Source organism: Nelumbo nucifera, chromosome 6, assembly GCF_055504915.1.
Source record: "Nelumbo nucifera cultivar China Antique chromosome 6, China Antique-T2T, whole genome shotgun sequence".
NCBI lineage: Eukaryota > Viridiplantae > Streptophyta > Magnoliopsida > Proteales > Nelumbonaceae > Nelumbo > Nelumbo nucifera.
The window spans coordinates 32495436-32565843 of record NC_142654.1 but is presented as its reverse complement, the minus strand read 5'-3'; the positions used below and the strand labels follow the sequence as shown (position 1 = coordinate 32565843).

At 38.3% G+C, this 70408-nt stretch overlaps 3 protein-coding genes and 1 long non-coding RNA gene across 7 annotated transcripts; all 4 read right to left on the bottom strand.

Moving 5' to 3' along the window:
• Positions 1–9396: 9396 nt before the first annotated feature.
• LOC148790737 (uncharacterized) lies at positions 9397–10245 on the bottom strand. The gene has a single exon (XM_088890346.1). It carries the CDS (start codon positions 10243–10245, stop codon positions 9397–9399), a length of 849 nt encoding a protein of 282 aa, XP_088746472.1.
• A 177-nt stretch (positions 10246–10422) lies between these two features.
• LOC148790736 (uncharacterized) lies at positions 10423–11435 on the bottom strand. Its single transcript, XM_088890345.1, has 2 exons — positions 11236–11435; positions 10423–11017 (listed from the first exon to the last, which is right to left on the bottom strand). The coding sequence occupies exons 1-2, from the start codon at positions 11433–11435 to the stop codon at positions 10423–10425; spliced, it is 795 nt and encodes a 264-aa protein (XP_088746471.1).
• A 19424-nt stretch (positions 11436–30859) lies between these two features.
• LOC148790735 (uncharacterized) lies at positions 30860–33913 on the bottom strand. 2 transcript variants are annotated; one of them, XR_016077149.1, is made up of 3 exons: positions 33487–33913; positions 32988–33044; positions 30860–31430 (listed from the first exon to the last, which is right to left on the bottom strand). It is a non-coding gene; the product is annotated as an uncharacterized LOC148790735 (long non-coding RNA). The 2 variants fall into 2 exon arrangements; XR_016077148.1 differs by having other exon boundaries at positions 32988–33028; positions 33487–33899.
• Positions 33914–37359: 3446 nt separating this feature from the next.
• Positions 37360–53893, bottom strand: LOC104606389 (casein kinase II subunit beta-1-like). Of its 3 annotated transcripts, XM_088889530.1 has the most exons (6): positions 53709–53848; positions 53043–53291; positions 43708–43926; positions 39318–39427; positions 39062–39227; positions 37360–38050 (listed from the first exon to the last, which is right to left on the bottom strand). In XM_088889530.1, exons 2-6 carry the CDS (start codon positions 53275–53277, stop codon positions 37920–37922), a joined length of 861 nt encoding a protein of 286 aa, XP_088745656.1. In that variant the 5' UTR covers positions 53278–53291; positions 53709–53848; the 3' UTR covers positions 37360–37919. The 3 variants fall into 3 exon arrangements, with proteins under 3 accessions (XP_088745656.1, XP_010269851.1, XP_010269852.1); XM_010271549.3 differs by having other exon boundaries at positions 53043–53893; XM_010271550.3 differs by having other exon boundaries at positions 43708–43911; positions 53043–53879.
• Between the last annotated feature and the right edge of the window lie 16515 nt (positions 53894–70408).

The following is a 70408-nucleotide window of genomic DNA, read 5'->3' as shown; positions in this document are numbered from 1 at the left end:
ACAAATAGTAATACCTCCCTTCGATCAATTATGAAGACGGAAAACGTTAAAAAGATAATCAATTTTTTCAAAATACTTATTTTACCCTTTATTTTTACTAAAATAACCCTGTCTCAACACCTCCGTGGGCAACCAGTGCCGTTCAGCAATTGGAAATTTCGTCCAACGGGAACGCACAACGGTACTCTGTTTTCTCGTTCAGCAATTGGAAATTTCGTCCAACGATGGGCAACCATGCTCCCTCCAAGGTGGGCAACCCTGTAATGGGAATTTCGTTCATTACAGGGCTAGCACCAAAGTTGATAGCTCTTGCTGGCTCAGATCCAAATAACCGATCACCACACTGGTTAGCCCTTCTATATATATGCGATCCGCTTCATCGAGACAGACGTTCTGCTCCCCCATCCTCCCTTATCTCTGCTCTATCGATCATCACCATGTCTCAGCTTGCTGTTTTGTGTAACGAACTGCCCTTAAAGATTGCTTGTCTCACCATTCAGAAACAGTAGACCAAACTCAATGCCAAAGTGACAACCATGCCTTCGGAGGCTTCCTCCACTATTAATTCATGTCCCATCAAAACTGTCGTGGTTTTAGTCCAAGAAAACCGCTCCTTCATCAACCCAGAAATTGATGGTGTCACCGGGAAAGAATACAACTTGATCTCTGCAAAGGATCCCAACTCGGAATGGGTTTACTTTGGGAACCAATCGGAGTACGTCGACCCCGACCCTGCTCACTCGTTTCAGGCAATTTACAAGCAAGTTTTTGGTGTTCCATGGGGACAGTAGTCATCATCGGTTAATAAAGGCGGCGTTGCGACGACATGAACGGATTTGCGCAGCAGGCAGAGAGTGTAGAGAAGGGGTTGCCGGAGATAATGATGAATGGGTTTAGCCTGGAAGTAATATCTGTATACAAGGAGTTGGTGTCGCAGTTTGCAGTGTGTGATAGGTGGTTCGCGTCGCTTCTCAGTTTAACGCAGCCAAACCGGTTATTCGTGCACTCTGCAACGTCGCACGGATATATCGGTCACGATACTATGAAGCTGATTCAAGGGTTCTCATAGAAGACCATATTCGATTCTTTGGATGACGCTGATTTATCTTTTGGGATATATTACGCCAACCTTCCTTCCACGCTTCTCTACAGGTAAGCAAGCTTTCCACTGTGCCAAGGCCCAGTATGGTCTTCTGTGGAGGAAGCATGGTTGCCCACCCATTACAGCATGCTTTCTCCTGTAACGAACGAGAAAACAGAGTACCACCATGGTTGGATGTCTGACATTTTCATCCATCTACCACCATGGTTGTCCACCCATTAAAGAAGAGGGAAGGTTCGAGGGGGGAGTGCACCGCGTGAGGAAGAAGATGAGATATTTATTAAAATTTTCAAAAATAGAGGGGAAATTTTTGTTAAAGTAAAATTATAGGTGAGATTTTTATGATTGTCGGAAACTTGAGGGAAGGTTTTTGTATTTTACCCTTTTTTATAAATTAAACCAATCCAATCTGCATTCAACGTCAAAACCAAACCAAACCAAATCTAACTGTATTCAAATCAGTTTGAGTCGGTTTTAATTGGCTTTTAGCTTTAGCATCCGAAGTTCCGAATCCAGGATAATATTTTTAATTGGCTTTTAGCATCCAAACACAACACATAATTCCACACTTTGTTTTAAGCCTAACAAGGCGAAATTCATTTAACAATTCTCATACAATCAGAGAGAATACAGACAGCAAAAGGGTCAAGTAAAAACAACTATATCCAAAATACAAAAAAGTAAACCGCACAGACCTACACCTAGTTGCTGAAGCAAGAAAATTGAAACTGAGCACACCTCTATAAATAGGAGAGAATCTGAGGCTGTAAAGGAGAAATGTCATCCTCCAGAGATCATAGAGTGGTGCTCCCGTAACCTGAATCAAGAAAACTAAGCACCATATCCAACTCTAACAGGTTTCGTAGAGATGCATGCTTCCACCAAGAAAAAAATTTGAAAACGAAGATGAACGGAAAATGGTAGAAGGTGAGCCATTACCAACTATGAGTCTATGACCAGCCTGTGAAAATCTACTACACCCATCAATCCATCATATTTGCAAAGGCAGCCCAAAGCCAGTTATTGATCCCACCCATAGCAATCAATAAAGAAACTATTGGACATTATGAGAGAGAGGGTTGACCATACATAATGACATTCAAAGCACTTTCCCACACCATAAACGGTTAAAATATTAGCATCCTTCTGAAATCATGGAACCACCCATTCCATCGCAATCTTCATCGAAAATCATAGGTGAAACAGCAACAACTGAAAATTCGGGTAGGTCCCCTTCAACAAGTGGATCGCCACCTCTTGCCGCGCAGTTTGCCTGAGGGTAACAAGGTAAATTTATTCTTCAAGTTTTGAGTGTTATCTGAGGACCCTGAGGCTTCGGAAGAGGCTGACCGAAGCCGAGGACAGCAAATTGAGGCGAAGTACTCCTTTCGAGGACTATGATAGCCGAGGCGAGGTCCCTGGTGGCCCGAGATACTGCAAGACAGGGAGTGTCAGAGGCCTTAGGGTGGATACTTGAGGCAGAGGCTTCGATGCTCAAGTTAGTACGAGGTGTGAGAGTGCTCCTAGAAAAAGTCCTCGGATGCACTGGATCTCCTGAAATTAATGTTAGGTAGACAATATAAGTGTAGGAGGTAAATGTTGGAGTTACTCAGTTCCTACCCTTTTTTAGGGGCAGCTACCTGTTATTTATACTTGAGCGTGCTGGTGGTAGGTAGAGATGAACGCCTCGGATGAGAGCCGTACGAGGTTAGGCTGTAGGCCCTGGCGGTATGCCAGATAGTTATGTAATTGGCTCTGTACGAAGGAAGCAGGGCTCTCGCCTACTGTGGCTGACGTTAGCAGGAGTTAGTGGGTTGGGCCCTCTAGACCTATGTGGGCTAGGCCAAGCTAACCCACATCACTTGCCCCCCACTCTTGAGACTGAGGTGAGGCCTCGACTTCTACCCGTAATAAGGGTGGTCATCGAAGTGAGGCTTCGGCTTCGGTCATTGGGAGTAGCGGTCGTAATGCCTTCGGAATAGTCAGTTGAGGGATGCCCTGTAGTGGCGTCGTCTTTGATGTTTGCGTCGTCACTCTTCAGTTCGGAAGCGCAAGCGATGCGGATGCCTTGGCCTAGCGGGGGTGTCCCGTATCCTGCACGGGCAGGTCACCCTAGTGGGGCTACCGTGCAGGGGACGACCGCCCCAGGAATCCTGTGTTTGCCGGGTTGAACGGTCCGTCCGATGGTCCGCTACGAGTGGGTCTTTCGGGCAGTCTTTGCAGTTCGCCCAACGTCATTTCGCCTTCCAAGGGGATGCACTAGGAGGTAGGGTGAGACAGGTTTGCAGGAGCGGGGGACTCCCGCGTTCGTTGGATCTACGTCGATCTGAACCGTTGCTCTGAGCGTCGTTTCGTTTTCCAAGGGCCTGCTCTAGGGGGCTCCTGCGTCCATTGGATCTACGCTGATCTGAACCGTTGCCTTGGGCGTTGTTTCATCTTCCGTGGGCTTGCGCTAGGTGGTGCATCGCGGTTGGATGGTGTTAGCGGATTAGTTTTAGCCATCATATTTGGAGAAATCTTGGCCGTTCATTTTCCTTTAAATAGGGGCCCTAGCGGTGCCTTTCTTCTCCATTTGGACTTAGACGCCCTTGCTCTCAAGTGAACGCAACTCCCTAACTCCCAAGTTTCCAGAACTTCTTTGCCTCTTTCTTTCTTCGGGACACTCCATCCTTTTTAGGTAATCTCAAAATGTCATTTTTAGACTCTAGTCCCGAGTGCCATAAACTCCCGAACATCTCGGGAGGGAGCTCTCCTACAACCCCCTCTCCCATATCTTCTCTAGGTTCCTTAGTTGTAGTCCCCCATCGACGAGAGGTGGCCGTTTTAAGGGAGAGGCTAACCTCGGGGGGTGCCAAAGGCAGTCGTCGAGGATGTGACTCTCCCCATGAAAGCATCGCCTCGACGTTGCCAAGGGAGCTTGAGGGATCACCTCTCTCCAAGGGTGATGCCGTGGAACTCGTCGCCAAACCAATAGGGGGAGTACTGCCTGAAGGGTGGCTGATGGTAGCGTCTAACGTTCGGAGTTTGACAGCTCCTTGGACGTGTGCCAGGTCAAATCCCTGGCGAAGAGGTTCCATATACCTCGGTCCTACAGCCTGAGGGTCCCCGACGTGGGCGATAGGTCGTGGACCCCCGAGGAGGGGGAAATCTACATTTACCAGCATTTTTTAGAGTTTGGCCTTAGGTTTCTCCTCCCAACCTTGATTTTTGAGCTACTATAGTTGTACAACATCACCATCAGCCAGCTCGTACCTAATGCCCTTCGGACCATCGTGACTGTGATGGTGTGGGCTCAGCTCAGGGGCGTGGAGTTGATGTTGAAACTATTTCGCGCCATGTTCGTGCCGAGGAAGCATGCTTCGTCAACTAACATTTACTACTTCCACCCGAGTAGAGGGAAGCTAGTGCACAACCCCTCCTTCCGTTCACGGGTGGAAGGACAAGTTTTTCTATGTCTCCTGCCCCGAGGGCTAGCGCTTCAGGTCCGACTGGGGGGAAGCCCACGTCATCGTTGAGAGATGTCCCCCACTGCTCCGTGACGAAGAGGCTGCAGCAGTAGCTCATCAACTTGTGATGGGGACATTCTAGGCGAAGCCGTTGGTGGAGGAGGTCCCCCTAGTCTTCGCTGGGATTAGCCCAGCCCCCCTCGGTAGGAGAGGTTTTGTAGTTAGTGTGTCTTCCACATTCTTTTCTTTTCCTTTTTGCTGATATGCTAACTGCTTTCTTTTGTTGTTTCACAAAAGTGCCAATGGATGCCAAAGAGTGCTTGTTGACGAAGGCCCGAGCAAAGCATGCCGGTGGACAGACGCCAAAGATGCCTGACGACAAGGTTGCCCCTGCCCCGGGAAAGGGTGAGGGATTCGCAAGGGGAAGCAGACTGTGGTGGCGCCGAAGAAGCCCACCACTCGAGAAGTGTCACTGAAGAAGCCTGCGGAGGGGCCCGAGGCGGGAAAGAAGAGGCCCGCCGCAGACGTGCCGAGGGAGGAGCCCCTGCAGAAGCTTGTCAACATAGATAGGCAGGTTGAGGAGGTGGTGCAGAGGTCCGCGCCTGGGGAGTGCCCATCTGGGCCTTCATCGGCCCCCCCATCAGTACATGGCGCCTCCGAGAGGACCGAAGGGGCTGGAAAAACACTCCACCCCCAATGGTAGCTCCGAGAAAGCTGGTTAGCAGGTCCATTCTACCGAGGGATCGCTACTGCCTTCTACAAAGCAACCCCAAGTCTATTTACGACGAGGGCCTGTACCACTTGGCTAAGGTATGGATCGCTACTGCCTTCAATGCTTCACCGTGTGCATGTTCATTTTATTTGTTTTTTGTTTTCGCTGATTGGTTTTGTCGCAGGTCTGTTTACACTTCGTTGGCTTGGGGGACCGAACAAGGCTGGCCATGGGCCGCATCGACAAGGCCGAGAAGGAGAAGAAGGTTGCGGAGGAGAAGCTCCAGAAGGTAACCGCTGCCGCCGAGGAGAAGCACTAGAAGTTCCGCAAGGCGCTTCTGGATGAACAATCGCTTCGGGACCGCCTCGAAGTTCAGCTGCAGGAGGCGCGACAAGGGCTCTCCAAAGAGCAAGTGGAGCGGGTAAGGATGGAGAGTATCGTCATGGAGGCGAAGAGAAGAGCTGCCGAGGCCGAGAAGAGGGCTGCCGAAGCCCTAAAGAGAGCTGCCGAGGCGAAGGCGAAAGCTACTGAAGCCCTAGCTTCGACGAAGAAGTCAAAGAAGGCAGCAATCAAGGCAATGGAGACGTACAAGAAGTCTTCCGACTACCTGGACGTGTTGGCAAAGTACGCTTCATCATCTTACCTCGACGGTATAGAGGACACTAAGAAGGCACTCCTACTGGTGTTGCCGGATTTTGATGTCGAGGGACTGCAAGTGATCCCTCACGCTCCTACCGAAGACACCGTTCCCGCTCTGGCCCATGATGAGGCGCAAGCGTAGACTTCCCCCCTTTTCACCGAACTTACTAGGAGGTCCTCGTGGACCAGGCCTTGCACCAGGACCCCTAAATGATGGTTGGTACTCAGGTAGGGCTCCTCCCTTCTTATTTTGTTCTGTTGCTGTAATTGTTTTGTTTTTTTTAGCACAATACAAAATTTTGTAAATGCTATACAAGATCAAAATTGAATAGTGAATGAAGTGAATGAAGCCATTTTTTGTGTACACTGTGTTTTGTGTATGTTTTGTATATGAGAGGTCCTTGCCCCTCCGAAAGGTTGACACCATGATACACAAGGCACATACGATTCAATAGTAGCATTCGTTTATTTGCACGCTCATCTCGGCTTGTCTGGATATTGGAAGCCGAGGTGGAGTCATACGCTCGAGGCCGAAGAGACCTGGCACTTTGGCCGAGGTCCGGGGCTGAAGTATGCCGCCGAGGTACTTGGGTGTTTGAAGAGCTAGGACAGAGTAGCACTGTCGGGGTGCAGCTCCCCTAACTCGTTCTTACTAAGTGTTCTCTCGGGGGAGGCCAAGGCGTCCCACCGGCGAACCCAAGGGCTCTGCCTCGTTGTTTTCTTTACGCTAAGTGCAGATGGCCGAGGGGGTCACCACGTTTGGAGGTGAGGAGGTGATGAGGTGAAGTGAAGAGGAACTTTGCTTCATTCATTCATTACTTTCATTAAAAAATTACATTCATCTGTAATACATTCAGAGGTTCTCCGAGTTCCAAGTCCGAGGGACAGGTCTTCCATCTAAGTTTTCCAATCAAAATGTTCTGGGGCTGAGAGCCTGCTTGATCCGGTAGGGGCCTTTCCAGTTGGGGCTCAACTTCCCTACTCTAGGTTCGGGAACCATGACCTTCCTGAGGACAAGGTCTCCCTCTCTGTAGTGTCTTTCTTTCACTCTGGAGTTGTAGTAGCGGGCCACTTGCTGGTGATAGGCAGTCATCCTTATCTGTGCTTGCTCTTGGGCTTCTTCCAACAGGTCTAAGTTTTCTCTGTGCGCCTCGTAATTCCCGTCCTTGATGTACCTTGGACCCAAAGCATTGGTTGGCCAATCTCTGTTGGGATCCGTGTTGTAGGTCAGGCCGAAGAGGACGCTGGGTAGTTCATTGGCCCATAGGCCTTTAGCTCTACCCAGCCTGGTCTTTAGCCCATCCAGGATGGTCCTGTTTGTGACCTCGGCCAGGTCGTTTGTCTAGGGGTACTCCACCGAGGTGTATTGTTGCCTGATGCTGAGGGAGGTGCACCATTCTCAGAATTTAGCGTCATCGAACTGCTTTTCATTGTCCATGACTAGCATGTGGGGGAGGCCGAAGTGGCAAACGATGTTCTTCCAAAAGAAGATTTGAATTGCCCACGTAGTGATAGTGGTTAGGGGTTCAGCTTCCACCCATTTAGTGAAGTAATCCACAGCAACGACGAGGTACTTCCTGCCTTCCGTAGCCTGAGGGAAGGGGCCGAGGAGATCCATCCCCCACTTGGCGAAGGGACAGGGGCTGCTGAGGGCCGAGATGGTGGTCGCTGGTTGATGGCAGAGGTTGGCATGCCTCTGACATTGATCACATTTCCACACTAGCTCGGTCGCATCCTTGTGAAGTGTTGGCTAAAAGTACCCTTGCCTTAAAGTTTTTTGGGCTAGGGTCTGGCCGCAGATGCCTTCATGAATTTCCCGGAGCACGTTCTCGCCCTCCTCCCTGCAGAGGCATCAGAGGTAAGGCAAGGTGAAGGACATCCTATACACTTTTCTTCTATCAAAGTGTAGTGCTCTGCCTGTTGTCGGAGTTTCAGGGCTTCGTTCCTATCATCGGGTAGCCTTTCTGTCAGTAGGAAGTCGATGATAGGATCCATCCAAGATGGTTTGACTTCCACGGGTAGGATCTGGATCTCCTCTATGGAGGGCCGGGCTAGTCTTTCCATGCGCACAGAGTGGCCGGGGGCCGCATCCGAGGTGCTTACCAATTTGGAGAGGGCATTGTTTCGGGAGTTCTCGGCTCGCGGGACTTGCTACAGAGTGAAGCGTTGGAAGTGGCGGGCTAACTCTTGAACTTTGGCGAGGTACTTAGCCATGATTTGTTCTCTGGCCTCGTACTCACTGTTGACTTGGTTCACCACTAGCTGCGAGTCGCTGAGGACTTTGACGTGCTTGGAGCCAAGGTCTCGGGCGAGCTGCAACCCCGCCAAGAGGGCTTCATACTCAGCTTCGTTGTTGGATGCGGGAAACTCGAATCTAAGTGCATACTCTATGACGACATTGTCGGGGGTGAGGAGAATGCGCACAGTGCGGCCGAGGGCCCTGCTAAATGTGCTTTCTACTACGAAGTCAGCCAGGGCTTGCGCTTTGATCGTGGGCCTCGACTGATATTGTATGTCAAACTCTAACAGTTCTATTGCCCACTTAATCAGGCATCCCAAAGTCTCTGGCTTGGCGAGGACGGCCCTAAGGGTCTGATTTGTCAGAACTACTATGGAGTGGGCTTGGAAATATGGCCTACACTTTTTGGCCGAGGTGATGAGGGCATAAGCTAGCTTTTCCACTTCGGGGTACTGGGTCTCAGTGCCGCTGAGGACCTTGCAACATAGTATACAGGTCTCTGAACTCCATCATCTTTCACCAGGACTGAACTGACGGCCTCGTCTCCGGCTGATAGGTACAAATACAGGGTTTCTCCTGACACCGGCTGAGCGAGGAACGGGAGTGAGGTGAGGTACAGTTTAAGCTCATCGAAGCCACACTGGAACTCCTCCGTCCACTAGAAATCTTTCAGCTTCTTGATGGCACGGAAGAAGGGAAGGCAGCGGTCTGCCAACTTTGACATGAAGCGGTTGAGGGCGGCTATTATACCGGTGAGCCTCTGAGTCTCCTTCACTGACCGAGGCGGTGCCATGTCTAGTATGGCCTGTACCTTGTTTGGGTTGGTTTCTATGCCCCTTTGAGTGACAACAAAGCCTAAGAACTTCCCTGAGGTAACCCCGAAGGCACACTTGCTCGGATTGAGCTTCATGTTGAACTTACGCAGAGTATCAAAGGTCTCGGCCAAGTTTGAGGTGTGTGCTTCGGCCTTCAGGCTCTTCACCACCATGTTGTCCACGTAGACTTTGACGTTCCTCCCCATATGATTCTTGAAAATCTTGTTGACAAGGCGCTGGTAAGTGGCCCCTGCATTCTTGTGGCTGAACGACATCACTTTGTAGCAATCACCTCGATGGTCAGACCCTAGCTCAGAAAAATTTAAGGCAAGGGTACTTTTGGCCAACACTTCACAAGGATGTGGTCGAGCTGGTGTGGAAATGTGATCAGTGTCAGAGACATTTCAACCTCTGCCATCAACCGGCGACCACCCTCTCGGCCCTCAGCAACCCTTGGCCCTTCGCCAAGTGGGAGTTGGATCTCCTCGGCAAAGGAAAACTGTCCTTCGGGCAGACTCGATTAAGGTCTCATGGTTGAAGCTGGCGTCGAGTAGGTTATCAACTTCCTCTCCTATAACCTTCCATCGTTCTAGTGCAAAGTTCCTATTCTTTTGCCAAACTGGCTTAGAGCTTGGATCCACGCTCAGCCTGTGAGTAATGATCGAAGGGTCAATTCTAGGCATGTCAGCGGCAGACCAAGCAAAGACATCGGCATTAGTTCTAAGGAAACTTACCAGTTTAGATAGGCATTTAGGGGGGAGGTTGGACCCGATGCGCACTGTCCTCTCCTGGACTGACTCATCTAGGGGAACTGAGATGGGGTCCTCAGCTGGTTGGCCTTGGCTCACTGGTTCTTCCCAAGGGTCGAGGCCCTCCAGTGATAAGGCCTCCTTATTTTTTCCTTTTAGCGCCGCCACGTAGCATTGGTGAGCGATCTGCTGGTTCTCATGAATGACTCCAACACCGTGCTCGGTGGGAAACTTAAGGGCCAGGTGATAAGAGGACATGGCTGCCCCTAGTGCATGAAGGGTTGGTCTTCCCATTATTGCATCGTAGGGAGAGGGAACCTTCACCACTAGGAACTCATGCATCCAAGTCACCTGGTGTGGTGCTGTCCCCACCGTAATGGGCAGGGTAATCTTTCCTTCTGGCCTGGTGACGTTACCGGAGAAGCCGACGAGAGGAGCGTCAGCTTGCTGGAGCCTCTCTGGCACGAGCTTCATTCTTTCATAGGTGTCATAGAAAATGATGTCGGTTGACGAGCCGTTATCCACTAAAATCTTATTCACCATAAAATTGGAGATGATGGTTGCGACCCTGAGGGCATCGTTGTGGAGGACAGCAACCCCCTCTAGGTCCTCGTCAGTGAAGACGAGGGCATGTGAACATCTTAGCCTCTACGGAGTGTCCGGGTATTTCTGTTTCTTCGGGGCAGGCTCTTGGACGTTGAGCTTCCTGGTGTAGGCTTTTCAAGGCAAAGCCGAGGCTCCACTCGAGGCCATGACCCCGGCGATGACGTCGATGACGCCTTCCAGTTGCTGGTGGTGGTGCTGCTGTTGTTGGGATGATGAGGCGCTGACCTCTCCTCCGACGAACGGCTTGAGGTGTCCTCGGAAAATGAGGGACTCTATTTCATTCTTTAGATCGTGGCAGTCCTCGGTGTCGTGTCCGGTGCCGTGGTGGTACTTGCAATACTTCATAGGGTTCCCCCTCTTCGGGTTCTGCTTCAACTTCATTGGCCACTTCATGAACTTCTCTTCCCCTATCTGCATCAGAATCTGAGTGCAGGTGGAGTTGAGTGGCGTGTAGTCACTGTAAGCCCGGGTGGTGGGCTTCTTGTTGTCTTTGCTGCCATTGTTGCCAGGGTGGTGCTGGTCTCCACTTTTCCTCTTCATCTCCGGAGGCTCGTCGTTGCACTCGACTGCCCTTTCTTGGTTGTCCTCGGCCGAAGCCTCTTCGGCCGCGATGTATTTCTGGGCCTTCTTGAGGAATTTGAGTTTGGTCTTTGGTGGGGTCTTGGCAACCGAGAACTTGAGACACGAGCCGGGCAGTGTCCATTGATGGCTGCATGCATGGAGACCATAGGGTCAAGGACTCGAACTTCGAGCTCTTCTTTCTTGAAGCGGTCGATGTAAGACTGCAAGCTTTCACCTGGCTCCTGTTTGAGCGACATCAGAGACACTACGCTCTTATGGCATCGCCTGCTACTGATGAAGCGGGCAAGGAACAAGGTTGTAAATTGCTCCCACGAGCTAATTGATCGAGGAGGAAGACTGGAGAACCAACGGCGAGCGGCCCCCTTGAAGGTAGCCTGGAAGGTCCGGCATGTCAAGGCATCGGAATAGCCATACAGTATCATGAGCGCTCTGAAACCCTCTAGGTGGTCATCGGGGTCAGTTTTTCCATTGTACGTCTCCAATGTGGGAGCCTTGAAGTGTGGGGGGAGAGGCTCTGAGATGATTTCCTGGGTGAATGCATCCATGCGACCGGCGGAGTTAACGTGACTGGTTGAGGCATCGGCTTGGCTCTCCTTAACTTAGTGGAGCTCGTCCTTGATGGCCCCAATCTCGGCTCGCAACTCGGCGGTCCCTGGGTCAGCACAGGCATGGGCCTTGCTCTTGTCTTCGAGGACCCAATGGGTGTTGGCTCATACTCCCGAATACTCTGAGACAGGGTCGCGTGCTCCTCTGTGGGTGTGATGGTCATTCAAAACATCCTTGAGGTTTGAGACGGGAGGTGGAGTGGTATGGCATCGGCTCTTGCCTCGGGAGCGAACTCCAAGGCAGCCTAACTGCCTGCCATCATCTTGGGGGGGCTCCCTACGACAGCGGTGGTGCTGCTCCGAAGATTGATGACTGTCTTCGAATTGAGCGGGCCCACTCTCCCTTCGGCTCGAAGGATAGACATTCCTTTGAGGTGAATCCGGGAGGCGGTTATTGCCCGATTTTGATGGTTCGGCCAATGGATTATTGTGGCCGAGGGCCGACATCTCGATGTTCTCACGCTGACCCTGACCCTTTGACACCCCAGCGGGGCGGTCGCCTAGAGAGGGACCTCCTGTTCGGGGTAAACTTCTTCCATTCGTTGGGTGAGGAGGTCCAAATGATCAAGAATGACTTGAAACTGTTCGTAGGTAACCAGGTTTGGGGTGTTCCTGGCTCTTCTCACCATGGCTTCCGAGCTTATAGGGATTTTGGATCTTAGAGTGTTATTATTGTTTATCCTGAAGTGGGGGTCATCTTAGCAACCACTTTCCTATAGACGACGCCAATTGTTGCTGTGCGGTTTGGCTGAGGGCAGTAGGGTAAATTTACTCTTCAAGTTTTGAGCGTTATTCGAGGACCTCAAGGCTTTGGAAGAGGTTGACTGAAGTCGAGGACAGCAAACCGAGGCAAAGTACTCATTCCGAGGACTATGGTAGCCGAGGCGAGGTCCCTGGTGGCTCGAGTTACTACAAGACAGGGAGTGTCAAAGGCCTTGGGATGGATACCCGAGGTGGAGGCTCCGACGCTCAAGTTAGTACGAGGTGTGAAGCTGAGGAGAGTGTGAGAGTGTTCCTGGAGAAAGTCCTCGGATGCATTGGATCTCCCGAAATTAATGCTAGGTCGACAATGTAGGTGCAGGAAGTAAATGAGTGAGTAAATGTTGGAATTACTCTGTTCCAATTACTTTTTAGGGGCAGTTACCTCTTATTTATACTTGGGCATACTGGTGGTAGGTAGAGATGAATGCCTCGGATGAGATCCATATGAGGTCAAGTTGCAAGCCCTGGCGGTACACCTGATATTTATGTGATTGTCTCTATATGAAAGCAGCAGGTCTCTCGCCTACTGTGGCTGACGTTAGCAGGCGTTAGTAGACTGGGCCCTGTAGCCCTATGTGGGCTGGGCCAAGCTAACCCACATCACCACCCTTTGGGACACCCCAAAGAGAAATGAAAGTCCTAATAGAATGAATCCCTACTGATCACACAATCTATCTATCTATCTATACACACATACTAAAACATAGCAGTGAAAAAATTTTCTCATTTTTTTTTAAATTTTCTATTTTTTTAATCCACATTATTTTGTTTTCAACGAATCACCTTCCTCAATTTAAATTATTTTGGCCACATCCCATGGCTTTCTTAGAGTCATGCTTGATCAAGATTAGAAGAGCTTTATCATGTCAAAACTCCTAAATCATGCGCAACTAGAAACTCCCACTATTCTTTCTTGGTTTTGGAGTAAAACAGAGGACGTAAAATTGCCATATTTTTAGTTTCTCACCATCTTCGCAACTCAAATATTCTTGGCAGCGTTTTGGACCAAAAGGAGAGGCAGCAGATTTCACATATCTTTCGTGAAAAATAGAGGCATTTTGGACCAAGAGGAGGTGTAACTACACTATTCTAGACAAAAAAAAAAAAGGGCAGAACTCTATATTTCATCGCCGAAACAGGTTAAGTCGTCTTCCCCGTCTCCTTTGTTTTTTCTCTATTACTAATTAATATTAAATACATTTCCTTTTTTTTTTTTCCCAAAACCAGGAACAGAAACACATTATTTTGGTGGAGAAAACTCTGTTTTTCAAGCATGAACAATAGCTTTTACTCTTTGAATCCGGGTACTTTTTCTCCATCTTTTTTAAGTTTATTGTATAGTGTGAAGATTATATGTGTATCTAAGAAGAAAAATTGGGCAAAAAAGCTAAAAAAAATTGGGAAAAAATCTTTTAGAAACCCGTTCTTTATAGTCGGGTGAGGAAGACGATAGAAAACTGGTTGGCATTGACCCGTTTTTGAAAACTGTATAGTGGGTTGATGTCAACCCATTTTTTGATAATTGGTTGACACCGACCCGTATTACGACCTAGTTGTTTACCGTGTCATTAGGGGTGGATTCGAGCCGAGCCGAATAGTACCAGGTTCGAGACTATTCTATAAGGCTTGAGCTCGAGCTTGAGCTTGGCTCGAGTCAAGAGTTCATAAGCTCGAGCTCGGCTTAGCTCGGTTCGTTTTATATTTTATAAAAATATTTTATTATATATTTATAAATATTTTATAAAAATAAAAATTATATATATATATTATTTTATATTTAAAAAATTAAGAATTATAATAATTAATAATTATAATATTTTTATTATGTATATATTTTTATTATATATATATTCGAGCCGGTTTGCGAGCCTCACGAGCCGAGCTCTATTAGGCTCGAACTCAGCTTGTTTAATAATCGAGCCCCTGAATTGGGCTCGAGCTCGGCTGAAACCAAGTTGAGCCAAGCTTTTCACGAGCTGAGCTCGAGATCGTTGCCACCCTTATCATACATGGTACGAGTAGATTAGTGGAAATAATGATTAATTAGTACATTAGTAGATTAGTATAATTAGTAGATTAGTAGAAATAATTACTAATATTGATGATTACTAATATTAAAGTAATAGCATAACGAAGAGATTAACAAAAAATTGGTAGCATTATCATTATTTCAATAAATTATTTAATAATAATAAATATAGTTATGATAATAATGATTAATATTAATAATTACTAATATTGATGATTAATATAGCATAATGAATAATCACGAAACACAATTAATAGAGATTAACAGAAAATTGGTAGGGATTAACAAAAATTAATCAAGAAAAGAATAAAAACTTTAATTAATTACAAAAAAATAATATTAATATCATTATTTCCATAAATTATTTAATAATATTAATTATTTAATAATAATACTTTAAAATATTAATTAACTAATTAATTAATAATAATAATTACTAATATTGATGATTAATATTTTAAAAAATAACATGATGAATAGAAATTAATTAATAATTCATTATTTCCATAAATTATTAATAAAAATTAACTCAAAAAATAATTCGTTAATATTAATAATTACTAATAAACAGAAAATTGTCAACATAAATAGTTACCCTTAATATTCAGAAAATAATAATTCATTATTTCCATAGATTATTAATAAAAAATCAATTAATTAAAAAACATAATATTAATAATTACTAGTGAACAGAAAATTGTCAACATAAATAGTTACCCTTAATATTAAAAAATAATATTAATTACTAGAAATCAATATAAATAGAAAAAAATTATCAACACATTACCGTAAATTAGTAGAGATTATCATTATTTCCATAAATTATTTTTTTTATGAATAATTATTTCCATAAATTATTTAATAATAATAAATCTAATTAGGATAATAATGATTAATATTAATACTTACTAATATTGATGATTAATATTTTAAAAAATAACATAACGAATAAAAATTAATAAATCATTAGTAAAAAATAATTAATTGCAATAAAAATAATATTAATAATTACTAATAAACAGAAAATTGTCAGCATAAATAGTTACCCTTAATATTCAAAAAAATAACATTAATTACCGGAAATCAATATAAATAGAAAAAAATCATCAATACATTACCATTAATTAGTGGAGATTATCATGAATTCTATAAATTATTTAATAATAATAAATATAATTAGTATAATAATGATTAATATTAATAATTACTAATATTGATGATTAATCCATACTATATTATATAGCGACTCAGTCCAGATGGAACCTTCCTCCTCTTCCAATTTTGCTCCAAAATCCCCCCATTCCCGTTTTTACAATTTTTTTTGAAATTTTTATTATTTTAAAGCCATGTAATTGAGCTCTCGGACCAATCATATCTCTGTACTTTCCCACCCCAACAAGCAAATTTAGAGTGGAGTCATAATTTACCGTAAATTCGATTATTGTTCTCACGCTATAACCCACGAACACGATCCCTCTCGAAATAGGAGTGTGCTAACATACGATTGTGTTTATTGTCTTTCAACCAAACCAACAGTTTCACCATGGATGACATCAAAACAAGGGGAGAGCAAGAATAGAGGAGTTCACATCTGCACCCCACAAGTGGGCGTCCAACAACGCTCCACAACACATCCCCGCCATGTATTGAGAGTATCTCCCAATGATGACATCATCGAGACTAGGATGTGTTGTTGGACATTATGGGGCATAGATTTGAACTCCTATTTTATGAGGTTTTAATCACTGGTGAAGTCATTGGACGGTGTTTGGGAGAGAAACAAGGGTGGAGATCTCGAGTTCAAATCAGCCCCCCACAACGTCCCACAGTGCATCTCCGCCATGTATTGAGAGCATCTCCTCATTTCTGGGATTATCATCGGGAGATATTCCCAATAAACGGCGGGGATGTGTTATGGGACATTGTGGGGAGCTGATTTGGTCTCGGATATCTCCCCCTGTTTTGATTAGTTCACCCGCATCAAACTATGTTGTCGGGTTAGGAAGATGAGTTTAATGGGACGGATTCTGGGCGGCCGCTCCAGATCTGATTCCAAACCCACTATTTAAACTTAAAACTTAAAAGTTAGTTCACCTTTGGCCTAATCATACCGGTCCAACTCTTTTTCAATGAGCCGGTCCATTTCGTTTTATTAACACACTCCTCTTTAATTCATTTTAAATAACACACCATTTCAGTTCATTTTTAGAACTAGTCCAGTCCAACCAGATTAATAAATGAGATAATTAATAAATAGTAATGCATTAATTAATAAATATGTATAATTACAATAATTTTCAATAACTGTAATGTATAATTAATACATTAATTAGTAATGCATTAATTAATAAAGTAGTGTAATTAAAGCATTACTATTATTGATAATTTATTATTTATAATTATTAAGCATTAATAGTTATTTAAATTTAAAAAATAATAATAGTAATTTCTGAAAATAACTACAAATAATTAATTTATTAATAAATTATTATCAATATTTTCTAAAAATTTTAGTAATTGATTTTTGGTAATTATTACATTTCTAAAAATTATAATTCCGATTTCAGATAATTATTGATTAATTTTATTTGAAAATAAAATATAATTTAGTGTAATTTTAAGAAATTATGGAAAATTTATTGATTATTCAACCAATATACAATTTTGAAAATTAATAATTGATTAAGCATATAGTTGACATTCAGTATATCCTTTTGATGCTTTTCAACTAGCAAGTTAGACATCGGTTTTCTCGTGCATCACACGAGTCCCCGCTAGTTATGGGCCTAAAACAAGCAATTCAAAACACAATTCAAAACACAATATAAAGGGGACTATGGGAAAGGGCAAAGGGTCAAAGGGAAATTAAAATTTGGTTGGTGTATTTAGGATCAAATGGTTTAATAATTATACCCTTATTTTAAGAAATGACAAATATAAAGGTTCAGTTAAGGAGTATAAATACAAATATGTAGAGTGACAAACCTGCTATTTTGTATTATTTTGTATATAATTGTATTTTTACTCTTAGCCAAAGGGATTATATTAATATTAATATATAATTAATATATGTTTTTAATGTTTTATATATTAACATTTCCAATTTGATTTTAGTAAAAAAATTTGCCAATCTAAAGTGAAACGAAAAAGTGAATTAAAACAAACAAACAAATCAAACTAAACCAAATCAAATTAGCATATTTGGTTTGGTTCAATTTGATTTTGAATTCAATGGCCAAATTGAATATATATATATATATATACACATCGCCCTTGCTCTCCTTTCTCTATTCCTCCTTTCTTGCTTTCTCCTAACCCTCTCTCTCTCTCCACCCCCTTAAGCTAAGTCACTAGAAGTTTAACCTAGCTTATTAGGCCATGTCATCTAAATCATCTCCTCTCCTAAAATTTCTCCTAAATTATCACCTCATAGGCTCACCTAAAACTTACTTTTAATCTATTTCACATGTCCAATAAGCCATCTAATTGTAAACATCTCTTTCCCTCCCTCCTGTCTCTCTATCTATTTCTATCTCTATCAACCTTCCAAATACATGCATTTAATTTTTTATCAATGTATTTGATGAGGGTGAAAATTAAATCCGGATTGACTGCCATCTTTTCTACAGGGTCAAGATGAGGTTAAATCGAGCCAAGGGACATTGGGTGGAAGAACTTCCAAGCGTCCTCTAGGCATATCGTACCACCACCAGGACAGCCACAGGAGAGACTCCCTTTAACATAACCCTCAGGACAAAGGTTGTCATCCCAATCGAGATTGGTTTTTCTACATTTCGAATCAAACACTTAAATGAAGTTGCAAATGAAGAAGGATTATGAGCCATCCTCAACTTCCTAGAAGAAGTTAGAGGCCAAGCTTAGATCAGAATGACCTCCAAAGGGTAGATAAGTATTGCAATACATGGGTCCAATGCACACAATTTAAGGTCAATGACCACGTGTTAAGGAGAGTCATTGTCCCTGAACCAAGATTGGGCAAGCTAGGAGCCTAGGATCGAACTAGGAAAGGCCATATTGAGTCATTAGAGTGTTAGGGCTAAGTTCCTACTAGTTAGAGGGCCTTGAAAGGGAAATTGTGCCTCACACTTAGAATTCTTCGAACCTGAGGATGTACTATCAATAAAGGTGTTGAGCATAACAAAGACCTAAAGTTGTACTTGTACATATTTGGAAATAAAATCCTCTTTTTTCCCATTTGTGTTTGCAAGTTGTAGATGATGATAAGCGCTAATAGCACTGCACACACTATGAACACTGACAATACCAACACTTAATGCCACTAACAAGGTTGAGCACTAACAGAACCGAGCACCAAGTTTGACCTTAAGACCTAATCTGGGTTTGGATCAAAGTGAATGACAGCCCTAGTTGATGACAATTTGCAACTGACCAACTCAAACTCCAATTACATGGCTAGTTCAGCCTCAAAAGGCCAATGACCAATAAAATTGCTCACTTGGTGCGAACCATAGGTATGGATGCATTAGCTAAATATTGAAAACTAACCTTGATATGACCAAGATCCCCAAGCACTTAGAATTGGGGGCATGCCTGCAAATGCCCACTTGGCTCACCAAGTGTAAAAAATGACCTTAAACACTTCAAGAACCGAGCCAAGCCTCCACACTTAAAGAAATGAGGGCAAACAAGTCATGACCACAAGACCTCAACTTAGAACTATAAACCTAAGCGACTTTTGATGATCATGGCCTAAACTTGACAATCATTGTTTGGTTCACTGAAGTCATAATGGCCAACCATCACCTGAGATCAAAGACAATAAGTTGAGATGCCCATTGATACCCAAAAACAAGGTGCAACTTGATAGGCCTTGGGAAATGGTCTTAGTGTACAAGTATTGTGTTGAATCGACTTATAACGTTTTGAATATGGGACAAGATTAATAGGCCTCAACTAGGGAAGCATGTAATCCTATCGATGGTGCAAGTTAAAAACACATAATTCTATGTAAATTTATTTCTCCATTCAAAGTTAATGGTTTGAAGACCAATGCACATCTATGTAGAAAGAAAGCTTTCCCCAAACCAATGGACATCCATGCAAAAAATAGAGAACAACTCTACAGTTGACAATAGAAAAGCTTGCCTCATTACTCAACTAGAGTATTAATAGTCTTCGACAATCTACTTAGCCACCATCATAGAAGGGCCGACCAACAGATCAAAGCTTGGAAATGAATCACCCATCTAGGGTTGTAAATTGACAGTCATCTTCTTGCAATATTCTTCAAAGCTGATAATGTACAAATCGTCCCCATGCCCATATAGGCCCAAAAGATATTGTTGAGAGGCCTTGTAATTCTAGATTGCTCAGGCCCTAATCTCTTTTTTCCTCCTTGGTTGCCTTGTTCACCATTTTGGCATTGGCTTGGCATTAGCTTTGGTTAAATCAACTAGGGCCTCTAAGATGGAACCTCCTCCTTTAGCTTGGCTAGCTTAACCTCGGTTGCCTTCCTCTTAGCTTTTTTATCCGCAATTCGAGCATTGACCTCCACCTTTTCCTTCTTTTTCTTCTTCTCTAGCATGTTAATACGACAAGTAGTGGCCCTAGAACAATTCACCAAACTAGTGACCATAGGCTGTCTACATCAGCCACATGCGTTAGAAAATGAAATAATAAAGGGAAACAAAAGAGCTTGGAAATCTCGATGAATACTTGTATCGTGATCTTTAAGGTAGTTGACTCCAGCGTCTATGTCAAGTACGTTAGCATCTCCTCTCGGATGGCTAAGAGAAGCACCCTCTAAGTTAGATGCTCGGTGACCTTTGGAAGCTCAAGAATGTCATTCTTCTCAACTAACCAATGAGGCTAGTAAACCAATGACTTTGCCCTCTCATTGGCATCCCTTTATCAACTCAATGATGGGAGTCCACCCTTGGTGGAGATGACTTGGGACTTTCGAAATTGGAGACCACACTAATTGGGACCATCTCCTCAACCTAAGCCCTCTTAGTGGCTTATAAGGCTAAAGGGGTCAAGTAGCCAGCCACTTCCACCCCCAACCTTTAGTTTGACTACCACTATCTTCTTCCTCACCTCTTTACAAAGTCAAGTTGCCTTGTTGTCCATTAGGGGCTAATCACCTATAAAGAATAAACTCTAGCTAGCATTAGAATCAAGGTAAAACAAAGCCAACAACGACTTGATCAAACCTACCACCTATCCAAGCTGGACACATATGGGCCTCTATTAGCTTGGCCTTGGAAAAACATGTAAAGCTTCACATGGAGGTTAAGCCTAGCCAACCTATTTAAACTTTTGACATCCTTGTAACTAAAGTCCCACAGGCACCTTGATATTGATCTCAAGGGTGTCCCACCTTAATCTAAGAGGCCACCAATGCTTGGTGGAGATAAAGAAAAGCCTCCCCTTCTATCCATAGATCAAGGAGGGAGCCTTAGACACCATCTTCATACTAAGTTGAGCAAAAATTTAGTACCACCCTTGCTCCCGAGGATGTGGCTTCAACATGAATATCACCTTGAAGAGCTTCTACGTTAGTGCAATATCATGAAGGGTACACACATAGATCAAGGGCACCAAATACCTAACAGAGTTAGTCACTAGTTGCATGAACAACACTCTATGACGCCTCAACATTGTAACTAATACCTTGTGCAAAGGAAACTGAAGCCTGACTATCAGACTATCCTTGTATACACAAAGATCCCTAGGGCAAGAACATGCTTGATTTGACTTATTTGGATACATAAGTTTATACTCTGAAGGGAAGTTATACCAATCCCAAATCCTATCCATGTCTCCCTTTAACAAAGTGCACTCTTCAGCCCTTGCTCCGATTAGTGGAATAATCCCTTCTTTAAGTCTTGTCTTAGCTTCTTCATCTACCTTGGTATCTTAATCACTCACTTCAAGGACCTCAATTTCAATTGGGGACCTACCTTGCCAAGGATATTGACCTCGGTTCCGACACCATCACTAACCTTAGGTGCCTAGGACCCATGCATCTTATGATGAGAGAACAAACTTTCCAACTTTCTCTCAAAGGTAGAATTACTAAACTTAGAAGAGCAATTCAAAAATGAAGACATCAGGTTAGGGGGAGAGACTTATTGAATTATAGTAGCGAAGCTAAAGATGAGGATTTTGGCTGTTCCCAACCAAAGACCCAACCACAAATGACAAGTCTTGCTCTCTAGGCTCTTTCCTTTTATAAGGCAAACCTACCTCATATTGAAATAAACCCAGTGGCCCAGAACGTGTAGTGCCATTGATCGTATGATCCTACTTCCTCCATGTGTTGCGCTTACTCACTAGCTTAGGAGATGAAGCATTACAACCTGAAGACTTAACCATTAAGTTTAAAATTTGAATTTTAGTGCCCTATGCAAGCAATTATTCATTATCCGTGTTAAGTTCAAATCGGAAGTTCAACTGGTCAACCCAACCCAATACCAATTGAATACTTCATTAGCCAAGTTTGATGAAGAGCCCATCCTCATTCAACCGTCGAGTACTCCACACCTCATCCTCTAGAGTAAGGGATAGGTGATGACGATGAAAATTGAGTCCAAGTTGACCACCATGTGAACCTGTAAAAAGGTCCCCATATGGCCAAGCCAATGATTGACACGTACCCCCAGTCCAAATGAGTAGGTCTACATTGACATGGTGCATTCTCTTTCGACCTTTAAGCTAATGTTGGTGAATATCGTTGGTCTTGGACATGATAAGGACACACGGTGAAGACTAACCGAGCCCAATGTCCACCAAGGTCAACACACTAGCGTCCCTCAAACTCCTCATCCTATGATGGGTGGCTTGTGCCTCTAATGTTTCAACTATTGGTTACTTCAAAAGCCAACACGTTCAATAGGCAAGGAGCATAATGCCACTCCCTAACAATTATTTAAGGGCATGTCATCCAAGGTAAAGCCTTTACACTCTCATTCTAGCTCTCTTGCTCTATAGGTTTCTTGCTTAGTAGCTTTCTGAACTCTCTTGCTTGGCTATGACTAGCTTGTATGAGTCGATCACTAGTAAAGAAGGGAATAGAGTGATAGATGCATTGGCCAATCTGGCCAGGTTGTGATCAACAAGCTAAGTCGGTCTTCTATGGTTTCAGTTAGGCTCAATTTTCTATTTAAGCTCTTATTTCTGATGATAGTATGTGTCTTCCTTTTCTTCATGTTAGATGAGTTTTTAGTAGTCATTAGATAACTAGTTATACATTTTATGAGCTCATGGCTACTTTGTGTCGATTTTTTTGGTGGGTAAGGTTTTTATGTCCCCCCATATGCCTATCATCAATAAAATAACACGATGACCACCCTTCCATTGAGAATAAATTTTGGGTTAAAAAAACAATGTTTTAAAAACCAACCTAAAGGCTAAATTGGTTCCCTCCAAGTTGATGGATCACTAGTTCAACCAAATGGGTCAATGAGTTAAAAAGGCAGAAGAAGGGATAAGAGGGACCATTTTTTCATTTTACTTTCTACTTTCTATTTTTTATTTTGATTTCTTTGCTAGTTAAATTTAGAACCAAATTTCTATTTCTTTGTTTAGTTTTCTTCATAATGAAGATCTGCTTATTTTTAATGTATTAACAAAATAATTTACCATAAAAGGAACAAAATACAATTAAAATTTTATTTGAACATTCGTCATATAGAAAATAGGTGCTCATAATATAGATTATCCTTTTATTAGATGGAAAAAGGCTAGATAATAATTGTTAGAGATGTAGGGGACTGGTTCAAAATTATAATTGTCAGGGTCAGTGCCAATATTATTCATTTGGGTGTGGGGGGGGGGGGGGTGTCACTTTATAAATCTAAAAGCTTTGTGAAAAGAAGATTATAATATTATATTATGATGGGCCACCTCCTATCAAAGGGTAACCATCTTCGCTCTCATCAATGGAATAAGTTTGAACAGAGAAGCCTCTATAGATGTGGCAAAGCAAGGCCCCTTTATGGACTTTCTAATAATATCTTGAATTACTGTTTAATCCCTTCAATTGTTGGAAAAAAATTCCAATTTTTTGTAGGGTATAAAATGGACATGAATGGTCAAGTGAATTCATGGTTAAATAATAGCTTTCCCATTTAGTGGAAAGGGGTTTATATTGGTCATATCATCTTTTTGCCAATCAAATTTTGCATCATGATCCATTTAATTAAATTAGAATAATTTGAATATGGTAATCATGGTTTTCAAAATCAGACCAGACTGTGCAACCGGATTGGAAAAATCGGGAACTGGTCGATTAACCATTCGAACGGTCAGGTGACCGGTTCCGTTTCCCCCAAAACTAGATTTTCTCAAAAAATTGTTGATTTTGGTCAATAAACCGCTGAACCGGGCGGTTAACCATTCGAACAGTTTTGACCGTTTTTTATTTTTATTTTTTTTTTAACTTTTTTTTTTCAGAACGGGCCGACTGCTCGATTCGAACAATCGGACCGTTCGACCTGGTAACTGGACCCCTGACCGGTTCGGTCTTTGGGTCGGTTTTAAAAACCATGATGGTAATAAGTTGAATTCAAATATTAAATTTATAGTATTTAATTTTTTAGATCAAATTTGGATATAGTTTGATTCGATTTGATAAATATCAAACAAATTACAACAGTAATATACGCATATGAGATTTGGATAAAATTATATTACACATACTTCTAATAAAATTGTATTACATGTTATTTTTTATTTGGTAAAGGGTATTGATAATAAAACATTTCAATTAAATCAGATATGGGTATTGAATTGAATTCAATTAATCATTTATCATTTCCCTAATTAGATCATTTGTTGGTTAATAAACATTTTTGTTGTTTGGGGCGACAAAAACATTCCACTGAAATTGATACTAAACTTGGCCTTATCTACCAAGTGGGAGATCTTTGAATTACTACGAGAAGTGGATGACATTGTTGTTGTGCACAAAATGACAAGCGTGCAAATTAATCTAGATAACCACAAATTTAAGGGCAACAATTTGAATATTTGATAGCTCAAACCCCCAAAAGTAGGTTGCTAATGATTTAGAATATTATATCAATCAAATAACATCAACTGGTTGGAAATTTTGGCCATGTTTATTTTTGGGTAAGCCATTTACCAAGGGAGTAAGTGTTTTTCAAGTAACATCTAATCAAATAAGTGTGTTTACTTGTGTTATTTTTTTTTAATTTTTTTTAGGTAAAATTCTTTTGTGTTGCTATTTTTACTTTTTTAGTCTTTTGTTTTTAAAGCATGTTTAATGGATAATTATATAAAGCTAGCTTTAGCATATTCTGGGTGACCAAGGTGGGCCTTAGTGCAATGGTTAGGTTGCTCCATTGCAACCTGGGTGACCAGGGTTCAAATCTTGGAAACAACGTTTCTATATGTGTAGAGGTAAGTGATGTTGTCCGATCCAAGGTGTTCTGAATCAAGATTGCGATTAGATAGTCTTGCCAACTGGTAAAGCCGAGGTGGAAGGACGAAGTCGTACACCAAGATTAAGATTTAAAACCAAGAAAGAGATCAGAGTCCCGAGGAGATGTTCCCCGAATAGGCACTCCGACGCTCAAGTCAGCGATGGGAGAGATGGGTGGTCGGGCCAAGAAGTTGAGAACAACATTGGTCCGGGTAGAAGTAATAACAATATGGAATTTGAAGAGTCAAAAGTTGCTTACCTTGAGTGGAGGTTACCTATTTATAGCCAAAGATCTATGTCCTATTTGGATGAGGCTTCCGGGGTTGTAGGGATGAGGTTGTTTGCCGAGGTCTTCGTGATAAGTTCTAATCTCCGACGGAGCTGTCCTCCTTATCCGTATGGCCACAAAGGTTGCTACGTGCCATCCAGAGCCAGCTCAACCATAACTCAAACAGTAAGGCTGTGTACATTTGTCCTTCTCCAAACCCCACATTGGTGGGAGCCTCATGCACTGGACTGCCTTTATTTTTGGTACTCTTTATTTACATTGTTAGATTGCTAGAGAGAGAGAGAAGAATGTTTTAAAAATCGACTTGGAATTGAAACCTTTGGCCATCGTTTTTTGGGTCAGTGGTTTGACCATCCAGTTTGAATGGATGACCCACTATGATTTAAAAAATAAACAAATAATTAAAATAAAAAGCAGCCAAAAAAGATTGTTCGGGTTGAATGGGTCGATGGATCGATTGTTTATATTAGTGGATCACTAACCAAGTCAACAGTTTTTGGCAAAGGAATAGTTTAAGGGTGAAATGAATCTAATCTGGTCCAACCTGATTCAAATTCTGAAAATTTTAATAAATTATTAAAAGAAAAAAAAACATAACAATTTATATGAAAAAAATAAAAGATATAAATATTTTTTTTCAACTATTTTCATCATATGTATTAATATATACATGTCTTTTTCATCACACACACATATGCCAAATCGAATCAGATAGGGGGTGATTCAAATTCCATCCAATTTTCAATTGGATCCCTTATCCAATATGAAAATATGATAGTAGGTTATCCGAACTCAACAAAATAAGAACGAATTTGGATTGAATTGGATCATGATCTGATCCATTTGCACCCCTACTTTGAAGCTGTTCAGTCAACACAGCTCAAGCAACGTTGAAGTAATCACTTTGGGCTCCCCGGATTTTTCAATAAAACAGTGTTTATAGGCTTTTTTGGTAGCTATGTGAAAACCCACCCAAACGAGCGCTGAGTCCCTCTACCCAAGAGCTTACTCCATTAAGAGTGGCTGAACTAAGGCTGTGTTTGGTTTAAAGGAAAGGGCAGGGCCTTTCCCTTCCTTTCCCTACCTTCTCCTTCAAACCAAACACAACCTAAAAGACTTACTGGCTTTGCTTTTTTAGGTTTAAGCTTTGAATTTACAATGTCCTTAATAATTTACCAAAAGATAAAGCAATAAGTCATTAAGTTCAACTACTTCAACTGCTACCAAACGGTTCTTAAATAAAAAAGGCCATTATTATTTAGGGTCCATTTGATTTGTGGTTGGAACTGGAATCAAAATCCCATGTAATTGGAATCGGAATCACTCGGGGGGGTGGGGAGTTAGAATGAGATTCTCATTCCAAAAGAGGAAGAAGCTAGAGTTTTCATTTTCTCAAATGGGAGAATGCCATTGGAATCTCATTCCACCATCCAAACAGCTAGAATACCCCTATTCCTGTGAATTAAACGGGCCCCTTGGTTCTAGGAATCTAGGGTTTTAAGAATTTCTTTTTTCCTTTTTTTTTTTTGAATGCTAGAGTTTTGAGTAGAGTTGTTCATGAGCTGATTCGAACTTAGTTTTATCAAAATTTAAATGGGTTTGGCTGAAGGCCCGAGCCCAAAGAAATGTAAAATGTTCATGGGCCACTGTAACCCGGACCAAAGAAGTGTAAAATGTTCATGGGCCGAACCCGAAGCCTGGCATGTGAAAATGTCTAATTTTGAGAGGATTTAATAATGTAAAAATAAACAATTGCGATTTGAACATATAAAAACACCCTTATCATGCAACTAGTTTTTTGAATATTAATCAGGGGCAATGTCCCATTTATCAAAAGCTGCGCTTGCCCAAAATAGTGAATAACCACCCTATCATATTATAATTATAGTTGTTCAGGCCAAAAGTGGCTATGCATAGTGTAATACCCATTGTTAGAAGCAGGAGGAATAGTGTAGGCCGAGGACCGATCAGGAAAAGGTATAGCCGTAATATGATTAGGGTGGCAATTTTGACTCTAACCCATTTGATCCATTCAATTCACCCACCTATTTTATTAGCGGGTCAACATGAATCGAGTAACCCATTAGAATTAGAATGGGTTGAGTCGAAAATATCTAATAATAGTTGGGTGACATGATTCCTCGTCACCCAAAATCCAATCCAACAATAACATTGCCATTTGGCAAGCTCCTGAAATCTAAATGAGCCCAAAAAGCTTTCGATCCTTCGTGGAAGGATGGGGAGGCTCTTTTTTAACCGTAGATGACAAAGCCGCGTCGTCATCCATGCTTTGAAAAATGCTCTCAAACTTCACGTGATGAGTGGAGTGATGACATGAAGTTACATGTTCGTGTTTTCCATCCATCATTTCAAAATGGTATTCCCCTCCCTCCATTAACGAGCAAAGTGAAACTCCTGCGTTGTCATCAGTGCTATGTTTCACTTTTATTGTCAAGGAAACACAAAAGGGTTGATGAAAAAAAAAAAAAAAAAAAAAAGAAATCAAGATTTTTGACCATCGTTGACTCGAACGGTTAGACCATCCGATTCAGAAATTGGCCAGAATACCTGTTATTTCCCCAAAACCATTGAATTGGGCGGCAATACGCTAATACGGGTAATAGTGGGTCAATTTCAATTATTTAGAATGTCCTGGACTGATCTGTATTCAGACCAGATGGTTGAACCACGATCTAGTTAGCAGGTCATGGGCCAAATATTACTCTGTTTTTTCTGTGTTTTTATTATTAATAAAAATAGTTAATATCTTATCATACTTATTTTTTATTCAGTATATGATATGAGAGGTATGTTCAAGTTTACGTACAAAATTGTTAAATTTTCTTCTATTTTTTATATATTCATTCGTTGTATGACATTATGGATTAATCTGGTTGAATGGCTGACTCACTAGGAAAAAAAGAAAAAGAAAACGGTTTTATTTTTTAATCAATTACAAAAACCAATGACCCATCATTCCATTTCCATATTTGCGGCCCATGAAGACTATTTGTTCAGATGGGCCACGATGACCTATATACCCATCAAACCTTCATTCTGAGATAAAAAGGAAAATTACTCTCTCCCTCTCTCTACTATATTTATTTATCCATACATACATACATACATATATACATATAGCACCTAATCACACATCTCTTCTTCCAAAGCCAAATAATAAAGGTCATTCAAAAAGAATAAGGTTTTGATTTTTTTTTTCTCTTTTTCCTAAAACCTTAGAAAAACAAAATAAATCAAAAGTGGGGGAGCTTTTTAGTAATTTTAAATATTGGAAAAGCACTTTTGTTTTGTATCACTTTTATCTTGGGCTTGAAGAGATGGGGTGGCGTCACTAATGACAAAATGGTTTTTGTTACGTAGCAAAGAATATAATAGCCAGAACTAGCAATGACAAATTGGCAATCACTAGGAGCTTATGATCTTTCATCTCAATTCAATTTATCAATACATATCACGTACGTCACAAAATCACAACCGAATAAAAGCAAAGTGAATAATGAACGTGGAATTGCACTGGCTCTTGTTTTATTTTTTGTATCGATAATCTGGATTTACGCGTGGCGTGGCAAATCTTTACCCAACCAGCCTTCTAATTTGAATTGACAATCTTAAGCCTTTTGTGTCTTATTTCAAATGTGAAATACATTTCTTGTAAGACAAATTAAATCCTCTCTGAACACTTGAAATCAAAACAATTTCTTTAGAATCTTTGATGTCAAACATTGATTTCTCACCATAACTAGGGAGTACTATAGTTTTAAATTTTACAATTCTTCATGGTAAATTAAAGTGAATCATTTCATGTCAGCCACATATTTGTGAATGGCAAAAATTTATTTATGATGTTTCAGTTTTTGTTATGATATAATTGAAACAAAATCCCAAAAATTATGGGTGGATTTATTTCTGATGAAAGTTTGGGATTTTGGCATCCGAATTTTTTTTATTTGCTATAAACCTGTCACAAATAATGTAGTTAACAAAGTACTTTTCCTAAATATTTTGTTTTTTTTTTGGAATTTCTCTCCGGAACTTTGATAAAAAATGGACCAAATTTCTGAAATTCAAAATGGGTGAGTTTCCTTTTAGATCAAACCCGTGTTCTCACACTTGTCAGCCAGAGATTTTATCATACATAATGCGATTGTATTGATAATAACAAGTTTGACAACACTTTTTTTTTCTTTTTTTTTTTTTTGGTATTGATATATTTAGCTTATTTGTTGACATATAAATATCTATAATTCCATACTGTAGTGTCTCCATAAATAGTCTCAGTAATTGAATTGAAGCCTCCACATCTACATGTACATCATAATCATAACAATAATGTGGATGATTTGGCTTCTCTCCTTTTGTTCTTATCCAATTATAACTCTCTTATTCATAAACCTGCATAACACCCACCTTTGTCCTTGTCATCCTTATCATCCTTCTCATCCTCTTATATATGCTTCTAAATCCTTGAGAACAAACTGTAACATCAACTTCTAAGAAAACCTTATTTATTTCAAGTAGTGAAAACAAGACAAGGGATGTTCTCTATCTTGTGTTACCAATTTATATGTGCTAGAAAGTGAATTGTACATGTAAAAGCAACGGTGAGAAGTGGATGTAACTCACAGGTTGGATTCTTGAGAATGAATCCTTCTATTAGTATTTATTTTTCAAAGAATAGACCAATCTTTTAAAAACGACCTGAAATCAGAACCATTCTGATCATCAGTTTTTGAGTTGATGGTTTGATCGTCTGATTCGGATGAATGACTTGTTTTGACAAAAGATAATTAAAATAGAAAATGGCCATTGAACGGATCGACGGTTCAACTGCTCGGGTCAATGGGTTATGTCCAATTCAACGATTTTTTGTTAAAAACCAGATTTGGGGTAAAAAAAAAAAACCAATTGCATGAATGGTTCCAGGCCAAACGATCTGACCGTCCGCCTCAACAACGGTTCTAAAACATTGGTCAAGTTTTTTTATTTTTCTCTTTTTTATAAGAAAGCTTCTTAGGTACCACTTGTGAAGCAGTGAGGCTCACCTAGTAAATGCATGATGGTAGTGATCTAAAAGTGCGTGGTCATATCTCCCTGGCTGGCTCTATGACATGTTATATTAGATGTTCATAAAATTTCCTTATTGTTTTTTGAATTAATATTTATCACACAGAATATATCCTCCATAAAAAATATGCAGGATTATGATGATGATAAGTGAAATGATTCAGAAATAAGATTTTAGCCTCATAAAATAGGGTGGGGTGATGTGCCTATAGCACATTCATCATTGATCTTCTATTCATTTGCAGTGAAAATATGATTCAAATACAAATTTTGCATCCGATTCAGTTATACATCTGTTTGTTTTTAAATTATGATTTGTGTTTTTGATATAAAATTTGTACTTTTTGTTTCATTTGTATTTGTGGTACAAATTTTACATCTCAAAACCTGATGCAAAAATTTTCACACACCACCTTCCTCAAACCTCAGTTATCTCTAATATAAGTGGGAGCCACATAATATTCTTGCTTCCTACCAGACACCTAAACAAATTACCGATCTCTTATTTCCATAATCTTTCATTTAAAGTGAGGACTACATCATTTCACTTCTTTATTTTTGTTCCTCACAAACAAATAAGACAAATTCAAATCTGAAAAAAAAAGTAAACCGGAATTTGCATTCCAATGCATTTATACTAGTGCAAATGTAAATTACACTGCAAATTTAGAAAAAGTACAAATATAAATATGTACAATCAATACAATTACATTCAAAATAATACAAAATATAAGGTTTTACATTCCACATATTTGCATTTTTACTCCTTCCAAACCGAGCCTTAGTAAATTATTTTGATAGATCTGTGGGTAATTAGATAGATTAAAGACAAAATGTGCAGTATAAGAGAATTTAAATTTGTTCTGTGTTTTCAAATAGAATTACCAACATTATGTGAAAAGTGGAAGTGTGGTTAGGTAAAAGTCACTACCCTTAGATGCCTCAAATCAAGAGAGAAAAATATGAAATCACATTTCTGTTTCTCTCTTATTTTTCATCAATCCAAACACAGCCTAACTAAAGTTCAAATTATCATAAATAGCAATATTAGGACATGCTTCAGTCTTCAGATGGACTCTTATTATTTCTACTTCAATGAGTAGTTGGTGTATGACCAATATCTTCAGAACTGCAAATCACAATCAGTATATATGTTCCACATGCATCATAACAATCAAATTAAAATGCAAATTAACAATGAGTAGTTGATGTGTGATCGAGGCTTGTTGGACTTGCTTTGAGTTCATGTAGAAATCTAGTTATGGTTTGCATAAATCCATCAACACTCGTCTGATTTGATTGACTTGTCTCCATGGTAGTACTGCCACTCCTTTGAGAGATCTAAGAATAAAGAAAAGAAGGCTCAATTAAACAATGGTTTTATAGGAAAAGAAATGGTGGGGCTTATTAATTGGTGGGGGAGCATAAACAACATGAATTTCATATACATACATACACATATAAAAGCATCATATATGCATCCATGCACACATATCTATATATGCATGTGAGAGCTATAAATAACAATATCCATGTTGATATGAAGAAGCCCAAAAAAAGTATTTTCATGCAATCTTGAATTAGCATTTTCTCTTTGAGGGCTCATTCATTTTTTTTGGATTTTGAAAGGGTGATAGTTGGTCAACGAGATTTTGGTTTTCATTGACCAAGATACCATGTTCTTTTTCAGATTTATGTGGGGTTCATGGAAAATTTATTTTTCCTTGGTAAGTGATACCCATCTCCCAAGTGGGTAATAACTTTATTGTTTTGGGGGAAAGTTGTCAACACTTGGATGAGACAAAATTGTCCATTTTAATAATAACTTTTTATGGTTAAAACGATCACTATCTTATTTACCTGAAAAATAAAATAACATGAGTAAATGCATAGCTTTCCAAAAAAAATGAACAAGGCCTTATTGAAATGTTTTGGTCAGGCTATTAAGTTATTATTCAACAAATGGTTATGTTAAATAGGTTAGAGATGTTCCTCCTAGAAACCAGTTTGATACATTTCAATGAACAATCTTATGTCCTTACAAATAGTTCTTGGCCACATAGATGGATGACCTAGTAGATCTAAACCATCCATTTGATGAAACAATTCTGGATAATCTATATGTGTACCAGCCCTGATTTTATTCTCATTGTGTATTTTACAATTTCCACATAAATTAATATAGCCTTCAATTTTTATATTTTAAATAGTGGAAGCATGACTCACTTTGTCATGCACATTATATGCAGCATTTAAAGGCAGTAGCCCTAATAAAATACAAATATCAACTTCAAGTTAGTAGAGATTGAGCTTTACATTATTACAGATTGAAATATGTGTCTATTAAGAATAAAATAACAAATAATATTAAATAAATAAATAGATTCTCTAATTAGTTTATTTCTTGTTTATCACATATGTGTCATTATGCCATTTACAGGTACATAAAATAGTAAAAACCACCTAAATGAATCAAGAATCGTGCATGCATGGTTGGGGGCCCAAAATGGCTTAGATGTCACTCTCTTCATCATCTATTGATGATATAAGTTTCAACAAGAGCCTTTACCATGTTGCTAAAACTTCCCTTTTTTGATATCTTTGATAAAGGTTGAAACCTTCAACTAAATTACTCAAGAAAATCTCCAATAAATTTCATGGATATGTAGCTAATTTGGACTAGGACAATGAAGATACAATGAATCCAAACATTCCTTATCTAAAAGGATGGTGGATTGGCCACATTGACCCTCCACATGCAGAAATAAGTAGGTTATCTATGAAGGAATTTGATTGATTTAGAGAGAGAGAGAGATGAATATTATATAACATAAAATCTTTAAAAAATGAGAAAGAGAACATTCATGGTAGTAACTAGATAGTATATTAAGAACTTACAGAGCGTTTCCTTCGATACTTTGGCTGTTTGGTTCTGGCATCTACAATGTTGATCAGCTCATCAAACCGGAAAATAAATAACCCACAAAATTAATAAACTTCTTCTTTTTTCTTGAAAGCCCTTAGGCTGGTTCTATTTAATCCATAATAACTCGGTTTAAATCTCCCATGGAATAAAATTAGCAATAAAACCAGCAGCAGCAAACCTCTTCTTAAGTTGGTAATCATATCATATATGAATTTTAATCCAATTTACCAAATCTTGCTAGTATATTAACAATTGAATATCTTATGCATCACATACAAGAAATAAAGAGAACTCATGTTGATTTTCTTTTTTCATCTGTTATTTATACTGATTGAGATAAACTTTTGCACCCCTAAATAAATAAATAAGTAAAATAAAGTGTAAACTTCATTGGAAATTTTGCTGCAACAATGGCTATCAAGTTTAATCCTAAATCAACGACAAATGATTAAGAAACAGATATAAACTTACTTGCTTTACGATCTCTTCGTATTTTTTCAGACATTGATACTGTCTTGCATCATCTGCTTCCTTGGACATCTTCTGTTAATTAATTTTTGATATTACAATAAATTGAAGTGAAGCTCATAGAAAAAAATTCTATTTATAGAGGATGGATGTAGAGAGTTAGCAACTTCTACAAGAAATATTGTTTATGAAGTCTGGTATGGTTTTGCTTGAATTTAGTGTGAACGTTACAGATGGACTTAACATAGGGAAGAGAGAAACCAGAAAGAATATAAAAGAATGCAACAAAGCTATTGCTCTTTCCCTTTTTTTTTTTTCCTTTTCTTTTGCGTGTTAAATGTTAAAATGTGACTCTCGTGATCAACAACTCTTGGAGAGATCGGATGTCAAATCCTTAGAAAATAAAGTACAAGTTTGTTAGCAATGATTGCTTAGTGAAAACGTACCTGAAAGAAGAGAGAGAGAGAGAGAGAGTTCAATAGTAGCAGTAATGATCTTCCTTATTGATTAACAAAATGCCAAATACTATCTAGTGTATGTCTTTATACTAAGAAAAGAAATTCTAGTAAATTCTTTAATTGCAGTGTGACTTTATGGTCCCATTTGCTTTTCACTAAGTTATTTATCTGGGTAAATGCAATTACACAAGTTTTTCTTGGGAAACATTTATCCAGGTAAGTGCATTTACCCATGTTCTTTTATTTTCTAAGTAAATAAGGTAATGTCCATTTTATCCATAAAAATCCATTATTAAAAGGGGCATTTTTGTCCTATTCAAGTACTAACAACTTTCCCCCTAGGTGGAAAATTTATTTACCCACCTAGGAGATGGGTATACCCAGGAAAATAAATTTTCCCTGGTCCCCACATAAATCTGGAAAATGAAAATGAAATTCTTGGTCAATGGGAACCAAAATCCCATGACCAACTTTCCCCTCTCTCAAAATCCAAAAAAGAACACTTCCTATATTACAATGGTAGAGAAAAAATGTTTCTTCAATATCCTGGTTCCAGAACTTCTTAAATTCTTATGAAGGGACTCAAGAGACTTATTCCTTTTCATAATAACTTTAATTACTTCTCCATGATTTATAATTTAGTATTTCCTCTCATCCTTTGCTTCACTCTTCATCTTCTTCTATACCTAATTTGGTAGCATATTTTTATTCAAATACTGGCATATTTTGGAATCCTGTCACCTCCTTTCCTCTCTCTCTCTTCTTGTCTAAGTTATGCTGTTGATATCTCATTAATGGATGTAATGAGTTGGGTTTGATATCATATGTGACATTTTGGTCAAACTTCTTATCTGCCTTGGAGTGAAGAACAAATTTGTGGAGGCCCCAAACAGGTTTTATGTCCAGACTCCTGTCTCTCTGAGATGGAAGATTTTGCCATCCTTAAAATGGTGAGAAAGAGAGGGGCCGGGCTAGAGTTGGCCCTATTGATGGGTCTGGAGTTCATTACCAAGGTTTTGTTTCTCAGTATGTATTTATTTATTGTTGAGTTCATGCGTTGCATGCACCACCAGGGGTGATGGTGACTTTATTTGTTCACGTTCCCCATGCAATTTGTCAACGCATTAGGCAACTTATTCGCCTGACAAATTTTCACCCAGGTTTAAAATATTGGTATCATACATCGCATCGGTAAGCTCGACCCGACAAATATGGATATGCTTGGATACGTTAGGGAAATTCTCACAAGTTCTACAAATATGTTAATAACATTAAATCTAAAGTTAAAATAAAAACAACGTATAAATACATAAAAAATACATACTTTAATAGTTTATACAAAAAAAGTATATTACAAACAACAATACTAGGATTTTAGGACATGTAGATATCATTCAATTACTTTACTAATAATACATTATTTGATGATTTATATAATTAATCTAATGATATATTAGATTCATGAAAATGCACATGATCCATAAACCAAAGATCCAAGATATAAATTGAAAAACAACTATTACACTTTAATTGCATAATCAATTTTCCTATGTTTAGTTGTTCTTAATTTTGTTAACTAAGCAAAAAAATTAAGCCAATGCATTCAACTTCTTGAGAATTACTAATGTAAATTAAATCAATTTTTCAAACTAATATTTTATTCAAGTAATCAATATGTTCTTATTTAGTTATTTATCATTAATTAATAAACTACAGAAACATATAATCTTAATTTAAAAATTAGCAGATCCATTATAATTTTGAAGAATACTAAAAATAATTAAAAAATATTTATTATACTTTTATTATTTTTATCTCTAAATTATTAAAAAATATAAAAGAACATCATTTTTTGACATAAAGATGTTGATGGATCAATGGATTTGATATATCATTTATAAATCCATCTTATATTGATAGTATTTGATTTAAACCTTCGTTCACACTTATGGTGTATCAAGAAATAACAAAGGATTAAATAGGTGAAATGGTAAAGAAAGTGAGCATTATGTACGTGTAAGGATTCTAATACCATACTTAAAGTTACATGCAAGGCTTAATGATATGACCAATACACGATGTATCATATCAGTATTACAAATCAAGAAGATAATGGCATAGGTGGAATGGCCCTCGTGCTGTTGAATATTAATGGGACCTATGGCAGCAGTTGAAAAAAATTAAAAAATTATAATTTTTTTAATGTTTAAAATGATTATCATTGTAAGAAAGAATTGAACTATAATATGGATTTATCAGTGGTCTATTGCAATAATTTATGTCAAATGAATGCTTTCTTAATGTTTAAGATAAATTCAAAAACTTAAAAATAGTTTATTTTATATATTCTAAATAATTTTCATAGTAAAAAAACTTTTTCCATCAAATGAATTATTTAACTCGTTGATTAAACAAGTTAATGTGTCTTGTAATGAATTTTTACTGGATCAAAAGCTCAAACTTATTTGATGTATTATTAGTAAAATCATTATATGATATCTAATGTTCTACAATCCCATTGTTGTTGATTGGACACAAATGTATCGCTTCCTATAAAATTATTGAAGTATTATACGTTTATACCTTGTTCATAGTTATTTCAAACTTAGGTTCAGTATTATTGATGTAATTGTAAGATTTGTAAGAATTGCCCCAATGCATGCAAAGCTCCAAATATATTCATATCTTTTTCCCCATATCCATGCATTACAATATGTAATCATAGTCAAGGTTCAAAATTTCTTCAATACCAATTCGTATCGGCTGATATGTATCATATCGGTGGATCACCGATATGTGAAATATAAAGAATTTTGGAGTAAGTAACCATGCCTTTAAAGGACCCCCTGAACATATTTTATAAAAGAACACTAAAAAAAATAAAATAAAATAAAAGAATGTTGATACAAAGTCTGATGCACCCAATTTGGCATATAGATACTTTGAACCTTGATCTAAGTGTGTACCGATAAGAGACTCGGTACCATTTTTATATGAAGTTGCTGTGCACACAGCCACTGGCTATGCATCAATGAACAAAGAAGCAGGGATGCGCAGCTCTTGTTTGATTTAAAACATTAACATATTTCAAAGACAACAAAGTTACTGAAATGAAAAATATAAAAGAAAATAATGCAGCATGTGCTCTCTTGGGGGACCTAGTTCACCGAGGTGCATAAATTTCTGCCCAACATCGATGCCTTCAGATGGGGGCTGGGGGATGCGACTGAAAAAAATTAGCAAAGCGAACCATTTATTCGTCCCTAAGAGAGAAGCAGCAAGTGGGGCAAGATAAACAGCAAAGGAATAAAAACCAACAGTATGGCGGTTGAAATCACAGAGACACATAACTCGCCACTACCACGAGTAAAACCTCTCCACTGTATTAATGCACAACTTCCCCACTCTCCATAATCTCTTTAAATTGAACATTTAATGCTTTAAGCTGATAATTAAGTGTTATACATCAAATTGCCTGAACCAAGTTTCATAAAAGCATCAGCATAGAAGACAGCTAAGTAAAGAACAATGGCAAAATAAGACTACCATTAGAAAGGAAAGCAAGGCCATCCCCCCTGGAACTAGGATGGAGATCTTGAGGGACCAATGGTCTTGGGTGGGTTGGGTAAAGTAAAAGAGGAAGGTGAAATCAAGACCAAATAACTCAATATGGAGGGCATCTCAAACACTTACCAAGGGGACAAAAGGAAGAAAGAAAAGGACTGCAAATGCTTTGTGAATACATGGCTAAATTAAAAGAAATAATAGCCCGATGGATAGGCCAAGTTGCTTTTAAACATTTACCTCAATATGTAATGAGGTGGAACCAGTACCAGTTGTAATACTTCTGGGGACTTCCGCACTGTAACTTGGTCTCGAGAACCATTTCTTCCCAACTTAAGTAAGAAGAAAATCTCAAATGTTGAAGTTGAAACATTGTAATTCCCATTGAAACAACTGCACCCAGCAACTCCAGCATCATGGCTTATGGATTTTGAAGCCAAATATTCTTGGAACATAGCTCTGAGATGGCTTTTGTGGCTTGAGATGCCCATAGGTCATTAGGAAGAGATGAGGAAATGTGGTTCCAAAATAAGCTCCATCGATGTCTAGGGACAGTGAAGGAAAATAACAGAAAAGCAGAACAAAACAGAGTCTAAAAAGGATTTTAGTCATCCAATCCAATCACCTAGATTTTGCTTGAAATTTCTATAGATGTTACTGGAATATCAACTGTTACAAGCTGTGCATGCACATTGTGAGTCATCATGTGCAACCAAGTTTCATAGTAACTATGAATTAATCTAGCTAAACATGTATTGTACATGTAATGGGTACACGAATTTCAAAACAAACTGATTAACCTTTTGGATTTCATACCATGACTTTTTTAACACGCTATTGTCTTTTAGATATGATGGTTTGATATGTTTTTTTTTTTTCTGACAAGGATGGTTTGATATGTTTTGAGAGGCAATTAGTAAAGAGCTTTGCCAATTTTCTATTTTATGCAGACTAATTGGTCTTCGAAGTTTGGGAACTACCCTAGAATTTAGTTTTTTCTCTTTGTAAAGTTCTATTGCTTAGGTGATGCTAGGCAACAAGGCACTCACAATAACCTAGAATCACCTAGCGCCCTGACACTGTTGCTAATAAAAAACAAGAGGAAAAAAAAAAAATAATGATCACACCAAGTAAGGAGCTTCCCTACATAACCTACTCTATTTTAGCCATGTCCACAAATCCTATGGTCAATTCAGACTATTCATTAGATAGAAGCCCCTTTGGACCTGGCCATGTGTTTGATTTCTTCAGTCCAAATCAGTCCTAATCCAACCTTGTATTCAAGTTTTGCTCAATTATTAACATTTACCAGAGACTTCTCTTAGCTCCAAACTGACTGGTCACATGGATGTTCCTTTAACTGTTTCAACAACTCCACTAAATGATCTGACCAATATCTATTGGAAGAAACATGAGACACTGGATCACCTACATAGATGTGAAATAAAAACTATAGAGTAGAGAAAGGCAACCATAACCAACATATATGCATGAAAAGCAGATTCAGGAATAGATTCAAAACTAATCAAAAAACTTAATAAACCATACAAGGATACTGCCTTGGTACTTTGATCTTGGGTAGTAAATATCTTCACATTTTGGACAGTAGATCTTCACAGTGCTTGACCGAGGAATATCTGATTGACCAACTGGAAGGCAGGGTTGTCCACAGCAATAAACTCTTGGGCATCTCCCAAAGTCATAGTTCTTGTACTTGTCCAACTGTAGAGGTTCCAATGCAAATCTTAGCCATAGTCAAAGACTAGCTATCAGCCTAAGAGTAAGAGAAAATACTCTGGGGTGAGCTCTCACCATTGCATTCATTCCCTTGCTAGTTAAAATATATCGGACGTGAATCAGCCCATAAAGCATCTCTGCAGCTGATTCAACTAATTCATTCTGTTCCTCCGTGAACATATCACCTAAACCCATACAGAGAAAATTTTCATGAACAAGTAAAAGACAGAAATAAAAAAAAAATGTTGGTCCCAAGTCTATAAATGCATATTAGAAACTGTCCCAGAAAACAACAGAAAAATCCAGCAGAAAGTGTTAAAAAAATAAGAAAACCAACTGACATTTGCATGGAGGCCAATCCCTTGGGAAAGGTATAGGAATCATTGAAATTAATTGTAGCAAGAATTACTTTCTTTATATGTCAAATAGGACCCAAAACCTTCACTACATGCAAAGAACACTAGTTACCTCGGCAGCTTCTATAATCTAAGTTCCAAGATTGTCATCATAATAATGCAAAGAACACTTGTTAGCTACTTTTGAAGATTTGCAAGCCATGGATTACAGCATATAAATCCATCTAAATTTGGAATTTTCATTCGCCTCAAAGAATGTGAGTTATCTTACCAACTAAATTCTTGAAGGGAACTATTGCATTCTTGTACATTGGTGTTTGCTCAAAGGAATGTGCGTGTGTGCATGTTATGGACGCATTCGTGGGGAAGAAGTACCGCCGCCGGCAGCAGCAGTAACGTGGGACCCTCATCAGATTATCTAGCTAGCCACAGTTCATCTTACCTTATCTTTATCTTATCTGGCTTTCTTACTCTTATCTTATCTGTTCCAATAAGGATTAGTATAGAGTCTGATTTATCTTAGGGAGTTTTTATCCTTCTTGAGTAGGGAGTCTTATCTAGGAGTCTTATCTATCTTATCTGTAAGCAGTTTAGTTAGTCTTATCTAGGAGTCTTATCTATCTTATCTGTAAGCAGTTTAGTTATCAAGGAGTCTTCCTACAAGGAGGACTCTTACCTCTTGTAATCTCCTATTTAAGGAGCTGAAATTATTGAATAAAGATATCAAATTTCCAGTCAAGAAAGAGAGTAAAAGGAGAGTTCGGTGATCTCTTGGACAAATCACCCTCTAGGACGCCAAGATAGGTTCAGCTAGGAAGGGGAGGAACAAGGGAAAATAGGAGATTTTCCCCGTGGACCGACCCGTGACGAGATCCTACGCCCGGGCCCATAACAGTGCATGCACACACACACACATGTACAAACACAGGAAAAAAGTGCAAATTTGAACTACTTCAACTCTTTCGGGAAGAACTAAAAAAACCACGAATGCACATAAAGAAATATAACTAATCTTGACTGATCACAAGGAAATGGCTTGAAAAGTTTTGGCATTAAGAGAAGCATCAAGATGGAGAGGGCTCTATCAGCATAACCATTAATTCCTTCAAAGCCAATATACTTCCAAACAAAAATGCCCAGCTGGAGGAGTTTACAAACAAGAAAAATGAAATTGAACATAGTGTGTTTTCAAACTATGGCAGAAAAAGAATTTTGCATTAGAGGGATAAGCGATTAACCAGTATAAGGTGATTAGAAACAGATAGCTTGGGGATTTGAATTCACAGGCAGACCATGAGGGAGATTAGAAGATTATCAAGGGAGTTCAATGCATCCTTTAGATAGGTGAGAAGATATGCAAATGGATAGGCAGATACACTAGCCAAACAAGGGACAAACAGGGGTGGAATTTTTGGGTTCCATTGTAATGGTGAAAGCTTTTGAGAGGCCAGCTTCCCTATTATTTGGGGCTGGACTGTGCATCCTTACAGCCTGTTTGGTTGGTGTGACCGAGAAGAGAAAATGGGAATATTCCCCTTAGATTCCCATTTTCATTCATTTGGTTTGTGAGACAGACTGAGAAATAATGAGATGCATTTTCCCAAAGCATGGAAAGCGGGGTCGCACTGAAACGGTGTGACCCCGGTGATAAAGGAAATGACTTGAGAAAAAATACCATCGCTTTGTTAGAAGCTATTTGAGTAAATAGTAGCGACGTTGGAGATGGAGAGAGGTTTGGTGGAGTAACAACGTCGGAGATGGAGTAGCAATGTTGGAGATGTGAACGGAGAGAGGGATATGAACACTGCAGCGGTGTTGGAGATGGAGAGAGGTCCGGTGGAGTAATGACGTCGGAGATGGTGTAACAGTGTTGGAGATGTGACCGGAGGAAGGGATATGAACAGTGCAGCAGCGTTGGAGATGGAGATCAGTCCGGTGGAGTAATGATGTCGGAGACGGAGTAACGATGTTGGAGATGTGAATGGAGGGAGGGATATGAATAGTAAAGGATCAAAGATATGGAGTAACGGCATCGGAGATGGAATTGTAACAGTGTTGACAGTCCGGTAGAGGGGCAGGTGATTAGGCAACAAATAGGGTATGGCAAAACAGGGGGTGGCTGAAATAAAAATAGAAACCAAGGAAAACGGGAGGGAGAGTGGTCTTGCTGTCGTTGCTGGTTCAAGTTGCAGAGGCAAGTGAAGAAGAAGATGAAAAAGAAGAGGGAAAAAAAGAAAGAGGAAGAGGAGAGAGAGAGAGAGAGAGAGAGAGAGAGAGAGAGAGAGAGATGAGTTTGGAACTCACCACGTTGACGCCACTTGTTTGAATTTGAAGGGAGGAAGACGATGAACAGTAGAATAAATTGAATGAAAAACTTAGTTTTACATATGTTTGGGGAATAAGGGTATTTTTATAATTTTAGGTATCTATAAAATGTATTTTTGTCAAAATATAAAAAAAATCAAGCAAAAGGCTTTTCTCAGCAATCAAACACCGGAATGCCAAAATGAGAAAATAAAATTTCCTTTCTCATCTCATTTTTCTCGGCAACCAAACAGACCCTTAATGGCTTAATCTACATTAATGAAGGTTTCCAGGAAGAAACTTAGGGCTGTTCAAAGTTATCAATAAAAAACAGAAAAGAAAAACAAAGCTCAGAAAGGAGACTCCAGGAAGACCAAATTTTCAGTTCACATAGATCTCCAGAAAGAATGAACTTTCAGGAAGGAGACTCCAGCACCTTGATTCTTTTTTCTTGATAAATACCAGCACCTTGAATGTTTTGACAGTAGATTCATTTCTCATTAAACCCAAGGCAGACTACAGAGACATCATGGCTTCTACACCCTCTTCATTAACAACTGGTCTCTAAAACAACCCCTTTCACAATTATTGTAAGGGGTTTTTATCCTAACAGCTTCTTGTCGTACTCTCTTTTTCTCAAGTCTAAATAAAATTTCTTGAGTTGCTGATAAAAAAAAAAAACATTCACAAGTAGATGTACAAACCTTCTCTTCAGTTGGTTGTTAACATTAGTAGCCATGGGAGAGTAAATTGTTACATGCAACTAAAAAATTCAGTGGAGCATCGGCTTAATGGTGTACCTTATGTGGAAAGCCACAGAAATTCTGTCTTCCATTCTTAATTCAGTGGAGAATCATCATCATTTAAGCCTTGTCCCAACCATATGGGGTCGGCTAAATGAATCCTGTTTTGCCATTATCTTCTGTTCAGTGTCATATCCATTGTCAAATTATAGGCGCTTAAATCATTTCTTACTACTTCTACCCAAGTCCTCAGTTTGCCCCTAGCTCTTCTAGCCCCTTCAACTTGTAACAGATCACTTTTTCTGATGGGTGCTGTAGGTGGCCTTCCATGCGAGGATATCCAAGTAATACCACAAAGAACTAATTGTCCAAGGGTACCAACTTTGCCATGATAATTTAAAAGGGTATAGATTGATGGGAATAAAAAATTATACATGTGTTTCTCTATACAATGATCACAAGCATACCTCAATACACCCCTCTACAATGTCAATTACATTAACTTTTTACATTATTGGTCCAACTACCATAGAGGGAGGGACAGTTGAATAAACTTTATTTGGGTGGCATGCAGGTTGACTGGACTTGTTGAGGACTCAAAGGTGGTATGCAGGTGCTGTTTTGTGGGCTTACGGTGGGCCATTTGTCTACTATGTATTTCTATTATTTAAATTTTGCTTAACAAAGTCCGTGCACTGCATGGGTCCCCACTAGTAAATTCTAAAACCTAACCTGATTTTAGAATTCATATACAACCTGTTTTTTTTCCTTATCAAATCCATATACAACCTGTTTCTAGGAATCTGTAGTATAGATTTTGACAAAATCATTCAAATTCCAAAATCCAAATCATTTCAACATGTTCAGTTTTAATATCTGGATTGCTCTAAATTTCCAATTAGATCCTAGTGTGCAATTCAATGAAAACAGACAAATATATGGGTTGGACTAATGTGAACATAGAAAACATAAATAATCATGCAACTGTGCTGATTGATATCACAAACATAATAAAAAACATCTAACTCCAGTAATCCAACTAACAAAAGAAAAAATACTTACCATGAGAGGATTCAACATCCAAAATCAAATCAAGTGCATATTCATAGTAGGGAACTTGACTGCTCAGTCCACAAAGGTTGAAATCATCTTGAATGTACTCATCATCGACTTCACAGAAAAATTCATTCCCTCGTAGATTGCAAAACCATGAGATCCAAGATGTGTCGTCCCCATCAGAACCACTAACATCCGACTCTTCACTGTCTGTTTCAGATTCCTCTGTAATTAATGCGAACAAACAATAACATTGTTGACAAATCAACAAGAGCAATCACATTAAAAGTGGGTGGAGCCCAAAATCCAAAAACAATGTTTGGTACCAACCAAGGTAATGTGATATCCTCATGAATAGTGTGTAATTAACAAGTAATAAATCATATGTGACAGATAGAACCATGACCAATGTTGCATGAAGCTCATAAGTTAATGCAATTGAAATGACAACAAGATGCATGCAGCAGAAAGTATCTAGAAACCACCATTCCTACAAACTAACAAGTTCTAGATGATTATGCTATGTTTGGTTTGAAGGAAAAGGTAGGGTAAGGAAGGGTTTCCCTACTTTTTTGTTTGATAAATTCCTTTCCCTACTTTTTCCTTCAAACCAAACACAGCCTTAAGGTTAGCAATTGCAGAAAAGTAGATCCTTTCGCATTAAAGGCAAAAGGTCATCAGATCTGTCTAATAGTAAGTAGACAACCACAAAACCATAAGCAATAAAACTGTGGCTTAATAAGAACAAACTACTTTTTATTTAAGAAAATTTAAGATAGACCATTGATGACAAAACCCTTCCCTGACCATCCAAGAAATGGCATACCCCCTTAGAAGTTCACCTAAAAGGAGGAAAAGGCCTCTACATAATCAACATAACTTTCTAGCATTATAATTATTTATTTTTCATAGAAAAGTATTTTTTGTTAAAGGTAATTTAGAAATCATGGAAACCACAAGCATAAGGCCGATTCTTCACATAACAGATACAAAGTGACTCACTGAAGACCATATAAAATAAATTATGTACAGATTATACAATTCTCCCAAATCCATCTGAGTTTTGCTTGACAGATACATTGGATGTGCAAACTTCTTTAGAACAGAACCCAAAAGCTTAGGCTCTGTTTGGTTTGTGGGATGGGGATGAGAAAAAGGGAATATTCCCTTATTTGGTTTGAGAGAAAAAGAGGGATGGGTTGGAAAGACGTGGGAATGCAGATGGTGCGACCCCGGTGGAAAAATTGGGAAATCACTGTTACCACTTACCATCATGATGAACAGAGGGAAGACCAAGAAAAGCGAACCAACGACAATGAAGAGGAAGGGGAGAAATAGCGACTCTGTCTTCCTCCCTTTCTCCCTTTCTCAGCAACGACGAACAGACAGTAGTCCCGTCTTTGTCCCTAGGTTCGTCTTCCTCTTCTCTATGTCCTATGTCTCTGTCCCTGTCTCCCTTTCTCAGTGCGACTCTGTCTTCCTCTTTTCTCTTCTCCCTCACCATCTTCTCTCTTCTCCCTCGTCTTCTCTCCCTCCATCTTCTCTCTTCTTCCTCTTCAAACTATGATGGGCTCAACAAGAGTCACCTCTGTTCGTGAAGTTCCTAGCGAAGCTCCTAGAGAGAGTCGCCTCTGTTCGTGAAGTTCCTGGTGAGAGTCCCCTTTGTTCGTGAAGTTCCTGGCGAATCGTCTTCATTGTCGACGAAGCTCTTGGCGAGAGTCAACGAAGCTCCTGGCGAGAATCGCCTTTGTTCGTGAAGTTCCTGAAGTCGTGCCTCTGTTTGTGAAGTTCCTGAAGCTGTGCTTCTGTTCATGAAGTTCATGAGGAAGGACAAACGAAAGAGGAAGGTGAATAGTACTTTTCCCATCCCATCCCATCCCAATAAAACCAAACACAGAACAATTAAATTTTTATACTTTCCCATCCCACCCGAATCTTCCCACAAACCAAACAGAGCCTTAGGTGTCTCACTTTTCTTCCATAAAACCCCATCCATAGGAATAGGAGAGCTCTTCCTTCAACAGTCCAATTATACCCCCATCTAATACATTCCAGCATGAAGCAAATTAGACCATTATTCACAACAACTTCTTTTTGCATTGGCAACACACAATATATCAACCAAATATTTTCTTCCAAGAAGTATTTGAACCAGTGTTTAAAATGCTAATGTGGTAATAGGCACAAATCTCAAGGTGTGTGGTCTAAGCTTCATCAATATGCATTATTTTTTAATAAATAAAAGAACATTGAAAACACAAAAAAAGATAATTAATCATGTATATGTATATGTATATATATGTATTGTATATCCATAATTAATCATGTTGCTCTGTAATTTCAATCATTAAGTTCTGAACTTTTTGATATATACCAAATATCATCTATCAAATTCACAACTTAACAGGAGATTGCAGATCTGGAAGCAATGGAGCTTGTAGATGCATCTGGAAACTTTACGGTGGCAAAGTGGAGCCCTTTATTGAATGAAAAAGGTTTTGCCATAGAAGATGGTGTCATTGTTCATATCCTTGGTCTCCCGTTCCATCTTTGGAAGAAAGAAGTTGTCAAGTCGATTGCTTCTTTATGTGGTGCTAAAATGGATGGTATTTTTGCAGTGGATCTCCGTGCGGTGGCCATTTCCTTGAGTGGGACTAGACTTGAGGAAATTCCAAGAAGAATTCATTTAGCAAATGAGCAGCTAGTTTACTCAGTCTGGTTGACAACGGCCATTGAAGCTGCAATATGGGAAGCTGCAAGAAGGAAGATGAACGGGCTGATGAAGACTACTTACGTGGAAGAAGTCAACTAACTGAAGTGAAAGGGAATAGAGATTACATTGAAATGGCAAAATAGAACCTAGGAAGAGGAAAAGGCATGTGTACAGAGGAAATAACTCTTAAGCCAAATACTGGAAAGGACCTGACACGTGGCTGGTCCTACGCTGAGGCTCTAACAATAGGGTCTCGACATGTGCAACAGGCTCAATCTCAGAAATCAAAACAGGCAGTGGGTCGGCCAGATGGAAGGTCAGACTTGAATTGAACTGAGATCTTGGGTTCAAGTAAATTTAACTCTTCACGTGACACTTTTAATGATGTGAGATCTCTTAACGGGCTTGGGCCTTCGGAAGTAGTAGAAGACATTCAATTGGGCCCTGTTTTGGGCCCATCTCTTGGGTTCAAGTAAATTTAACTCTTTGCATGACACTTTTAGTGACCATGCGAGCCCACTCACGGACGACTTTTCCTGGGCCTTCGAAAGCAGTAGAAGACATTCAATTGGGCCCAACTCTTGGGTTCAAGTAAATTTAACTCTTCACGTGACACTTTTAGTGACCATGCGAGCCCACTGATGGACGACTTTTCCTGTCCATCATCTTCTTCCTCGGCGTCCTCGCGCAAAACAGAGGTCCAAGGAACCTAGAGCAAGTCCAGGTGCAAGAGACTAAAAGTGCAATCCAAAGTTGGAATGTGAGAGGGCTGGAGAGTGCAAGGAAAAGGAGGGTAATAAAAGATCTAATAAAAAGAGAGAATCCTGAAGTTGTGATGTTGCAAGAGACTAAACTAGCAGAGCTGGATAGGAAACTGATCAGAAGTTTGTGGGAATCAAGAGACATAAGACGGATTGAGGCTCCTTCATGGGGGGCTTCATGGGGTATGGTGATTCTATGAAAAGATGAGGTATTGGAATCAATGGAGGAGCTGATTGGCAGATACACTATATCAATAAAGTTTAAGAATGTGGATGATGGGTTTTCCTGGGTATTAACCAATGTTTATGGACCAAATAGGCATAGGGAAAGAAATGAGCTTTGGGAGGAATTGTATGCAATATGGGGTTTGTGGGAGGGTGCTTGATGTCTGGGAGGGGATTCCAATGTCATAAGGTTCTCTAATGAAACTTCTAACCCCAATCAATCCATAACGACCAATATGAGGAGATTTAATGAGTTTATAGACATGAGCAAGCTGAAGGAGATCCCTCTTATGCATACCAACTTTCAGGAAAATCCACTATGTTCAAAGCTGGACAGATTTTTGTTTAATGTGGGTTGGGAGAACCATTGGGAAGATTTGGTGTCTAGAGTGTTACCCAGAGTCACTTCGGATCACCGCCCCATTAGAATAGGATCAGAAATTTTTCTAAATGGTCCCACTCCCTTTAGATTTGAAAATATGTGACTGACACATCCAGAATTTGTTCGCAAAGTTGAGGAGTGGTGGAAGGAGGACCTAAGCGGGGTAAGGTGGGAGGGAATCAAATTCCATAAGAAGCTGCAAAGGTTGAGGGAAAAGATAAAGGAGTGGAATAGGGACCATTTTGGAAGACTTGAAGAAATGAAGCTTACTCTCACATCTCAGATTGAGGAATTGAACAAGATAAAAAATGAGAGAGTTCTTAATGAGGAAGAAAGGGAGCCAAGATGGAAATTGAAGAAAGATTTGGAGGAAGTTCTTAGTAGAGAGGAAATTTGTTGGAGACAAAAGTTGAGACATAAGTGGATAAAAGAGGGGGAAGGAAATACAAAATTCTTCCATGTGATGGCCAATGGTAGAAGTTGTAAGAGCTTTGTGGCTAGATTGGAAATCAATGAAGAAGAGATATCTAATCAAGATGAAATGGCTAGAACCTTCGTGGACCATTTCAAATCCCTTTCAGTGTTTTAAAAGGTGTGGGAGGCGTATGCCTAGAGGTGCACCTCCAGGTGGGGCGCTCCCAAAGCGCCCTGAGGCATATGCCAAAGGCACTGACACCTCTGAGGCGTACACCTTAGGTGCAAGAGGCATACGCCTCATGTGCTTTTTTATGAGGCGTGCTAGAGGCGTACGCCTCATGCGCCTCGTGCACATCTTGTATGAAAAACAACAAAGAAAAAAGAAAAAAAGAAAAAAAGAAAAAAAAAAAGGAAAGGAAAGGAAAAGAAGGGGAAGGGAAGGGAAAGAAAAAGAATGAGAAGAAAAAAAAAAAGAGAAAAGGAAAGAAAAGAAAAAGAAAGGTAAGAGAAGAAAAGACAAGGGGAAAGAAAGTGGTTTTCCCCTTGCCCTTTCGGCTGGGGGCTTCGCCCCCCAAACCCCCCGCCCCCTTTTCGATGCAGCCCAATTTGTTTTTTTGAGTTAGGGGGTCTTGCTCCACTCCGATGAAGCTCGCTTCGACAAACAAGGAGTAACTAGGGTTTAGTTGTATTGGGCCCAATTATGACTTTTGTGTTGTTTCTTTTCTTTCAAAGGGTGAGGCTGCACCTCACACCTCCCATTGGGATGTTTGTAACAATCTTTATTTTGTTGATACTTGATAATGAATTCTTAATGAAATTTTATTTATAATGAAACAAAAACTTTATCAATTTCATAAAAAAAAGTAGATATAGATAACAACTAAGTGTGTCAAACACCCCCCCCCCCCCCCCAAATAGAAGTAGCTTCTATTCACCCCCTTCCTTAGCCAGCTCATATACTATTGTAAGATCTTTGTGTCCATACAATAGTAGTTCTCAAGTCTCAACTTCCTAACCTATTACATAGTTTGTCTCATCTTGTGTCTCTAGAGTTCCACAACTACCCTTGGATCTCTTATCTTGTTTTTCAGCCAGCCCACAACTACCCTTAGATCTCCTCCATCAAAACATCTTTCTAGTTTTTGGCCATTCTCCAGATAGTTTCTCTCATCTTGTGTCTCTATAGTTCCACAACTACCCTTGGATCTCTTATCTTGTTTTTCAGCCAGCCCACAACTACCCTTAGATCTCCTCCATCAAAACATCTTTCTAGTTTTTGGCCATTCTCCAGCCTAGTAGCACTACTAAAATCCCAGCCCTGGTAGAATCCCCAAAGCCTATGAGCCTACGTAGAGCTGTCAATTGGTCGGGTCTACCCGACTGAACTGATGGTGTCATTCTGGTTCTGTGGTTGTGTCCTGGTTAGTAATTGGGTCGGGACCAGTTCTTGCTATTTCAAACTGGTTCAGACCCTAACTGATTATATAGTTAATAGTATATAAAGATCACTTGGTTATTATTTGTAATTTTTGTTATATTTTGTCCAAAAGAGTAAATTTGATAAACAGTACATAAGATAATTATGGTTAAAAACACATATTTTATCAACATATAGACAGTTTAGTATTTTAATTTCAGTTTTGTCCTGATTAGTAATTGGGTCAGGACCGGTTCTTTCTGTTTCAAACTGATTCAGAACCGAACTGATTATATAGTTAATATTATATAAAGACCACTTGGTTTTTTGTAATTTTTGCAACATTTTGTCTAAACGGGTAAATTTGATAAACAGTGCATACATAAGATACTTATGGTTAAAAAGTAAAAATGAATATAAACATTTTAGTATTTTAATTTCAGTTTTATTAAGGTAATATTATCAAATTAAGTTCTAAATTGTTATTATAATATTCTCATTGGTAATTTTATGTGCCAAGTATAATTGGGTCAGACCAGATTGTCCCGATTAATAATTGGTTTGGTTCTGAGTCCTTTTTATTGCCACCATTATTAATCAGAATGGGACTAGTACACCCTGTCCTGAAACAGACCCAACCCATTGACAGCTCTAAACCTATGGGTCCCATAAAAAAATAGCCATAATATGATTCATGGTAATTCTTGATGACACCAGCAATGCTTGACGGGCCTGGATTGCCCAAATTCCAACTATCAAAGCTTAACTTGATATAATTAGGAGCCAGAGGTACCAACAAGAATGTAATGATCCTAGCTGATGACGAAACAGCTTCAAAGTGCCATCCCCTACTAATATCATCTACTGAAAAGGAATAAAAAATTCTTAAAAGTTTTTATCCAATGTGCCACATTAACAAAGATTTTTTTATCAAAACTACTTGAGTTATCTAGACAAAGCTTCCCCTTTTCTTTGGTGGGGAAAAAAATAGACCTTAGATAGACTTTCCACATCCCAGGGTGGATCCACCTGCACACAAAAATGTGAAAAGAATCTAGAATACCTGATAGAAATGGATAAGAGATTAGTAAGTGGAAGATAGATTTACTTGCTTTGCACAAGATACATGTGGGGAGACAAGCACCAGTAATGTTCCTCTTTTCTGTAGAGATTCAAAGGTGTTTCTTTTCAAAAGTATTGCCTTCAACACCCCCCCAAAATAACTCTAATTTTAGGGTTTTCTTTTTACAAAAAAGGGTAACTGGAAGCTTAGGTCCTGAAAAAGGGGTCTTGAAAAGATAGGCACAAGAGAAAGAACCATGAACCATTAGCAATTTTGAATCATATTCTGCAATCTGGCATAGAATCATCAAGGACAACCCCTTCAAGGAAATCGAGGACAACCATTTGTTGGATTCAGCAATCAGCAAATAGACTAGCTGATAAGTTAGTGGCTAGCCAGAAGGGGAAAACAAAAGGGAACATTTGTATTTGGAAGACATCAATGAGAATTGGACTATTAGGGGGAAATTAAGTAAAACAATTAAGGCAAAAGGGGTGGGCAGCACCAGCTGACCAAATTCTCCATGGGGTGCAAGGTGTACATTTCTTGTAAACCATTCATTCTCAAAAAAGGAATACCCCTTCAAGATAACTAACAAGGTTAGTGATCTCAGATGCTAGCCCATCCCTAAAGCCTCTCCCATTTCCTAAATCCCAAGAAAGCCCCTTTGTGAGATGCATGCAATGTAGAATTGAAACAAATTACTATTTACAAGCCTTGTGAATATTCTGCATGGCACAAGAGTATCATCATCATCATATCCAAGCCTTATCCCAACTATGAAGCCTGTTTCACCATTCCATTCTGTTTAATGCCATATCAATTGTTAAATTATTGGCACTTAAATCATTTCTTACTACCCTGCCCATGTCCTTTTTGGTCTATCCCTAGCCCTTCTGGCCCCTTCAACTTACAACAAACCACTTCTTCTTACAGGTACTGTCAATGGTCTTCTATGCATGTGACCAAACGAACCTACTCTACTTTCTCTCATTTTATCACCTATTGGCGCTACTCCTAGGTTCTTTTGAATGATTCATTTCTAATCGACCCTCCCTAGTTTTTACACTTATACATTACACATTTCTGCCACACTCAATTTTTAGACATGTTGTTTCTTGACTGCCCAACACTCTACTGCATAGTCCATACAACATTGCTGGCCTCACAACCGTTTTACAGAATTTTCCTTTTAATCAATGGTACTCACCTATCACATAAAACTACAAATGCACCTCTCCATTTTGCCCATCCTGCTCTAATTCTATGGGAGACATCCTCTTCAATCTCTCCCTCATTATGAATTATTGAACCAAGGTACCATAAAAGGTGACATTGAGTTATCTCTTGGCCTCCAATCCTAATGTACCCTGAATTGTAGTCCTATCATTATTAAATTTACATATCATATATAATCTGTTTTAGTCATATAAGGCCTTTCTGGAACAACACATTGTAAGCAAGGTCTCACAGCTTACAGCATGCACACTATTGTAAACACCGATTGAACTTATCAAATGACCCTAAAATGCACAAAACTCAAAGTTGCTGCCAAATTGCAGAAATGGGTTAAATAATAGAGGGGGGGAAACTGCAGAAGATGACTTTCAAAGAATAAGTGACTCTAGAAATCTATCTTCAAGACAGATAACGCATGCATTGAAATTTAAAATTTTCACCCCGTCACTGTTTGAAGTAAGCAATCCACAAAAGCCAATCTATTAAATACATCATAGCACTTGATTAGAGAATGTTTACTGTCCTAGTTACCTTGAAAGCTTTGAGCTTTGAAGAAAGAAATGTTTCAACGTATTGAGAAATAATAAGAAGAGAGTGAAAAAAAATTAAGGATAGCCTAGAATTGAAGCACTCTCCAAGAAATGAGTAGTCGATTCTAGGTTTTCATTTTACATCTTGTGTTCTATTTCCACCGCAATCCAAACATAGTCAATGAATTCAATGTATTAGCCTGGCTCCTCATTCTATTTCTATGCGAAACTAAACTCAGCTCGTTCTTCAAAATCCACCAGAAAAATGCATGTTTCATAAATTACCAGGAGAAACATTAAATGCTCACATAAATTCGAATTGGTCCCGTCATATGCCCAAAATGCCGTACAATCCAGTCTGTTCCCAAATAATTACATCAACAAGATCTCCAAAACCAAGACAGAGAAATCCAACTCCAGAAACTGGAGTAACAAGAAATACAATTTCAGATACTTAAATTACAAGCATCCAAGCTTGACGGTAGGGGAAAAGAACAACAGAAATATTTAATTATGCCATGAAAACCTGAACTTCAACAGAAAATGGCAAAATGGATAAGAAAAGAATGAATAAACCAAGAAGTTTAAACTGACCATCGGAGCACTTGTTCTTGGAGAGAGACGCAGAACGATTGTGTCTGTGATCAGGCGGTGGCTTGCCGGCGGAGGTGGACGGGACCGATAATCTATCCTTGTCCTTGCCGTTCAAACCCTTAGACGTCGACGGAGACGATTTCTCCAGAACCTTGTCCAGGGCATCATTGATCCGCTTACGATCGATAGGACCGATCTCCGACTTCGATCCGCCGCCGCCTCGATCTCTATACATGTCCTCCCCTTTCTCTGCTGAGAACGCACTTGTCAATGACAAAGTATATCAATCGCCTCCCCTCAACATAATATAACCAAAACCGAGCGAAAAAAAGCAAACCCTAGATTGTAGATAAAGAGCGAACAGGTTAGGGTTTTGAGTGCAAGCAACAGGACAAATAGACTATTCTGACGATCAGACAGGTAGAGAACCCTAGATTTACAGAGAAGAAAAAGAAGAGCTGAAAGGTAAGGTTCTATCTAGACAAGGAGAATGTTGGAGTCAAGACAGAACAAAGCGAAAGAGAGCGAGCCCTTCCCTCTCCCTCTCTCTCTCAGCTTTTCTGGCCTCGCTCGCTTAGAAGAGAACACACAAAGAAAGGAAGGATAGAGAGAGAGAGAGAGAGAGAGAGATTGCGTAAGAGGTGTGTGATGGTAAGACGTTCGCACCCGTCGTTCCGGCGAGGTTGCCTATGCCGGCGGGGACTCCGGAGTCTATTTTTCTCTTGGTTCTTTTTTTGTTTAATAGATCTGTTTATAATAACGTGGTATGTTTGTTTGTGTGTGGTTTCATTTCTCTACGAGTACATTTTTTGGACTCTCCCGCCGCTGCATCATTCATGCCAATGGCAATTTGCTGAGGCCAAAAGCATTTGTTCTGTTTTCTGTTCATGAAGAAGCTTTGAGCACGTGGAGTGCTTGTGTGGCTGATCTAAACCGTTCATCTGATGGAAAACTATGTGGACTGGATTGGAGCCTGGAGTGTACAATTTGGGTTGGGCCAGCCCGAGACTTGCCTTAGCTCCTCGCCTCTGGGGCCTAGGCCTTCGGACCGGGCCATTTAAAATTTGATAAAAGCCCAAACTGAGCCTGCCCATTTAAAGGGCTGCTGACTTCAGCCAACAGCTGAAAATGCTGAAATGAATTTGTTTTTTTTTTTTTTGGTTTTGTCTTTTAGATAATAATAGTGTTTCAAGGAGGTTATGGGATTCTTAATGGATGAAGCTGAAATTTTATTATTTAATTATTTTAACAATTGAACAACAAAGCAAAAAGTTTTTGATTCAGCAACTTCAGCCATTATATAATGGTTCTTAAGCTAGCTCAGCTGCTTTGGTTCAACTCATAAGCTATGTTTGTTGATAATTTGGTTAGCTGCCTGAAAAGTTAGAGAAGCCAGAAAGATAATCTTGGCAAGACACCATTGGATAAATTAGTTATTCAAAAAGTCTGGAGCAAACAGCTTTTCAACTGGCTGACTCACAGCCCATTTGGCTCTCCAAAATTTTCACCAAACATAGGTTGTTTGTATGTGAGTACAGGGTGTCTGTATGGGCCCCTAATACAAACAGCCAGAAGTTATTGGGCTTTAGCCTTCCTAAATGGGCACTAGACTACAATGAGTGAGTAGTGAAAAATGACAAAAACTAAGAATCTTAACCAATGCCTAGATGCCTATAACATTGCCAACAAGTCAAGCCCACTTCCGGCTCAAAATTTGTAAGGTTAGTAACCAGCCCAAAACCAACCCTGTAATTAGCTGAGCCTATGGGGTCTGAATCCTATAAGATCCGATTATAATTGGAATGCCTAGTTGCTAATATGCTCTTTCTTCTCTCAAAATATCTTATAGGATATATATAAATTAGAACAAGTAGGGGTGAGGAAGAAAAACTGAAAAATCAACCGAAATCAAACTGAAGATCTGGTTAATTAAACTGATCAGTTTGGTATTTTAAAAAATCAAAGGTACTGGTTTGGTTTCAGTTAACCAATATAGAAAACCGATAGTTAACTGAACCGACCAATAAACATATATTTTTATATATTTTGTGTATATTTATGTATATTATATATTTTATATATAAATTATATATTTTCTATATTATAAATTAATAAATATGTATTATATATAAATATATATTTATAATATATGATATATTATTTATTATCTAAAATATAATATTTTATGTATATTTCTAATTTTTTATTATATATTTATATATTTTTTATAATATATATTATAAATATAAAAAACCAACGAATCAAACTGACGGCTAACCAAACCAGTCAACTGGTTAACTGATCGGCTTCGGTTCAGTTTTGATTACCAGTTTTCCAAAAACTGGTAACCCCAATTCAGTTTCAAAAATAAGTCTCTAGTTCAGTTTCAAAAATAGGTCCACGGTTCAGTTACCAAACCGTGAGCACCCCTAAGAAGAAGTAAATACCAATTACAACCCAACCCCAAAGCCTGGGTGATAGGGGCCACATCATTTTGGTTCTGTTAGGCCCCGGATGGCAAAGTAGTTGTCGGCCTGAAACCAATTCATCCTACATATTTTGTTTGTGGCTGAACCATGGTCAAAGACTCAGGCAGGTATCTCGGCCCAAAAGCCACGAACCCAGCCCAGCCCGCTAATTCTGGTCACAAGAACCATGAAAATGGCCTAGGGCCCATCAGTTGCCACCTCTCCAATGTTTTAAGAACTAGAGAATGACTCTGTATTGAGTACAAGGTTAGTAATATGATATTTTTTATGGAAAAATTTATGATACCAGAAAGTCTTTTTCTTGAAAATAATAAGATGCCGTTTGAGGGAGAAGCTTTTCAGAGGATTTTTTTCCCTTCGAACACCCCCTTATTGGCCCCAATTAAACATATCAGTTTTAACTTTCAACTTCTCATTTGAGCCATTATTTGTAAAAGGGCTGGTGGCCAATATATATGATTTTGTTTTTTCATTTTAGGTTGAATGGTTTCTTGAGATGGTATTAGAGCTAATCAGACCAAGTGGTCTAGTGTTTGATTATGGTTGTCCTCCATTATAATTAATTAAATTTCAACATAAAGGTATTAGTGGGCCTAAATTTGTCCTTGCTTTCAAACCTAATGGGCTTTTATATGAGGGGGCATATTAGAGAATGAAAACTGCGCCTAACAACTTAAACTTTTATGTTGCATGGTTTTAAAAAAATGACTTGGAAATGGAACTGTTCTGGCCACTGATTTCTGGGTCGATGATTCGACCATCTGGTTCGAACAGATAGTCTGTTATGACAATAAAAATTAAAAGGCCAAAAACTGTTGAACGGGTTGACGGGTCAATGGGTCGTTGATCGATTCAATGGTTTTTGGCCAAGAGTCGGGTTTGGGGTAAAATGGAACCGGTTGGCCAAGAGTCGATTCAACGGCGGTCCCAAAGCCATGTTATGTTGAATCATGAATGGTTACTTGAGAAACACATTTATTGGCAGACACCCACAAAACAAAGTTGATTTTTTATTAGGAGAATGACAATTCAGCGCAGCGTCAGAATTTTTAGGCCCAACATACAGTTGGGGTAGGTGCCAGCTTGGAATTGATGCCAATTCACAAGTGGATATTGATGTAATGATAGAGATATTTGACATTTTGAATTTTTGTAAGTATACAGTGGAATTCAGAATTTTGCATTTAACTGCATCATACTTTTCTGATTACTTTTTTTTTTTTTATCATTTCAATCAAACACCGTACCAAACAATTAAAAATGGTAAACTCAAAGGGCCACATGTACACGTTGATTTTTGGCCCAGCTGATTTAGTAGTTAGGACAGTGTTCAAAACATGTACATCTAAACACCTATGAAACTACATATCACTAGCTTCATTTTGCTCCTATCATGGTTGGAGTAATCCTCTTGACTTACAAAGTTACAAATAAAAAATATCAATTTTTCACATATTATTGTAAAAAGCATTTGGCCGGAGGTATGTCCTCTGATGATCGAGTAGAAGCCAAAATTTTTTCCACATCACCAGGAGTGTTTTGGGCTCAATGGATAGTTAATTGGGATGTAGAACCCCTGGATTCTATCAAAAGCTTCGTGGTTTTGAGTATTTGACACCACCTATAGCGCTGATAACGCTTCACAAATCACAGTTGTATGCTTTCCAGTCTCACCATTAAAAGACTCCTAGGCTTTTTTTTACATCTTAGATATAAGAGTAGTATCCCTGCAATAACTATTAGAAGCCCTCTTGACCGTTTTATTGGATATATTGTTACAGTGATCCCATCCAATAGGGGTGTCAATATATATGGACCGGTTTTGGGCTCTACCCCATCCAAATCAAAATCAAATTGGAAAGATTGAATGAACCAAAGATATATTAATGGATTTATATTGGATTGGGTCGGATTGAACCAATATCCAGTCCATTGATAGAAGATAAGAATACACGTGTCAATGGACCAGTTTTGTGTTGGTACCAATCTAAATTAAAACCAAATTTGAATGGATTGCATGTTTTCGACATTGAATTGGTGTTACATTAAGAGGTATATTGTTATTGGTGAACTTTTTTTTTTCCTTTGAACTCTGAATGTAGAGAATGTTATTTGAATTTTAAAAATTGTCAATATCCATTTTAACCTCATAAATGACAACTTTTATTTGTCTATATAATGAAATTTTAATATTATATTATAATTAATAATTTATTATTGAAATTAACATTTATTATTATAATTAATAATTAATTCTTAATAACACTATTATAATAGTATTAATAGTGCTAATATTATTACTATTATAATAATATTAATGATTTATTATTATTATAATTAATTATTCGTTATTAACAACCAATAATCAATTAATTAGTTATAAAATAAAATGGATAAAAATTATAAATAAATAAATATTTTTAAAGAACTTAGAATTTAACGATTAATTAATTATCCATAAATAAATAATAATAATAATTATTAGATGTTTAAAATAAATAATTAAATAACAATGTTTAATAAATATATAATTAGAAATCTTTGCTGTTTTATAATTTACAATTAATCGGTTAAATAAGTAATTAAATACAAGTAAAAACTCTATAGAAATAATTATTAAATAAGTAAATAGATAATTAATTAAAAATTAAATACTGATTACATAATTGAGGAATAGAATATTTAATTAATTATTTTTGTTAATAATAATAATAATAATAATAATAGTAACTAGAATGTAATTATGCTACTAACAAAAAGTTGTAAAGATTCATCTTAATATATAAGAGTTGAGAGGAAAGGAACAAGCCCTTAGTTTAGACAAAAAGGACATGATGAGAGAGAAATAGATAGAAAGAGGAGATTTGATATGATGCCTTTTGCTTTGATATGGTTATCTTTGCAAATTCCTGTTCTAAGAAGCATTTATGTTTATAATTCATTTATTAAAATTGATGGGGAAATACTTGCTCAAGACATTTTAGGCTAATATTGGTAGTGTAAGTGGAACAATCTCATAATGCACCATCCTCCCTAGGTTGGAGAGAACCCAAACTCGGATTTATGTTACCACTTAAGAGGTCACCAACATATATTATTGCATTTCCACTACGCTTATTTGTTTCTAATCATCTGATAGATAATTGGTGGTGTAAACCTCCAATACGAAATGAAATATCTTCATTACATCTCTCAACTTCTAAAACATATTTTTTTATCTTCAAATATTATAGTTTTTTTTCTCTTGACCAATCATAAAGATTGCAAAAATGATTGACAATATGGATATTCGTAGACTTGTATTAAGACAATGTTATCAAAGCCTCTAGTATGATAAATATTGTCTTCATCATTTTTAAATTCATTGTGAAGAACAACATATTCCTCTTGAGCAATGGGTTCTTTATCAAAGATTGGAGGTTTGTTCCAATCAATATGCTATTCTTCAATAGATGTTGTTAAGGAGAATGACCATGTAAGATTTTCATTACAATCCTTAACAATAGTAAACCGATTAATAAAGTCATCAAATTCGAATTCGTTTGTATTTATACCTCTATGAAACTCTAGGAAGTCAATATGAAGATTTGTTTCCCACTGTTTTTGTTCACCACCTGCAACTACAACCACCTTGGTTACTTACCTTGATGATGATAAAGAACAAGTGAAAGAACCTCCATGAAACATTGGGATCTTTGTCTTGAGGCATGTTTTCCATCGTTTCGAGTCACCATCTGCAATTACATCCGATTTGGTTGCTCGCCTTGATGATGAAAATGAATGAGTGGAGGCACTTGCATTGGAGCCGTTGTCCCCTGTTTTGGAACGAGAATGTAGCGATCTCAACTCTTGAGCAAGTGCATCGACTCGTTTTCTCAACTCTACTATCTATTTTTGTGTTTTGTTGTTGACTTCTTGCTCTATGATATGAGTCACTTGTTCCTTCTTAGAATCCGTGATCAAAAGAAGGATCAAACTTATAATCTAATACAAATAGTGTAGTTTGGAAAACAAATCACATTTAGAAAAGCTTCAAAGAAAAGAATTAAACCTGAAATAAACAAGAAGAACAAATTTTCACTAAATACTTAAGAGAAAATCAACAAAAGCTCCCTAACTTTGCCCCAACTACTCTTTGTATAAAATTCTCTACACCCTCATGCTTCCTACAAGGAAGTTTCTTAATCTAATAAAACAATCATTATAATCATACTAAATCTCTTTAAAAAAGAAAGTCATAATTGAATACAAATTCGAAAATCCCGTTAAACGCTAATTTGGTAAATGCAAACCAAGATAGATAGATACAAAAATCTTGTATTGATGCTATCTTGGTAAATATGAAATGACTTGGGTCATTAGAAGCCAAACTAGTAAATGTTTACTCGGGCCAAATCCTGTATTGCATCATTCTAGCATGCACTGTTCACCTTAGACATGTGCTTGCAATAAGTGTTTACATCTAATGCATGCATGACACAACATACTACACTTTTAACAAGTGGGCCCCTAAAGAAATCAATAATACCAACCTAGTCTTCATACCAACAAATCGAATTTTAGTGGGCCCCTCAAGCTTTAGGCCAATTAGTCTATGTAATGTTCTTTACAAGATTATTTCTGAATGTTCAGTTTCAAGAATGCAGTCAATTCTTCAAGATATCATATGTCCTTTCTAGTCAGGCTTTTTGAAAAATAGATAGATCATGGATAACATTCTTTTGGTCAAGGAGATTCTACATGTTGTGGAAACACAAAAAAGGGCAAGGGTTATATAGCTTTAAATCAAAAGCTTTTGACAGAATGGGTTGACAGTTCCTTTGGCAAGTTTTGTAGAAAATGAGTTTTCCTCGTAAGTGGTGCCGATTAATCCATCAATGCATTTCTACTTCTTCCTTTGCCATCAAGATGAGCAGTCAATCTTATGATCATTTCTATCTTCAAAGAGGACTCAGACAGGATGATTCATTATCACCTTACTTGTTCATCATTGGCATGGAGGCTCTCACTCAACTTTTGCATCAAGCAACCATTTCAGGCAATATAGAAGGAGTGGAGTTATGTGGAAACTCCAATTACTCATTTTTTGTTGATGATTGCATTATATTTTGCAAAATAGACTTAACACAAGTCAAATCTCTCACCCAAGTTCTTAAGTCCTTTAAAGAATTTTCAAGGACAGTAGATCAACTATGATAGATCCAGTGTGAAGTTTAGTAGAAATGTCCCCAAACAACACCAAAATTTCCTTTTTCAAGTCCTGAAAGTTAGAAAACCACCATGCGGATCAAAGTACCTAGGATCCAAATTAACATTAAATACTAAATGTCAGCTTTCCCATCAAGAATTGCTGGGCTGCATACAATCGATGTTGAATGCTTGGAGCTCAAAGTCCTCTCTCAAGCTGGAAGGACAACTCTTGTCAAGTCAGTCATACAAACAATGCCAATATACTCAATGGCAACTACTCTTCTCCCTAATAAATTCCTTCTGCAAATGGATAGACTTTCAAGGAAATTTTGGTAGCATGCTAACTCACATGGTCTAAAACACACTATCTCATGGAATAACTAGGCCTTCCTAAATCAGCTGGTGGGTTAGGCTTCAAACAATACATACCCACGAATAAAACAATGTTCAACAAGCAGATTCCGCACTTGCTTTCCTACAATACAAGTCCATGGTGTTAACTCATAAAGGAAAATTATTTTTCTAATTGGTCTATCTTCATGGCAAAAAGGGAAGACAAAGCTCATTATGGTGGAAGCAAGCCCGTGGCTTAATTCAAGAATTAAAACCCAACATCTCGTGCTTGGTAAAAAATGGTGAGCTCATTTCAGCTCTTCATGATCCTTGGGTGCTGACCATTGAAAGAGGGGTTGCAAATTAATGCACCTCACCATCTCCTAAACCTTAAAGTAGCAGAATTGCTTCATTCAAATGGATCTTGCAAATTGCGAATTTTACACCAACGTTTTGAGCCAATTTTTATAGAGAAAATGACATTATGGCATGGTTTTAAAAAACAACTTAGAAATTGAACAGTTTTGGCTACCGGTTTTTGAGTTAATGGTTTGACCACTTGGTTCATTCAGTGGAGGTGGTTATAAGGCATAGACCAAAAGCCACATAAACTCCTTGTCTCAATGTCTCATTGTAAATGCTTTCTTTTCTTCAGCACTATATATCTTTGTTAATGCTTGTCTGATTAATCTAAAATAAGACTAGTGATGATGGTCAAAAGGGCATGGACTTTGGGAAGGGAACTTCCATCATCCATTGTACCCATTTATATGGTGGAATGACTTTTAATTAATTTACTCTTCACGTGAACATAAACCATATATAGAGCCAAACACGTCAATTACTTAATTAGATGAATTGATACACTTCTCCGATCTTTTCACATCACTTTCTTTTTTTTTTTTTGGTGATGATCGTCTATGACATAGCGATGCTTAATATTATAATTGAATTCCGATTTTAAAGTAACCTACTTCTTCATTCTTCAATCGTTAAAAAATATTAAAAAAAATTTATTTAATAAAGTTTTGACAGAGAACACATTCACATCTATCATATTTCTATATCCAAATTCTGTTAGCATGTGCCAGCCAAGCATGAATCTCTTTTTAAACAAATTAAAACTAAATCGCAGACAACCAATGAAAACATTATGTCTTGACCAGTCTGCCGCTTGATTTGCTTCTTTAAACGAAAAACTAAGCATTAATGGCTTCCCTTGGCATTTCCTCCTCTATCTCTCAACACTCAATAATCAATTCCTCACATATTAAGGCACTAATAATACTTGCGATTGGACCAAATATTCCTTGTCTTATTATCTTCTTAATTACCATAATCAGGGTCTGTGTTTGTTCGTGTCAACTTTAACACATGGAGTGATCTCCATCATCTATATATATGTATGGTTATGTCAACTAAACCAGGGCCCATTAATAATTCCTTTATCTGGTTTGTCATGCTCATCTAATACCCCAGTTGCATCAATCCCCATTTCTTTTTTCCTTTTCAAGAGTATATATATGAAGAATTAGTAATTTGATTATTGATATATAAATATAGTTAGGTCATGATTTAGAAAATAAAGCCATTCACATTCACATTGATGAATATTCCCTTAATAAGATTTCCTGCATGTTTCGACTTTGCTTCTTTGGTGCATTTTCAAATGAAAAAGATAAGAAAAACTCATAGATTTGGAAAGTGAAAAGATCTGCCTTAGCGGGCAGAGATCCATTTGAGACGCACCCTGTAGCGATTACGCTACCTATTCTTGCTTTGCTGCTATGTTTCTGCTGCTCCATAGCTGCTGTTTTAATCCCACGATTGCCCATCCTTAAAGCACTATCTGGACGTCTTACAGAAGACATCTTTGTAGATAATAATTCAATTCAACTGCCTGCTGCATCACCGTGTTCATCTCGTGAATGGGACCAAAACGGGATGAATACCTATTCGGCTAGTTGTGGATGAGTCCAGTTCACGCTATATCGTGGACTGGTCCTGTCCACACCCCAATTTCTCATCAACGGCAAAAACTCATGGTTAGGGCCTCTCCACATTCTATTTTTGATCCCCTGTTTCACATTCTCCCTGAAAGACTGAAACCCTATTATCTGTTTCACATTTTAATATTTGTGTTAATAAAATACTAATTATTTTACTTAATTTTTTAATTTTTAATGTTTTTATCCAAGGTTTTCGAACCATCGTTGACCTGAATGGTCGGACCGTTCAGCCTAGGAATCGTCTAGGCAACCGGTTTTGTTTTACCCCAAACCCGATGTTTAGCCAAAAATCGCTGAAAAGGTCAATAACCCATCAACCCGTTGACCCGTTCGACGGTTTTTGACCGTTTTTTATTTTTTAATTATTTTTAATTTGTTTGTCAGAACTAGCTATCCATTTGAACTGGATGGTCAAACCGTTGACCCCAAAAACCAATGGCCAAAAACAGTTTTGTTTCTAGGTCAATTTTTAAAACATTGTTTATATCAATAAAATAATATTTTTAAATATTTAAAATATGTTTTTTAAATTTTTAAATATTTTTCTATTGTTTTTATAAAAAATTAATATTTATTGGCTAATATTAATTCATTGGTGCATTTTTCAATATATTTATCATATAAAATGCAAAAATTAGATTTTTATGATTAATTGTATAGATCATTCATAAAATGTATATGAGATACATGAAATCAAAAAGTGTGGTGTGGACTGGTCCACACCACGCCTACAGAATGCCACTATGAGTGTGGACTGGTCCACACCACGCCTACAGAATGCCACTATGAGTGTGGACTGGTCCAATCCACGTAGTTTGCCTACAGTTTAGAACAACTGTGGACTATGGTATGGTGTGAATTGGTCCCTACCACAGGGTGTGGGGTGAACCAGTCTACGCCCACCAATTTCTCATCCACACCACAAAACACCCCCTTAGTTATTCTATCCCATATTATTCAGTAGCTAGTTTACACCAGTACTCTATTTCCTTGGATTAACTAGCAAGGATAAGTGGACTACAATCCACCTTAGATATCTGAATTGCAGCCCTCTCCTAGTCTACTAGTAGCCCCCCCTAAACCTAGTGGTGCAACTAGGGTGGGGGGGGGGCAGCCCGAGCCCGAATCGGCCCAACCGGAATATTACACGGGTTGGGCTTGGATTTTTGGTCCTCGGGCTGGGCTCGGACCCAAGAAGTCGGGCTTTTCTATTTTTCGGGTTGGGCTCGGGCCTAGCCCTTAGGTAGCCCAAACCCGACCCAATTATATACATTTATACATATATATGTGTATATATGTAAATATTGCACACATATTTACATATATATATACATACATATTTGTATATATAACATTTGTATAGATATTTTGCATATATATTTACATACATAAATATATGTATATATATTTGCATAAATACTTTTGTATATATATAATTTTAGAGTGGGTTCATTGACCAACCCGAACCTGGCCCGGGAACGAGCCCAACTTGAACCTGGCCCGGGAACGAGCCCAACCCGAGTGCATCAAATTACAGGGTGAGTTGGGCTCGGGTTAGAAAAATCAGGCTTGGCCTCAAGCTCGGACCTTAAGCCCAAATTTTAGGGTTGGGCCTGGGCTGACCATAAACCCAGCCAAACCCGCCAGACTTGCACCCCTACCTATACCGCATCCTGCCTGTAAATTATTGGTATCAATCCATGGGCAGGATTCAGTCCACCCCTAGAAATCCTAGCTCCACCCTACCCTAGGGGTGTGGAATGAACTATAAAAACCCCAAATTTCTAATCTTCAAGTAGTTTTCTCTCTTTTTACTGGTTGTCTTGTTTTCCGCTTGTTACTTTGGGGGAATACATGGGTCGGGTTTTCTACAACTTAGGGGTGTCAATTGGATTGTATTTGGTCCAATTTGATCCAGTCCAATGTGAATCCATTACAAATGGATAAGGTTCAATCGAATTCAATGATTATTTTGGACATTTTGGACCGCTCTAATTTAATGTTTGGATCGTCCTATTCAAATTTGTTTTAATTTAAATTAGTTTCAACTCAAACCCGGTTCATTTATACCTATATTATCAATGGACCAGATATTGGCTTAATCCAACCCAATCCAATATGAATTTATTACGAACGGGCCAAGTCCAATCAACTCTAATAAATATTTTGGATTGGATTAATCCAATCCAATATATCTTGTTGGTCCATCCAATCCATTCAAATTGATTTTGGATTGGACGGGTCCAGTCCAAAACCAGTCTATTGACACCCTAGCTAGCTACAAGGAACTATGAGAAAATCTGCCGGTGGATCTTAACTTATTATTAACTGTCTATATATAGAGAGAGAGGGATTTTAGGATGTTTTTTAATATTTAGATTATTGTTGAGAAAAATTAAAAGATCATCTACTTTAGTACCTATCTGTCTAGATTATTAACTGTCTATATCATTTTTAATATTTAATGGAGGGCTGAAAAGGGAAAAGTAGAGTCTTTAATTAATTGTTTGAAAAATGATATGAAATAAAAAAAAATCATATACTTTAGTATCTAACTATCTATCGACCGATCAATACATAGATTATATATATATATATATATATTTTCTTTTTGAAGGCAAGAATCATATTTCATTCAAACTAAGAAACTTGCCTGAACACAGGGAAGTAATCATAGTACCAAGCAAAAAAGAACAGATACAAATCCATAAAAAGAACAAAATATAGACTATGGATAAAGGAAAAAAAAAAAAAGAACTTCTACAACTGACATAAGGTGAGGCAGAATCACCTTGATGGCATCTCCAACCACCAAAAGTGAGGGATATGACTTGCACCAAGAAACTAGAGCCACTCGGAATTGTAACTGCTGTACTTGCTAGAACTATAACTGTTGAAACTAGAGCCACTCGGAATTCCAACTGTAACCATTGGAACTATAAGTGATGAAGGCCACCACCCAACACCAAATTCTTCAAGGAAGAGTTAGCCTCTTGTATCAAAATCCCTGCATAAAAGAATAGAAAGAAAAAAAGAAAGATAAAGGAGAAGAATGAGTAAGAGGAAAGAATGAGAAGTGAAACAAGAAAATCAAGAAGGAGAGAGAGGAGTGAGGGAAAGGGAGAAGCGGAGCAGAACGGAGAAGAGAGGGGGAGAAGGAGAAGAAAAGAAAGGGGATAGGGGTAACTCCCTGAGGGGAGTCACCCCAAAAACAACCAAAGATGGAAGAAGGACGCCAAAGGGTGGACAAAGATAAATAACAAAGGAAACCCTAAAACGAAGACTCTATTAGAGTTGAGAAAGAGGGAAACTCTGAAAACCCATAGAAAACTTTGGAAACCCATAGAGAGAGAGGGAGAGAGATGAAGGCGCGAAGGAGGCTCTTCTTGTTATTGTTATGATGAAGGTGTCCTAATTTGTTTCTTTACTTGCGGTTATTATTATTATTATTATTTGCTTATATAAGGCTGTGTTGGGTCACAGTGCAATCATTGCACTAGTATAAATGCATGGGAGTGCAAATGAAAAAAATACAAATTCTCGTTTAAATTTTATTTTATTCTGTTTCATATTTTAATTTACTTCATTTTTACTGTAATCAAATTATCAAACAAAATAAGCTAAAATTTAAAATAAAAATAAGCCAGAATTTACATTCAAATATCATTTACACTGCGATAGTTTTGTATTGGTGCAAATTTATTTACATTTTAGCCAAATGCAGCCTAAGAAGGAGTAGAAATACAACCAAACTGAGCTTAAATGATTGTAATATTTTATTCATAACCCACATCTGATTAAAAATCGTACTTCTTCGGTCCTCACTCAATTTACCCAAATCGTACTTCTTTGGTAGATCACTTCTCCATTTATTCTATTTCTATCCAAAGTGCATGTATATTTAGCCCGTGCTTGCCGCTTATCATCTTCCCCATTGTTGTCTTATTATCTTAATTTATTGGTTGTTATTCGTCATCAGTCGTCATTCGGCAGTTGCTCATTTAGCGTGTTGCCTCCACTAGTCCTTTTATTTTTGTTATTTGGGATGTTGAACGTTGAGTTGCTGGCGAAGTTTCCACATTCACATATAATCCTCACTCCAAAAGTCGGTGGTAGTGGGAGTCGAGTCCCACCTCTGCTGGGACGAACCAGTAAGGCTCAGTTTGAAAAGAGTAGAAATGGAAATATATAGAGTGAAAAACCTTGTATTTTATATTTATTTGTATTCTACATATTTGTATTTGTATTTCTTGCAAATTGAGTCTTAAGAAATCAGTTGAACCACCCCTTGATCAGTTGGTTGCTTCCACTTTTTCCTTTTCTCTCCTCTCTCGGCCTCAACACTCAATACTATAATAATAATAATAATTAAGGTTTTTAAAATCAGACCGGATAGGGAAGCGTTCTGGGTCCGTTCCCGAGTCAAATTGTCTAACCATCTGGTCCGAATGGATGGCCCATTCTGACAAAAAAATAAAAAAAATTAAAAATTAAAAAAAAAAACAAAAAAAAAGCCAAAAAATGTTTTTGGGTTGAACGGTTTGATGGTTCAATTGCCCAAATCAGCAACTCACTGATCAAATCAATGGTTTCTGGCCAAGTAACGTTTTTGGGATTAAATGAAACTGGTCAGGTGACCGATTCCTAACTTCTCCTGTCTGACCGTCCAGTCCAGTTGGTTCTGAAAACATTGATAATAACAATCATCAATTCCTCACTAGTCACTAGTTAGGATACTAATACATGGGAAGTTGGGATAGGAGGAAGAACCAAACTTATAACTCATTATCCTTTTTCTTCTTAACAAATAGAACACCAGTGTATTATATTGCAACCTAATTAACATTTGGAGCTCTCCATCATTGATATATAGTTATGTGAACTAATTCGTGGCCCATTAATTTATTTATCTGGTTTTGCTTCTTCATCTAATTCTTGAATTGCATTGACCTGTGTTTCTTTATCTTTTCTAGTGTAAATACAAAGGCAGTTGGCCAATGGGATTGTGGTTTCCATTGATTTTATCCATGTTCTTATTTCAGAAATGTGAGAGATCTATGACAAAATTGATTTTCCCAGTTATCACTTATCCACCCTTCTCAAATTTGGGTAAATTAAACAAAAAAGAACATGAATAAATGCACTTACCTAAGAATGTAAATTCCTAAAAAATGAATAGGGCCAAAGTAGTAATAATTTGATGATTGATAGCCATATTAAGTTGCTTTCAATTGATTTTAATTTACTCATCATATACAATATCAATGCCATTTTCATTTTAATAATAGCAATACATTCAAATTTGATCACATGGATAAGAATTTGGTTCAAATACAAAGATCGGCAAATTAGAGCCTAGATTTCGTACCCACTCTCTACCTGCTATGAATTGCAGCCACATCTCTCAATTCATAATAGAGATGTGTGACTCCAATTCACGGTGGGTAGAGAATGGGTAGGAAATCCTGACTGGACAAATTAAATCAAATTCAGTTATAGGCATGAGCGGAGCCAAGTATATTGGCGGGGGTCCTTCGCTCCTCAAACTTTTTAACAAAGTTATCTTTATATAGCTAGTAAGTGGAATCTGGGTTAAAAAAGTGTAGTAAATTGGGTCCTTGCAAAAAAATACTTGAACTGAAATGTTAAGAATCACTCTTTAATGCTCCTCCAACTTCCAAAATTAAAAAACATTTGTTATTTTCTTTTTTTTAAAAAAAAAATCTGTAATAAACCCAAACCTTCCTATCTCTCTTTTCTCTTGAAACCCTATCTCTTCTACTCTTCTACTCCCTATTTCATTATTCTAGTTTAAGTTGGCCCCTCCAAAAGAAAATTTATGGCTCCGCCACTGGTTATAGGCATATCTAATTAACCCAATCTATGCCGATTTATCTATAGAGTTAACAAATTCGGGAAAATGACCCTTATTGTAACGTGCTCATTATAAATTCTACGTTATAGTTGTAGGTGCAATAACTCTTGGATGGTATTCTAAATACGGCAAACTCCTTAACAAGAGCAAGGGGACTATGGTGTAGAGGGCAACCCATATGGCCAATCTAGTGAATCCTTTTATAATTGATGATCTCTCTCTCTCCTACTTTACCCAATGACCAATGACCAGCATCCCACATGATAGCCTGTTGGGTTGCTCAGACTTGTAGGTTTCTTGATTTATTAATTAGGATAATTATAAAGACCCCCCTTAATTTAGGGTCAGTGACAATTACCCCCTTCCAAACTTTCATGTGCAGCAAAGAATCTTTTGAACTTTCACTTTGCTACAAATACTCCTTTTAGTTAACTTTGAAAAATATCTTCATTCACACGTTTAAGATTTTTAAAATTTTCAGACTATATATCCTTTTCTTGTTTATTTGAATGATTTATGATTCAATTAGTTTTTCAAATAAGATATTCAAGTTCTCTTGGCTGATCTAATAAATCCTTGCAGATTTTTATTAGATTCAATATTCAGATGAAATGCCTGGATAATTTTTATACTTTAAGAGAAGAGAGGCATGCGCATGCCAGTGAAATGAAACAAGAATTAAAAAAAAAAAAAAAAACTTGCTTTTCTACATCATTGATATGATTCTTGTTATTTTAGCCAGTTTCATTTGAGGGTGAAGAAAAGAAAATAAGGAAAATTCAGGTAGATATTATGGAAATTTAATGCAGTCTATCATCTGTTGCTCAACTTCCAATGCACGGGGTATTTTTCACGAAGTTAAAGTTAAAGGTGGTCTTTTTTACAAATGAAAGTTCATTCTGGGGGGTTATTGTCACTGACCCCATGATACAAGAGGCGTCTTTGTAATTTACACTATTAATTAAAATTAATAATATATAAAAATCCTAAAACTATATACATGCATGCAAAAACACGTCCAAAACTATTATGTAACAGGTTTTTTGATTTATTAACTCTTCGTTCTCAAATGGTTGCTTTATAGAAATCCTAATGGATTAGAAAACTCAGAATTGGAAAGTGAAGAAGTCGGTAGTAATGAAATTCTTTATTCATTTCAATCTCTTTTGCTCTAGTATAAACCAAGCCATGCCGGAGCCAGCACTAGGAACCATATCTAAGCTGAAGGACATAATCAAGAGATCGATCGATGCCAGTGATTCTTCAGAGAGGACATGGCCGCCGTCACCGTCGACCCCATCCTCGTGCCAATCGGCCGGCACAAGCTCGAAATCATCAGTGGAAGAGCGAGGCCATCTTTGGGCATGCCCTGTCGACTATAGTAGGTCTGATCGCGTCGACACACCAAGCTAGAGGGCAGGATCCGTTTGAGACACACCCTGTAGCCATTACAGTATCTGTTCTTGCTTT

Coding starts and splice junctions, on each gene's coding strand:
- LOC148790737 (XM_088890346.1), bottom strand. CDS start 10,245: ATGGTGAATAAGATTTTAGTGGATAACGGCTCGTCAACCGACATCATT.
- LOC148790736 (XM_088890345.1), bottom strand. CDS start 11,435: ATGGATGCATTCACCCAGGAAATCATCTCAGAGCCTCTCCCCCCACAC. Junction 11,018..11,235: donor AAGGGGGCCGCTCGCCGTTG/GTTCTCCAGTCT, acceptor CCATGCATGCAG/CCATCAATGGACACTGCCCG.
- LOC104606389 (XM_010271549.3), bottom strand. CDS start 53,277: ATGTATAGAGATCGAGGCGGCGGCGGATCGAAGTCGGAGATCGGTCCT. Junction 39,428..43,707: donor GGATGTTGAATCCTCTCATG/GTAAGTATTTTT, acceptor GTATGGGTTTAG/GTGATATGTTCACGGAGGAA. Junction 38,051..39,061: donor AAGATCAAAGTACCAAGGCA/GTATCCTTGTAT, acceptor CACTGTCCCTAG/ACATCGATGGAGCTTATTTT.